The sequence below is a fragment of the Ranitomeya variabilis genome, unplaced genomic scaffold (assembly GCF_051348905.1).
Source record: "Ranitomeya variabilis isolate aRanVar5 unplaced genomic scaffold, aRanVar5.hap1 Scaffold_500, whole genome shotgun sequence".
Classification (NCBI taxonomy): domain Eukaryota; kingdom Metazoa; phylum Chordata; class Amphibia; order Anura; family Dendrobatidae; genus Ranitomeya; species Ranitomeya variabilis.
The window spans coordinates 10,727-82,550 of NW_027508156.1; the positions used below are offsets into that span (position 1 = coordinate 10,727).

Sequence of the window (71,824 nt, forward strand, 5' to 3'; positions counted from 1 at the left end):
TAAAAACAAGTGCAATAGTCTTGAACAATACAAGTCACAACTGGTACAGGAGGAGAGAGGACCCTGCCCGCGAGGGCTCACAATCTACAAGGGATGGGTGAGGATACAGTAGGTGAGGATAGAGCTGGTCATGCAGCGGTTTGGTCGATCGGTGGTTACTGCAGGTTGTAGGCTTGTCGGAAGAGGTGGGTCTTCAGGTTCTAACTAGAAGCTTTCTTATTATTATTTTTTCATGTATTCTTGAATTTTGTATGAAAACACTTTTTGCGTTTGTTGCCATTTTCTGGCACCCGTAGCGGTTTCTTTTTTCGTGATTTGGGGTTGGGTGAAGGATTATTTTTTGCACCCTGAGCTGTCGTTTTTACTGATACCATGATGGGGAACATGCGATGTTTTGATGAGTAACTCGTCCGGCACAAATCACGGCACAATACAACAGAAAAAACATTTTCGTGAATATTTTTATTTACAATTCATGAAACAAATCCAGTCCTCAGTGGCCGGATATAAGAGTAGGAATCGCCGCGAGAAAACCAGGGAGCAAATATCAGTGTCCAGCAATTTACAGGGGGACGAGGGGAGATTTCCTTTATTAATAAATAGTAGTAATAATAATGGCAGCCAGCGCTCTACCTGTATGGGGCAGGGGGGCTGCACCAGGGATTATAGCACTGTGTAATATGGCTCCAATGTTTTCTCCTCCCTTTCAGATCTCCCTCCTGACTCTGTCTGGTCCAGGACCACAGAGGGGACGTCAGCTCCTGGCTGTCTGGTCCAGGACCACAGAGGGGACGTCAGCTCCTGGCTGTCTGGTCCAGGACCACAGAGGGGACGTCAGCTCCTGGCTGTCTGGTCCAGGACCACAGAGGGGACGTCAGCTCCTGGCTGTCTGGTCCAGGACCACAGAGGGGACGTCAGTCACCACCTACATAAGCTGAGAAGAGAACATCAGCGTGCACAGGACCCCGCAGAGCCGGACATCTGTAGAGTGAGTATAATGGCAGAGGAGCTGCCACCTCCAGGGTCCATCTTCTTACACTAATTAGATAAGTGGAGGAGGCCGGACCACGGCTGTCGGCACTGACCACTGAGTTAGGCCAGAATTGCACCTGACAACCTCCCGAATTTAACCACTATCATTCGGCTACTTGTTGGCTGATTGTCGGGTGTCTGATGGCCATTAAAGCATTTCTTACTGCTGGAAAATACTGACCAAATACTGAGCATGTGAACGTGGCCTAAAGCTGAAAATTATTTGGTTTAGATCTGAAATAAAACTTGTGTGAATTAATAGGTTTGTGGTGACCGAATGGACGATCGCTGCACACAGCGTCGGACTGGAGCACATTGAGCCCAGAACAGAAAATCATTCTTGGGGCCCACTATGTCACTACATAGAAATAAATACAAGAACACACTTGTATCAGGGTATAATATAAGGTAGATGTGTTAATGATATAGCAGGGGTTGGGGTAGCCCTCTCATAGAATATAATGCAGCCCCCTCATAGAATATAATGCAGCCCCCTCATAGAGTATAATACATCCCTCTCATAGAGTATAATGTAGCCCCCTCATATAATATAATGTAGCCCCCTCATAGAATATAATTCAGCCCTCATATAGTATAATGCAGCCCCTCATAGAGTATAATGCAGCCCCTTCATAGGGGATAATGCAGTCCCCTCATAGAATATAATGTAGCCCCCTCAAATACTATAATGCAGCCCCCCATAGAATATACTGCAGCCCCCTCACAGTGTATAATGCAAACTCCCATAGAATATAATGTAGCCCCCTCATATAATATAATGCAGCCCCTGCATAGAATATAATGTAGCCTCCGCGTAAAGTATAATGTAGCCCCCTCAGAGTATAATGCAGTCCCCTTAGAATGTAATGTAGCCCCCTTTGTAGGGTTTAATGCAGTCCCCTCATAGGGTATAATGAAGCCCCCCTATCAACGTAGATGTCATAATGGTTGCCATGGCGACGATTATGTCATAAAGGTTGCCTCGACCAATCAGCGACGGGCACAGTCTGCCGCGAATTCTGGAATCATCATTGTCCATATACTACGGGGACATGCATATTCTAGAATACCCGATGCATTAGAATTGGGCCACAGTCTAGTATATATATATATAATCTTCACCTCTCCTCCTCATTCCCCCGCAGTTCCAGACTCTGCTCCAGTCTCAGCAGCTGCACTGCCATCTGCCCGGCACACAGTACGAAGTGATGTCATCGCGCTCCGGCTGTGTCAGAGGCAGAGGGGAATGATGAGGCAGGGAGCGTCAACTGACGCCCTCTCCTCTATTATTGCACCTATGATGCCGATACAGTTGAAAGCGGTGCACGCTGGGTGGCAGCAGAGGTGGAGCAGCAGGTGACAGGAGGACGGAGCCGACTGCTGCGGCTAAAGAGAAATGAATATTCACTGCTCCCCACGCCCATGGCCAGTCCGACCCGGGCTCTACAAACAGAACTGAGAAATAAAATGGTAAAACTCATCTGTTCCTTATATTACAGGTGGAATAATTCTCTGCTGCTGGAAGGTTCTCAAAGTTTTACTTGTGGAGCGTTGAAAACTTCAAGTATAAAGTTTGTTTGGATTAGAAATCTCATTTCCATCGGGAATTCACCAGATATTACTGTAAGTATTCTGAGGTTATAACAAACATTTCCTGCCTAAAAATAAAAGAATAAAATCTGACCGATCTATTGCTCATTTTAGGGTTGATAAACGACTACAGAGCTGAAGTCTTGACAAGAAGATCCCTGTCGATTACTAAGATCCCAGCTGAATTCTGTAGCACTACTAGTGACATCACATTTCTTGGATTTATTGATTAACTTAGAGAAGTAACCCCGGAGATGAACAACCTGTCTCCACAGCTCTTAACCATCCTGCAGAGCAAAGGGAAGAAAGGCAACCTGAGTGACGATATCATCATCATGGCCCAGGACCTGCTGCAGAGTCAGTTTGTGGGTTTTGATGGCCTGCAGCCCCCCTGCGCTCTTATGGTACCAGGGTACGGCATACTGCAGAATGCTGTACAAATCCACTATGATCAGGAGAGGGAGCACTGGCTGACAACCTGCTATAAAAATGGCCAAATCTTTGTGGCCGACAGCTCGAAGTCCAGGAATCTGTCTCCATCCATCAGTCAGCAGATTATCAACATGTACAGTGCAGTGGTCAACAATCCCCTTGAAAATCTGAGGTTTATCAATGTGGCTCAGCAGAAGAACAGCTACGACTGTGGCTTATATGCTATAGCATTTGCCTACGAACTTATGGCAGATGGTGGTGAACCCACAGCTGAGTTCCAGCATCAGAAGATGAGGACTCATCTAATATCCTGCCTGCAGAACGGCAGGATCAGCGGATTTCCCAAAAAGGCCCAGAAGTGACTCCATGTCTATAAACGGCATGTAGAGTCTATGATCCAGCACCGCCCTAGGGAAGGGCACGTCATGCATGGTTCCCTAGAGGTTTCCTCCACTGGGGGTTTTTCCTCTCCTGAGCATTGACGGACGACTCTCTGTGAGTCCAGGACCCATCATCATCATCATCATCATGGTGGGAATGTCTACATGTGATATCTTGTATGAAGCCAATAAAGAATTCAATTAATATCTAGCAGCTATGTATTTGTGTCGTATGTCTGACCCGTGTATCACAGCCATGTATCTGAGCCGTGGGTCTCAGCGGCGTATCTGAGTCTATTATGTATAATCACAGAATATTTAGTATAGGAGGTGAGGAACACCGGGGGGTATATACAGGGGTGCAGTATTATAGTGTTATATTACTTTCATGTATTTGACCTAAGCTTGTGCCCAGCTGTAATTCGCAGGTTTCTTGCTCTCTATATGCAGTATACGCCTTATAAATTAATGTATATACTGATCTGTATGAATATTACACAGCTATGATTTTCTTCCAACTATAGACATTGATGGCAGATCCATGACATTTGTCATTATCCCCTTACCGACATCGGACGTAATAGTACGTCCACGTCAGAATCCCTCCTGTTGATGTGGGCTCCGGAGCAGGGCCCACATCTTTTCTGGCACATGTCAGCTGTTTTGAACAGCTGACATATGCCTCTAACAGCCGTGAGTAGAATCGCAATCCACCCACAGCTGTTAACTAGTTAAATGCTGCAGTCAAGCTCTGACAAAAGTATTTAACATGGGTTTTCTGGCAAGTGCACCGGAAATCCCTTCCATCGGTGCCCGTGTCATATGACTGTGGGTTGTTGATGGATTGGCATGACAAGCAGAGGTCTCCAGTAGACCTCCATGGTTGTCACTACCGGATTGTTATGAGTGCCGCCCGGTGGTCGGCGCTCATACCAAGTGGGAACTCTGCTACATACAGGCGATCTGATCACAATATCACGAAAAATGGAGACGCTACAGGTATCAAAAATAGCGCAATTTTTATTTTTTTTAACAAACTTTGAAATTGTTTTCACCATTTAGGCTACTTTCACACTTGTGTCGGTACGGGTCTGTCGCTATGCGTTGGGCCGACGTACTGATGCACGTTGTGAAATTTGTGCACGACGTGGGCAGCGGATGCAGTTTTTCAACGCATCCGCTGCCCATTCTGAAGTCCGGGGAGGAGGGGGCGGAGTTTCGGCCGCACAAGAGCGGTAGATAATGGCAGACGCGACGGACAAAAAAACATTCACTTGAACTTTTTTTTGTGCCGACGGTCCGCCAAAACACGACAGATCCGTTGCACGACGGACGCGACGTGTGGCCGTCCATCCGTCGCTAATACAAGTCTATGGGAAAAAAACGCATCCTGTGAGCACATTTGCAGGATCGTTTTTTTTCCCAAAACGATGGATTGCTACGGATGCCAAATGACGCAAGTGTGAAAGAGGCCTTAGATAAAAAAGAACCTAGACATGTTTGGTGTCTATGAACTAGTAATAACCTGGAGAATCATAACAGCGGGTCACTCTTTAGCATTTAGTGAACATGGTAAAAAAATAACAACTGTGGAATTGCACTTTTTTTGCAATTTCACCACACTTTGATTTTTTCCCCGTTTTCCAATACATGATATGTTAAAGCCAATGGTGTTGTTCAAACTTATAACTTGTCCTGCAAGAAACAAGCCCTCACATGACCATATTGACCGAAAAATCAAAAAGTTATGGGTCTGGCAAGAAGGGGAGCAATATACGAAAACGGAAAAACTGAAATACCCCTGGTCGTTACAGGGCTAAGCCACCGGCCAGGTTAAACACACGGAACAAGGGCAACAGCACATCAATGACGACCAGGACAACGGGTCATGCAGGATGTCAATAAACCATGCAGAGTAGAACACACCGGAAGCCACAGAACCAAGGCTGTAGCATACACTGGAGAGCAGGCGATGAGTTAAACGGTAGAACCAGAATGTAGATTTTAGAACAGTTTCTAGATAGCAGTTTGTAGTGCTTACAGCAGATGATGGATTATTATTATTTATTACTAGCTGAAGAGCCCGGAGTTGCCCGGGCATAGTAAATTAACTGTGGTTAGATAAAACAAATTATAAAGATTATATATACAGTATATATATATATATATATATATATATATATATATAAAGCTGAGTGTATAGCCCCACCCATGCCACATAGCCACACTCACTCTAATATCCCACATCATCCCGTCAACCAGAGCCACCGGACTACTACCCCTAATATCCCACATCATTCCATCAGCCAAAGCCACCGGACTACTACCCAGAATATCCCACATCATCCCTTCAGCCAGAGCTACCGGACTACTACCCCTAATATCCCTCATCATCCCTTCAGAGTCACCGGACTACTACCCCTAATATCCCTCATCATCCCTTCAGAGTCACCGGACTACTACCCCTAATATTCCACATCATCCCGTCAGAGTCAACATTGTCAGGTTGGCGCTGTTAAAATGATACCTGGGTTGGAGAAAGCCGCCTTGAAGTTATGAGTTAATGAGATGCTTCATGCCAGAAAAAGAAGTTCCTGATTTTTTTTTTTAATTTTTGTAACATTTCTGATATTTTTTATAAATAAACGCAGAAAATATTAACATCAATTTACCATTATTATAAAGTACAATAAGTCATGAAAAAACAGTCTCAAAATCAATGAGATATGTTGAAGCGTTCCAGAGTCATTACCACATACGGTGACACTGGTCAGATTTAAAAAACTTTTGCTCGGTCACTTAGGGGTTAAATCTTCCACTGGTTTAATAAAGGTACTACATAAACCAGTGCTGCGTTAGCAAAACAAACACGGCCTTCCTGGGCTAACAGGAAAACAAAAACATAATGCATGGCACAGTCCGTGTTGCTGCGGGGAATCACCCACTCAGGAACAAACAACAAAAAGTTCAGCTTTCCTTATCATGAAAACCCAGCTCTGGAGCTTGCACCTCCAGGCACATCTAATACTGAACGAGCCAGAAGTCTGAGTATTTATCCTCTTTACTCTACAGCTGTTCATTCAACCTAGCCCTAAACATGGTGGATTAACCCCTCTCAGTACTTAGTATGCTGGAGCGTTTTCCTAGGCTCGTATCACTGAAGTCAACAACCGCAGTGACACATACTGTATCTCTCCTCGCGCACTTTGCCAGTGACTTTGTCACAGTTCCCAGTGGATGGTGCAGAGTGAAAATTGTAAATATCTCAGCCTAGTGGCCATTTTGTACTTCTAGAGACTCACACCCCATCAGTTAGGCCAGGTTCACATTACGTTTTTGACATCTGTTAGACGGACGTTACATTGCAGCATAACGCGGTGTAACGTAGTCCGTTAACGCCGCCATTTAGTCCAATGTCGGACGCACAATGGGCGTGCGCTAGCGGCGTGCGGTCATTGAGTGACGGACCCTAGGACGCGGGCTGCAGCATTTTCGGGTCCGTCACTGCTAGCGCGACAACATATCGGCACTTGCGTTAACAGCAGACAGTTAACACATGTGTTGAACGGGCAGCTGTTAACGCAATGTGAACCTAGCCTTAGTAAAGTGCTTCCTGCTACAGTAATACAAACATGGAAGGTAGCTGTGGTTTTGGCACACTGGGTTACAGAAGGATGGGGGCATTTGGATTCACTAGCGCATTTTTTTTGGGGGGGGAGCCATGCCACATTTCCAGAGTCTTATGATACAATCCGCTCTTTACTTTTGAAAGATGAAGCACCTGAGTGAGGGATTGTTTTTTTGTGGAATGAGCTGATACTATTTTGGGGTGTAAAACATGTTTTGATCTCTTTAGAATCACATTTATCCTGTGCTCTATGCTGAGCCCTTATGTCGGGGTTTTCATTCCAAGTCCCCAAAAAACGTGATCTAAACTAAACTCCCGATGCAACCATTCACTATAATGAGGGAAGAGTGAATCACTTGGACTCCCGTTTGTCTTCTGTTCCAGTGATTTCCCTTCCTCTTAGTCATGTACACTATGGTTGCTCACACTTTTGTCCGTCGTGTTGATGAACGCCAATTAAACAGAGAGTAGACAAAGTCACTCCACTGTTGCCTCGTTATAATGAATCTGAGTTGCATTTTGGGGGGCTTTAGGCAGAAACTTTAAGGTAAGTGCTCAGAATGTGAACCGAGCCTTATTCTGATATTTGGGAAAAAACTATTTACCTCCATTCACCGTGTGGTATAAGTGACTGATGACGGGCTTCACTCTTCAGGTCAGCGCCATTACAGCGATGACAGATTTCTGTAAGGTTTTATTTTATGTATTGCTACTTTTGCATACTAAACCAAATTTTAGTTAAAAAAAATATTTTTTTTGTTGCCCTATTCTAAGAGCTGTAACTTTTTTTTTGCCTGACATAATTGAATAAGGGCTTAGTTTTTGTTTTTGCAGGACAAGATGAAGTTTTTATTAGTGATGATCGAATATACTCGGTACTCGAGATTTCCCGAGCACACTCGGGTGTCCTCCGAGTATTTGTAAGTACTCGGAGAATTAGTTTTTAGTGCCACAGCTGAATGATTTACATGTGTTAGCCAGCATAAATCTCGTGTACCGAGTATATTCGCTCATCGCTAGTTTTTATCCATAAAATTTTGGGGGACGTAATATTATATTTACATTTTTAATTTTTTGGAATCAAAACAAAGTCCAGATCTTTTTTATGGCGGTCATTGTGCACTAACTGTGGTAAGACAGCTTTATTATTCAGGTCTGTACGATTACACCGATATCACACATATAGGTTTTTTTCTCCTTTGTTACTTTTGCACGCGAAAAACAATATTTTACAAACTATAATCTCCATATTCTGAGAACTGTAACTTTTTATTTTATTGCTTAAAGAGCCACAGGAAGCCTGCGTTTTACAGATGTTCTTTTAACATACAAAAGCTTCTTATTTCTTTTTTCTTGTGTCGGTGTGAAGGAGAAAATGGCTAATGAAATCAATTATTAAACCTTATATAAGTCAGTTCAGATATGGTGTAGCAAGATGGAGTCTATTTCCTGATCAGCAGCACACTGGAAGGAATTTTTGGAATGTGAAGAAGTCACTGGACATTGGACACTGGACTGAATACCATATATGGAAGTGAAGTTGGAAATGAAGTTGGAATGAACCAATCAGAGTGACACTAACTATTCAGAAGTTGTGCAACCCCCCATTTCATGTTTCTAGTATCTTCCTTTGTGTCTCTCTACATCGGTATAGTAAAAAAGTTACATTTTTGGAGAGTTTTTATTTTTTTTATGACGTTTGTTAGATAATCTAACAGTGTAAGAATTTTTCTAATTTTGATAATTAGGTGTAGTGATACCAATTGTTTTTATGTCTTTCTGTTTATGTTTTTACATAACAGTGGTGTTATTTGAGGTGAAAGTGTTTAATATTTTCTTTTACTTTCTTGCATTTTTTTAAAAATGTTATTAAAACTTGTTTTTACATTACTAAATAGCACCACTTCACGACTTGAATATTTTTCAAATTAAATGTCTAATACTTTGCAGTACTTCTGAATTGCAGTGCTTGAGACCTGTCCGTTTTACAATGACACAGCCTGTTTCACACTGCCACCTTACCCAGAGGCCATTACTCCACCTTGGGTTGCCATTACAACCACTGGGATCCACAATCGTGGGAACCTGATAGGGTTAAAAAGAAAAGGCCTCTTTCTTTGTTAACCATCTAGATATCACGGTGGTGATTGCAACAGAATCTGGTGAACTAAACGGACACGATTGGTGCTAAAACCGATGGTGACTGGTGCAGCAGGGGGTCAACGATAATATACAGCTCATGCCCGCTGCATTTTCGGCCCTTTCGGGACACTAGTTTCTAGCATAAAAATCAGCGCTGAGGATTAAGGCCCCTTAATGATGGCCACGGAGAGGTTACGATGGTTTCTCTAATTTGTGAGTTCCCTTATGTCTATCAAGATTAAACTTTTTGGCGAAACATTTCCCAGATTCTGAGCACAAAAATGGCTTCTCCCCTGTGTGACTTCTTAGATGTCCCAAAATGTGTGATCTATTACTAATGCATGTAGAAAAGCCGCGGAGACACCATCACGTGTTTCTCAACGCAAGCAATGAATAGCCAGGTCTTTCACTGGGAAGGAACAACCACGGGAAGGGCAGCATCCAATAAAGGAAAACCACCTAGGCACTGCTCCTAATAGCCAGTTTCCTACTCCACACTGATGAGGGGCAAATACCCCGAAACAGCTGTCTGTGGATGGATACCATGTTTTGGCATAGGTGGTTTTCCTTTATTGGATGCTGCCCTTCCCGTGGTTGTTCCTTCCTGGTGAAAGACCTGGCTATTCATTGCTTGCGTTGAGAAACACGTGATGGTGTCTCCACGGCTTTTCTACATGCATTTGCATATTTCCCTTTAGGGATGGGGGCAGTGTTCTGGATCACTGCGTTGAGAAACACGTGATGGTGTCTCCGCGGTGTTGGATGTTTTGATCTCCCCGAGGTCATTCATCCTTATGTTTATATGATCTATTACTAAAACATTTCCCACATTCAGGACATGAAAACGGTTTCTCCCCCGAGTGACTTCTGAGATGGACTAAAATATGTGACTTGTGAATAAAACGTTTCCCACACTCTGTACATAAAAACGGCTTCTCTCCGATGTGGATTTTTAGATGAGTCACAAGATAAGATTTCCGGCTAAAACATTTCCCACATTCCGAGCATGAAAATGGCTTCTCCCCTGTGTGTACTCTTAGATGGTCTATGGCGCGGGATTTCTCACTAAAACACCTCCCACATTCAGGACATGAATACGGCATCTCTCCCCTGTGTGAGTTTTTTTATGTTTCTTAAGTTGAAATTCCTTGGCGAAACATTTCCCACATTCTGAACAGGGGAATGGCCGCACATCTGTCATTATTCGTAAGATTAGATTTATTTCTAAAATGTTTCCATCTCTCTCCAGTTCTTTGTTTGCCCATCAGCGATTGATCAGTTGAAGGCATCCAGTGATCAGTGATGTCAGAGAACATACCTTTGCAATGAAGATCTGCCGGTGCATCAGTCGTTATTGATGGGACTTGTATGATATTGCCATCTTCTACTTCATAACCTGAGGATAGGTGGGGATATCCCTGGAAGCCTCTTATCCCGTCTTCAACTGGAAAAAGAAACAAAACCTTGTAAATTTTACTAAATAAAACAATAAAGTTACGGCAATAGCTACAAGCGACTTCGGCTTCAACACTTGACTTGTAGCCAAAGATAGTTATGCATCACGGCACAATACAAACAAAATGGGGTTGAACTGTGCCCCGTAGGGTACCGCGAGCGCCATAAGCAAATTATGAAAAATCAGACCCAGGTGGATTTTTTACTGACTTGCTTATCGTGGTCATTGTACCCAGAGGTCCAACGGGACCCTGATTATTGTAGCATATACACATCACAATCTTTGGTTGCGTAACTTATGTCACAGCCAAGGCCGCTGTGTAGCCCTAGCTTTACTGAGATGATAAAGTAAAATGGACGTGGAAGAAAATAACACACGGAAAGGTCCCATGATATAAACCCTTTTTCATGCCACACCCGGTTTTACAGATCACACCCCTCTACAAGGCCCTTCACCTAAATATTCTTGGAAAAGAGAAGGAACGTTAATAAAAATGGTTGCAAAGAAGTCATTTTTGTGACCCTCCAATGAGTGAAATAAGATTTATACGCCGATCTTACCGGTCACTGACACTGACGTGGGTTTTACAAATCCCTTTGTCGTTTCACCAGAACTTTCCTGCAAGAATCCCACATTAAAGACATAAGAAAAATAAAACAGAACCTGACATTTTAAGATCTATCATGACTGTGATACAACTGGCCCCCGGGTAATTGGTATTGATAGAATTATTACAGATCTACATGGTGGCAATATTAGCTGCAGACTCGCTCAAAAGAAACTAGGTGGATTTGGACTCTCCATACACTGCAACCTCTGGGTCTCAATGAGACTTTAAGTTATTCACCATTTCTCTGATCATCAAATGTAAAAAAATAGTTTTTTATTGTTATGATGTATGCATATTTTAGATTTTATAATATATCACATATTGATTTATTTTATTTATTTTTTAGCATATTGGGCTGTTGTATTCTTCACTCTGGGACCAACTTCAGTTGAAAGAATAATAAGAAGATTCTGAATATCAATGGATGGATCTGTTGAATGGATTTCAATGAAATAAGAAAACAGAGCACTCACCATCCTAAAAATCAGGTAGGACCTGTGGAAGCGCAGTAGCGCGAAACGGCCGTCGTCTGTCACTATTCACATTCTCCCCTGCTGAAGAGTCTTCCGTTTCAATAAAGGACTGATTTTTAGGACGGTGAGTGCTCTCAGTTTTCTTATTTCATTGGAATTTTTTTGCACACTTTTTTCAGATTGAGCACCCGATCCTCTTGGGGCGTTTACGGCACGTGGCTGGTTTGAGTGTGAGGTGCAGTGAACCTTTGCTGCAGTGGTGCGGATTCTTTGCTCTTTTTTATTGTGTTGAATGGATTTATTTTGATGGATTTTACTTTGATGGACACTTTTTGATATACTTTGACACATATGAAATAAGAAGTATTTGTATAATTCCTGGATGTAATTGTGATTACTGGTAATTTATAATAATTTATTATTATTTATTTTTTCATTTATTTATTATTTTTATATATATATTTTTTTTTATTTATTTATTTACTTTTCTTCATTTCAGTATTATTTTTTGTATTATCTATTATTTATTTACTATTTATTATTTAATATATCTATTCATATATTATTAATTACCATAATTCATAATTATCATTACTATTTTTCATTCATTATTTATATATTTTTATTTTTCGTAATTTTTTATTTTCCATTTTTACATATTTGTTTATTATTTATTTATTATTATTTATCTTATTTTTGTCCAATTGTTTATTTATTCTTATAACAGATTCATATAAATTGCTCTATTCATTGATCTGGCGCCATCTGAGTTATATTCCAATTCTATGCAGGTGGCGGCGCATTGATTCTCAGTTTATTCTATGCGTCTTTTATGTGTGTTATACCTAAGTTTCATGCAGGTGGTGGTGCGCTTGCGCGGCTTTCCCTGTCGCTGTTTGCATTCACTCTGGCGTCTATCTCCTTGGCGACGCACTCTCGGCCGTTCACATGATTCATGTGGGCGGGGTTACGGGCCTTGTTGTGTGTTGTCAGGGTGACGCCGGGTGCATGTGATTGGTGGTTCTCTTACATCGCTCTGCGTGCATTACTTAGTTCTGATTGGCCCACTGCTGTATAAATCTGCATGCCTCCCTGTTACTTTGTATAAGCCCCGGAAGAAGGCAAGTGCTGAAACACGCGCAGGGACCAGGAGCACGATCGGTATGAGGAGCCCTTCATTTATTTGCACATTCACCTGCTATCGAAATGTGTATTTATTCTCTTGGCACTGCAGCACTTTACATTACTTCTTGCATGGTAGTGTTCTAGATTACTGCCTTTGTAAAGCGATTCTTATCTGGGATATACTCAGTATAATCTTTAGTATTAGCACCAGTGCACTTTTATATTGGGACACACCCATTACGACCTTTAGTATTAGCACCATTGCACTTTTTTATTGGGACACACCCATTACGACCTTTAGTATTAGCACTGTTGCACTTTTTTATTAGGACACACCCATTACGACCTTTAGTATTAGCACTGTTGCACTTTTTTATTAGGACACACCCATTACGACCTTTAGTATTAGCACCATTGCACTTTTTTATTGGGACACACCCATTACAACCTTTAGTATCAGCACCATTGCACTTTTTTATTGGGACACACCCATTACGACCTTTAGTATTAGCACCATTGCACTTTTATATTGGGACACATCCATTACGACCTTTAGTATTAGCACCATTGCACTTTTTTATTGGGACACACCCATTACGACCTTTAGTATCAGCACCATTGCACTTTTTTATTGGGACACACCCATTACGACCTTTAGTATTAGCACCATTGCACTTTTATATTGGGACACATCCATTACGACCTTTAGTATTAGCATTGTTGCACTTTTTTATTGGGACACACCCATTGCGACCTTTAGTATTAGCACCATTGCACTTTTTTATTGGGACACACCCATTACGACCTTTAGTATTAGCACCATTGCACTTTTTTATTTGGGACACACCCATTACGACCTTTAGTATTAGCACCATTGCACTTTTTTATTTGGGACACACCCATTACGACCTTTAGTATTAGCACTGTTGCACTTTTTTATTAGGACACACCCATTACCTTTAGTATCAGCACCATTGCACTTTTATATTGGGACACATCCATTACGACCTTTAGTATTAGCATTGTTGCACTTTTTTATTGGGACACACCCATTACGACCTTTAGTATTAGCACTGTTGCACTTTTTATTGGGACACACCCATTACAACCTTTAGTATTAGCATTGTTGCACTTTTTTATTAGGACACACCCATTACGACCTTTAGTATTAGCACTGTTGCACTTTTTTTAGGACACACCCATTACGACCTTTAGTATTAGCACTGTTGCACTTTTTTATTGGGACACACCCATTACAACCTTTAGTATTAGCAGTGTTGCACTTTTTTGACAACATTCATCAATTATTATTATTTACGTAGTGTGGTTTGGTTTGTCACTTATTCAGGTTTATACACTAGACATTAAAATATAAATATAATTTATAGTGTATGATATTTTGTTTTTTTTCACATTGTTTTCTGAGTATTATCCACATTCTTTATGCACATCTTTTCGTATGGTGTATTGGTATATGTATTATTAATTGTTGTGCTTGCTTTGCAATATTATTCTATGTGCTCCTATGATCAGCTGTATAATAATATTAATAATTTTTTAATATTTGGTATTATTTTCAATGAAGTAAAAAAAATTTTTAAATATTGTCTTTTATTGCAGTCTTTCTTTTGGGGGATTATATTGGTCACTACATCGGCAGTTTGCAATTTTCACTCAGCAACATCCACTGCTGCTTCTTTCTGGAAAACACCCATGAAATGAAAATCATCACTATATCTGTAGATAAATTCCCAATGGGTTATAATTTTCAAAATGGGGTCACTTGAGGAGGGATTCTGCTTTTCTATCACTAAGGGGCTCTGTATATGGAATCCGCAAACTATTGTAGGAGTTCCAGGAGGCAAATAGCGCTCTGTCCCTCCCGAGTCTCTCCGTATGGCTAAGTAGTATTGTGCAGCCACATATGGGGTATTACCATGTTCAGTAGAAATTGTGGGACAAATTTTGGGGCCATTTTTACCCATTTCCCAGGATGAAAATGTAAAACTTGGGGCAAACACACAATCTTGGTAAAGATGTAAATGATTTTTTCTTCACTAAACAATGGTATAAAAGTCTGTGACACACCTGTGGTGTCAATGTGATCACTGCGCCCCTAGATGAATTCATTGAGAGGTCTGCCGTGTTGGCACCACAGGGGCTCTGCCAATGTAACATGTCACCCTCAAACAAGTGCAGCAAAATCTGCACTATAATATAGCGTTTCTTTCCTTCTGAGCTGTGAACTGTGGCTCAAAAGTAGTTTTTGAGGACATATGGGATATCGGTAAACTCAGGAGAAGTTGCACAACAAATTTTGTGGTCCATTTTCTCCTGTTACCCTTGAGAAAATTCAAAATTTGGAGGTCAAAAAGATTTTTGTGGGAAAAATTTGATTTTTTTTCATTTTCTCGGCTTAACATTATAAACTTCTGTGAAGCACCTGGGGGTTCAAGGTGTTCAATATACATCTACATCAGTTCCCAAAGGGGTCTAGTTTCCAAAATGAAGTCACTTCTGGGAGGTTTCCACTGTTTACGCACATCAGGTGCTCTCCAAACGCGACATGGTGTCTAATTATTCCAGACAATTTTACACTCAAAAAGTCACATGGCTCCTTCCCTTCCAAGCCCTGCCGTGCACCAAAACAGTTGGGTAAAAAAGATTTATCTGGGAAAAATGTGATTTTTTTTATTTTCACGGCTCTACGTTACAAACTTCTGTGAAGCACCTGTGGGTTCAAGGTTCTCAATACACGTCTAGATAAGTTCCCTAAGGGGTCTAGTTTCCAAAATAGTGTCACTTGTTGGTGATTTCCACTGTTTAACCCCTTTCTGCCAGCTGACGGAATAGTACGTCAGCTGGCAGAACCCCCGCTTTGAGGTGGGCTCCGGTGGGGAGCCCACCTCAAAGCCGCGACATGTCAGCTGTTTTGTACAGCTGACATGTGCGCGCAATGAGCGCGAGCGGAATCGCGATCCGCCCGCGCTCATTAACTAGTTAAATGCCGCCGTCAAATGCTGACAGCGGCATTTCACTAGCGCTCCCGGCCGCGCGGCTGGAAATAGTCGCAGCGCTGACCCCCGTCACATAATCGGAGGTCATCGCTGCATTGCTATAACAACGAGAAGTCTCCTTGAGACCTCTATGGTTGTTGAAGGCAGATTGCTTTGAGTGCCACCCTGTGGTCGGCGTTCAAAGCAACCCTGCATTTCTGCTACATAGAGGTGATCTGTGCTTCACCTCTATGTAGCAGAGGCGATCGTGTAGTGCATGCTTCTAGGCTCCTATGGAGGCTATTGAAGCATGCCAAAATTTTAAAAAAAAGTGTTTAAAAATATTAAAAAAATAAAAAATATATAAAAGTTCAAATCACCCCCATTTCGCCTCAATCAAAATAAAATAAATAAAAAAAATCAAACATACACATATCTGGTATTGCCACGTTTAAAATCGCCCGATCTATCAATAAAAACATAGGATTAACCTGATCGCTAAATGGCGTAGCGAGTAAAAAAATCAAAACGCCAAAATTAAATTATTTTGGTTGTTGCAACATTGAATTAAAATGCAATAACGGGCGATCAAAAGAACGCATCTGCACCAAAATGGTATTACTAAAAACGCCAGTTCGGCACGCAAAAAATAAGCCCTCACCCGACCCCAGGTCACAAAAATTGGAAACGCTACGAGTATCGGAAAATGGCGCAAATTTTTTTAACCACTTAGATAAAAGAGAACCTAGACATGTTTGGTGTCTATGAACTCGTAATGACCTGGAGAATCATAATGGCACATTAGTTTTAGCATTTGGTGAACCTAGCAAAAAAGCCAAACAAAATACAAGTGTGAGATTGCACTTTTTTTGCAATTTCATCGCACTTGGAATTTTTTTCCAGTTTTCTATTACACGGCATGGTAAAACCAATGGTATCGTTCAAAAGATAAAAATAAGCCCTCACATGGCCATATTGACAGAAAAATAAAAAAGTTATGGCTCTGGGAAGGAGGGGAGCGAAAAACGAAAATGAAAAAAGCTCCAGGGGTGAAGGGGTTAAGCATATTAGTGGCTCTCCAAACGTGACATGGTGTCTGCAAATTATGCCAGCAAATTTTACATTCAAAAAGTGAAACGGCGCTCCTTCCCTTCCAAGCTCTGCCGTGCGCCCAAACAGTAGATTTCCCCCACATATGGGTATCGGCATGCTCAGGACAAATTGCACAACAAATTATATGGTCCATTTTCTCTTGTTTAACTTGCGAAAGTAAAAAAATTAGGTAGATTTTTGTGAAATAAAATTAAATGTTTATATTTTCCTTCCACAATCCAAAAATTCCTGTGAAGCACCTGAAGGGTTAATAAACTTCTTGAATGTGGTTTTGACTGCCGTGATGGGTGTAGTGGTTAGAATGGTGTCACTTTTTGGTATTTTCTGTCACATAGGCCCCTCAAAGTCACTTCAAATGTGAGGTGGTCCCTAAAAATAATGGATTTGCAAATATTGTTGTAAAAATGAAAAATCGCTGGTCAACTGTTAACCCTTTTAACTTCCTAACAAAACAATGTTTCAAAAATTGTGCTGATGTAAAGTAGGCATGTGGAAAATGTTATTTATTAACTATTTTGTGCATTATGACTCTGATTTAGGCTGGGATCACACATACGCGAGCTAAGTCTGAGTCTCGCAGTTGAAAATCCAGCTCTGGCGCTGGCACTCCGGAGCGGAGCATGCAGCCGCACAGCAAAACATGGAGCTGCATGCTCCGCTGCGGAGTGCCTGCGCCAGAGCTGGGTTTTCACCTGCGAGAGTCGGACATATCTCGCGTATGTGTAATCCCGGCCTTAACCCCTTTCTACCATTGGACGTACTATTCCGCCCATGTGGGGTGGACCCTACTTCCCAAGGACGGAATAGTACGTCCAGAGCGATCGGCCGCGTTCCCGGGGGGAGCACGGCCGAGTGTCAGCTGACTATAGCAGCTGACATCCGGCACTATGTGCCAGGAGCGGTCACGGACTGCCCCCGGCACATTAACCCCCGGCACACTGCGATCAAACATGATCGCAGTGTTCCGGCGGTATAGGGAAGCATCGCGCAGGGAGGGGGCTCCCTACGTGCTTCCCTGAGACCCTCGGAGCAACGCGATGTGATCACGTTGCTGCAAGGGTCTCTTACCTCCTCCTCCCTGCAGGCCCGGATCCAAAATGGCCGCGGGGCTGCATCCGGGTCCTGAAGGGAGGTGGCTTCACAGCGCCTCCTCAGAGCAGGCGCCGGGAAGCCTCCCTGCTGTGCATGTCAGATCGCTGATCTGACACAGTGCACAGCAAAGTGTCAGATCAGCGATCTGACACTTTACAGTGATGTCCCCCCCCTGGGGCAAAGTAAAAAAAATAAAAAATTACACGTGAAAAAAAAAATAATTCCTAAATAAATAATAAAAAAAATATTGTTCCAATAAATACATTCCTTTATCTAAATAAAAAAAACAAACAATAAAAGTACACATATTTCGTATCGCCCATAACGACCCCACCTATAAAACTGTCCCACTAGTTAACCCGCTTTATTATCATACCGCCGAACAAGTGGAATAGCACGCGATCAAAAAGACGGATATAAATAACCATGGTACCGCTGAAAACGTCATCTTGTCCTGCAAAAAATGAGCCGCCATACAGCATCATCAGTGAAAAAGTAAAAAAGTTATAGTCCAAAGAATGAAGCGATGCAAAAATAATTATTTTTTCTATAAAATAGTTTTCATCGTAAAAAAACGCCAAAACATAAAAAAATGATATAAATGAGATATCGCTGTAATCGTACTGACCTGAAGAATAAAACTGCTTTATCAATTTTACCAAACGCGGAACGGTATAAACGCCCCCCCCCCAAAAGAAAAAAAAATAAATAAATTCATGAATAGCCGTTTTTTGGTAAATCTGCCTCACAAAAATTGGAATAAAAAGCGATCAAAAAATGTCACATGCCCAAAAATGTTACCAATAAAAACATCAACTCGTCCCACAAAAAACAAGACCTCACATGACTCTGTGGACCAAAATATGGAAAAATTATAGCTCTCAAAATGTGGTAACGCAAAAAATATTTTTTTCAATAAAATGCGTCTTTTAGTGTGCGACGGCTGTCAATCATAAAAATCTGCTAAAAAAAAACCGCTATAAAAGTAAATCAAACCCCCCTTCATCACCCCCTTAGTTAGGGAAAAATGAAAAAAATGTATTTATTTTCCCATTAGGGTTAGGGCTAGAGTTAGGGTTGGGGCTACAGTTAGGGTTGGGGCTAAAGTTAGGGTTAGGGTTGGGGCTAAAGTTAGGGTTAGGATTACGTTTACGGTTGGGATTAGAGTTAGGGGTGTGTCAGGGTTAGGGGTGTGGTTAGGGTTACCGTTGGGATTAGGGTTAGGGGTGTGTTTGGATTAGGGTTTCAGGTAGAATTGGGGAGTTTCCACTGTTCAGGCACATCAGGGGCTCTCCAAATGCGACATGGCGTCCGATCTCAATTCCAGCCAATTCTGCGTTGAAAAAGTATAACAGTGCTCCTTCCCTTCCGAGCTCTCTCGTGTGCCCAAACAGGGGTTTACCCCAACATATGGGGTATCAGTGTACTCAGGACACATTGGACAACTTTTGGGGTCCAATTTCTCCTGTTACCCTTGGGAAACTACAAAACTGGGGGCCAAAAAATAATTTGAGGAAAAAAAAAATATTTTTTATTTTCACGGCTCTGCGTTATAAACTGTAGTGAAACACTTGGGGGTTCAAAGTTCTCACAACACATCTAGATAAGTTCCTTGGGGGTCTAGTTTCCAATATGGGGTCACTTGTGGGGGGTTTCTACTGTTAAGTTATATCAGGGGCTCTGCAAATGCAACGTGACGCCTGCAGACCAATCCATCTAAGTCTGCATTCCAAATGGCGCTCCTTCCCTTTCGAGCTCTGCCATGCGCCCAAACGGTGGTCCCCCCCTCACATATTGGGTATATCAGCATACTCAGAACAAATTGGACAACAAATTTTGGGGTCCAATTTCAACTGTTACCCTTGGGAACATACAAAACTGGGGGCTAAAAAATAATTTTTGTGGGAAAACTTATTTTAATTTTTACAGCTCTACATTATAAACTTCTGTGAAGCACATGGTGGGTCAAAGTGCTCACCACACATCCAGATAAGTTCCTTAGGGGGTCTACTTTCCAAAATGGTGTCACTTGTGGGAGGTTTCAATGTTTAGGCACATCAGTGGCTCTCCAAACGCAACATGGCGTCCCATCTCAATTCCAGTCAATTTTGCACTGAAAAGTCAAATGGCGCTCCTTCCCTTCCGAGCTCTCCCTTGCACCCGAACAGTGGTTTACCCCCACATATGGGGTATCAGCGTGCTCAGGACAAATTGTACAACTTTTGAGGTCCAATTTCTTCTCTTACCCCTGGGTAAGTAAAAAATTGGGGGCGAAAAGATCATTTTTGTGAAAAAACATGATTTTTTTATTTTTACGGCTCTGCATTGTAAACTTCTGTGAATCACTTAATGGGTCAAAGTGCTCACCACACATCTAGATAAGTTCCTTAGGGGGTCTACTTTCCAAAATGGTGTCACTTGTGGGGGGTGTCAATGTTTAGGCACATCAGGGGCTCTCCAAACGCAACATGGCGTCCCATCTCAATTCCAGTCAATTTTGCATTAAAAAGTCAAATGGTGCCCCTTCGCTTCCGAGCTCTGCCATGCTCCCAAACAGTGGTTTACCCCTACATATGGGTTATCGGCGTACTCAGGACAAATTGTACAACAACTTTTGGGGTCCATTTTCTCCTGTTACCCTTGGTAAAATAAAACAAATTGGAGCTGAAATTAATTTTTTGTGAAAAAAAGTTCAATGTTCATTTTTATTTAAACATTCCATAAATTCCTGTGAAACACCTGAAGGGTTAATAATCTTCTTGAATGTAGTTTTGAGCACCTTGAGGGGTGCAGATTTTAGAATGGTGTCACACTTGGTTATTTTCTATCACATAGACCCCTAAAAATGACTTCAAATGAAACGTGGTCCGTAAAAAAAAATGGTGTTGTAAAAATGAGAAATTGCTGGTCAACTTTTAACCCTTATAACTCCCTAACAAAAAAAAAAATTTTGGTTCCAAAATTGTGCTGATGTAGAAATGTGGGAAATGTTACTTAAGTATTTTGTGTGACATCTCTGTAATTTAATTGCATAAAAATTAAAAGTTGGAAAATTGCGAAATATTCGCCAAATTTCCATTTTTTTCACAAATAAACGCAGGTAATATCAAAGAAATGTTACCACTATCATGAAGTACAATATGTCACGAGAAAACAATGGCAGAATCACTGGGATCCGTTGAAGCGTTCCAGGGTTATAACCTCATAAAGGGACAGTGGTCAGAATTGTAAAAATTGGCCCGGTCATTAACGTGCAAACCACCCTTGGGGGTAAAGGGTTTAAGGACATAAAACTTAAAAATTTGAAAACTGCTAAATTTTCTCAAATAAAGGCAAGTCATATCAGAGAAATGTTACCACTATCATGAAGTACAATATGTCACGAGAAAAGAATCTCAGAATCAGTGGGATCCATTTAAACGTTCCAGCGTCATGACCTAAAGTGACAGTGGTCAGAATTGTAAAAATTAGCCTGGTCAGGGAGGTAAAAGCAGGCTTTGGGGCGAAATAGTTAAAATTGGGTCCCTTTTGTTTGTTTCTGCTGTTGGCACCTTAGGGGCTTGCAAATGTCACCCGCAAATGCCACTTGCAAAGTAGTCCTGCAAAATCTATAGCCTAGAATTTCTGGAGCAAGCTTGGTCGCTGAGAAATGGTGCAGCCCGTGGGCCGCAATTTTCTCAGTCCACGTGCCAGACAGGAACAGCCAGAGGGCCGGAGCTCCAGAGTGCTGCACTATGCCCAGGTCTGATGTGTACTATGTGTTAGGGTGGGCGGAACACACTAAATAAATTATAATAATAAAGTGCGTTCGCCACCCGCGGTCCACCGTGCAGATGGAGCTCAGAGGACAATGGCGGGACTAGCAGCGAGCGTAACAGACTCGCACTGAGTTAATGTCACTCAGTAGAGTAGCATGTGGCTGTGCCAATCGCACACAGCAATGGAAAGATGCTCTGCAGCAGAGCTGTGATTAGACGCTAAACGTGAACCCCATTGACTTCACAGGAGCTTCCTATCTCACTGAGGCAAGGGAACTGGTAGTGGACTCAGACACAGCACGTGCACACATGGAACTCCTCTCCAGAGAAGCTGGACTTCTAAAGGCTAAACGCCAGCACTGAACTCACACAAAAAAATCTCCTCTCCGGAGGTGCCGGAATTCTAAAGGCTCTAGGCCTGCCCTGTGCACATGCAAACAAGTCACACTACCGTTAGGTTCCACACTCTCACAGAACATAAATGATCTTAGCGCAGCGAGAGGCGCGCCAAATATTTTTTTATAGATTTAATCAGAGAGGACCTTGCTCACAGGACAATCCAGAGCTAGACCAGGACCTGAGCATGTGACAGCCGACCACCAATGAGGAGTCGCCTCACGGGCATGCCCAGAAGAGCGAATCTTGGACTTAGTCCCAGGAGTGATTTCTCGCTGCAGTCTATTATTGGTTACCATAGCTGACCCTAGAGAGTCAGCAGTAACCATGCTCACAGACTGAGTCTGAGCAAGACCGACGTCTTTGCTGAGCAGCATCCACTGCAGTTGGAACTGAATGGGAGACCACAGAGGAAGACAAGGCCTGGGATCTATCCTGTGCAGAGGAAGAATCCCAGCACCTAACACTATGTACATAGATTTGTGTTACTGCAAATTATGTCCTTCTTGGCTAAAAATACTCTTCAAAATTATTAAGGGGAGTATTTTTACCCCTCTGTAACATATGTAATGTGACCTCTGCCAGAGTCTGTGCTATGGAGCAGTGGGGGCACCCGCAGTCAGACCCTCAGAGACTGATGGCCCTTTTATAAACATCCATTATATAGTGTTGTCCTATAGGACCTAAAACGGACCAGGCTGTATGGGTGACAGAGAATGGTAAGTGGCCACAGGAGGCCGACGTACACCGAGAAACATCGCTAGGAACTAAGAAATTGGATACATAAGCGATCTTCATGGGTTTTTTTTACTGTATTTTTGAACTGTAAGAAGCACCCCAAATTTTGGTGAGGAAAAAAAAAATTGATAACATTTGGATATTACAGTCCGTATTGACAATAGCCAACATAGGGAGCAGTGGATTGGGGTGACAGGAGGCAGGGTCCGTGCTGCATAAAACCGGCGGCGGTGGTGCAGGCCCTGGGTGGGAGGAGAGGGCGTCCCAGCGCTGCAAGTCCTGGGCTGGAAGAAATGGTCGGGCTTCAGGAAAACGGCTGCGTGCACAGATTGGGATCTTGGCTGAGGTCTTTCAGCCTCACTCCACTTCTGCTACTGGTTTCCTGCAGCGGTGACCCTGCCCCTGTGACCCTGCTCCACAACTGTGCCCCCCCCACAAGCTATATTCAGACTATAAAACACACCCCAATTTTCCTCCCAAATGTGGGGGTAAAAATTGCCTCTTCTAGTCAGAATATGCTAAATGCTGCTGAGGACCGGAAATAAATTGTCAGTGAGATCTGAATTATTTAGTGCAGGTCTACTGGTGAGGACTTTGCTGCAGATTGTTTCCCCAACAAATTGCAATGTGTGAACAGACCCCGAGCTTTAGAAATAAAAATTCAACCCATAGTTCTCAAACAGTTTTATTAAAAACAAATAAATAAGTCTTAACAAAAGGAGAAAAATATACATATATTTATACATACAAGTCTAACAATAAACTTTACAAACCAATATGTACAACTAAGGCTACTTTCACACTTCCGTCGGTACGGGGCCGTCGCAAACTGTCGGACGTTGTGCTAAATTTAGCACAACGTGGGCATTCGCTGCCCATTGTGATGAGCGGGGAGGAGGGGGCAGAGTTCCAGCCACGCTTGCGCGGTCAGAAATGGCAGACAAATCGCACAAAAAAATGTTACACTGAACTTTTTTTGTGCATCGCGTCCGCCAAAACACGACGGATCTGTCGCATGACTGATGCGACGTGTGCCCATCCGTTGCTAATACAAGTCTATGGGCACAAAAACGCATCCTGCAAGCACATTTGCAGGATCCGTTTTTTGCCCATAACGACGGATTGCGACGGAGCCCAGAAGACGGAAATGTGAAAGTAGCCTAAGCCACGTTAGCGATATGTAACAAAAAGCACAGGAGTGACGGCTTCCCCAACACAGCCCCCAACATGCAGCCTCACGAGAGCGACATCCCCACCTCCCAACACAGGAGAATTACAAATGTAAAGAAAATCCAGCTTCTTGGAAATTGCTACATTTATTGGAATAGAGATAAAAAATGAAAACGTGCTAAATTGCAGAGACAGCATAGAAACGCGCATTTCAGACACACATGGCCTCGTGTTGCTATGCTCTCTGCAAATTAACACATTTTCATTTTTCATCTCTTTTCCACTAAATTGTTTCATTTCCTATCAGCTGGACTTTCTTCAGATTTTATTTACATTTGGTCCCAGGGACTCTGCTTCTGAGCTCCGGTAAGCTGTTTTTTTTCTATTCTGTGTACACGGGAGTTACATCACCCCATTCACTTTACAGCAAACCAGTATGTATGATCCCCCCCACAACCCCTCATCATCCTCCCATCCCCAACACAGCCCCTCATCATCCCCCACACACGGCCCCTCATCATCCTTCCATTCCCCACAGCCCCTCATCATCCCCCCACACACGGCCCCTCATCATCCTTCCATTCCCCACAGCCCCTCATCATCTTCCTTTTGCTCAATTGACACCAACCCCTTTCCACATTACATCCTCAGCGCATCACACCGAGTCCTGATCCCAATTCCCTTGTACAAGGGTCCACGGTGCAGCCCTTCGGTCTTCTCCTCACTCGGCTCCATGCTGCAGCCCCTCGGTCCTCTCCTCACACGGCTCCATGCTGCAGCCCCTCGGTCCTCTCCTCACACGGCTCCATGCTGCAGCCCCTCGGTCCTCTCCTCACACGGCTCCATGCTGCAGCCCCTCGGTCCTCTCCTCACACGGCTCCGTGCTGCAGCCCCTCGGTCCTCTCCTCACACGGCTCCGTGCTGCGGCTCCTCGGTCCTCTCCTCACACGGCTCCATGCTGCGGCCCCTCGGTCCTCTCCTCACACGGCTCCATGCTGCGGCCCCTCGGTCCTCTCCTCACACGGCTCCATGCTGCGGCCCCTCGGTCCTCTCCTCACACGGCTCCGTGTTGTGGCTCCTCGGTCCTCTCCTCACACGGCTCCATGCTGCAGCTCCTCGATCCTCTCCTCACACGGCTCCGTGCTGCGGCCCCTCGGTCCTCTCCTCACACGGCTCCGTGCTGCGGCCCCTCGGTCCTCTCCTCACACGGCTCCATGCTGCGGCCCCTCGGTCCTCTCCTCACACGGCTCCATGCTGCGGCCCCTCGGTCCTCTCCTCACACGGCTCCGTGCTGTGGCTCCTCGGTCCTCTCCTCACACGGCTCCATGCTGCAGCTCCTCGATCCTCTCCTCACACGGCTCCGTGCTGCGGCCCCTCGGTCCTCTCCTCACACGGCTCCGTGCTGCGGCCCCTCGGTCCTCTCCTCACACGACTCCATGCTGCAGCTCCTCGGTCCTCTCCTCACACGACTCCATGCTGCAGCCCCTCGGTCCTCTCCTCACAGGGCTCCATGCTGCAGCCCCTCGGTCCTCTCCTCACACGGCTCCATGCTGCAGCCCCTCGGTCCTCTCCTCACACGGCTCCATGCTGCAGCTCCTCGGTCCTCTCTTCACACGACTCCATGCTGCAGCCCCTCGGTCCTCTCCTCACAGGGCTCCATGCTGCAGCTCCTCGGTCCTCTCCTCACACGGCTCCATGCTGCAGCCCCTCGGTCCTCTCCTCACACGACTCCATGCTGCAGCCCCTCGGTCCTCTCCTCACACTGGCTCCGTGCTGCGGCCCCTCGGTCCTCTCCTCACACGGCTCCATGCCGCAGCCCCTCGGTCCTCTCCTCACACGGCTCCATGCTGCAGCCCCTCGGTCCTCTCCTCACACGGCTCCATGCTGCAGGTCCTCTCCTCACACGGCTCCATGCTGCAGCTCCTCGGTCCTCTCTTTACACGACTCCATGCTGCAGCCCCTCGGTCCTCTCCTCACAGGGCTCCATGCTGCAGCTCCTCGGTCCTCTCCTCACACGGCTCCATGCTGCAGCCCCTCGGTCCTCTCCTCACACGACTCCATGCTGCAGCCCCTCGGTCCTCTCCTCACACTGGCTCCGTGCTGCGGCCCCTCGGTCCTCTCCTCACACGGCTCCATGCCGCAGCCCCTCGGTCCTCTCCTCACACGGCTCCATGCTGCAGCCCCTCGGTCCTCTCCTCACACGACTCCATGCTGCAGCCCCTCGGTCCTCTCCTCACACTGGCTCCGTGCTGCGGCCCCTCGGTCCTCTCCTCACACGGCTCCATGCCGCAGCCCCTCGGTCCTCTCCTCACACTGGCTCCGTGCTGCAGCCCCTCGGTCCTCTCCTCACACGGCTCCATGCTGCAGCCCCTCGGTCCTCTCCTCACACGGCTCCATGCTGCGGCCCCTCGGTCCTCTCCTCACACGGCTCCATGCTGCAGCTCCTCGGTCCTCTCCTCACACGGCTCCATGCTGCAGCCCCTCGGTCCTCTCCTCACACGGCTCCGTGCTGCAGCCCCTCGGTCCTCTCCTCACACGGCTCCATGCTGCAGCTCCTCGGTCCTCTCCTCACATGGCTCCATGCTGCAGCTCCTCGGTCCTCTCCTCACACGGCTCCATGCTGCGGCCCCTCGGTCCTCTGCTCACACGGCTCCATGCTGCGGCCCCTTGGTCCTCTCCTCACACGGCTCCGTGCTGCAGCCCCTCGGTCCTCTCCTCACTTCTCTTCTTCTCCACCAGCAGCTTCCTGTTATCGGATCTTCATTGGACTGAAGGAGGCTCCGCCCTTTCCGGTGATGTCATGATCCAAGGAATCACTCCTCCCCCTCAAGAAATCAACTCCAGTGTAGACGCTGCCATGTTGGTACACCCAGGCCGGTTCACCTTGTTACCGAATACCGAGGTGTGAATGGCGTTTTCTGTGCGTTACTTTGCTGGAGACCAATTCATTGTACAATCAGCCGGACCGTGTTCTGCATCATGGCGCCGAGTGCGCGGTCCCTGCCCCCCCCCCCCCAGAGTGCGGTCCCTGCCCCCCCCCCCCAGAGTGCGGTCCCTGCCCCCCCCCCCCAGAGTGCGGTCCCTGCCCCCCCCCAGAGTGCGCGGTCCCTGCCCCCCCCCCAGAGTGTGGTCCCTGCCCCCCCCCCAGAGTGCACGGTCGCTGCCCCCCCCCCCCAGAGTGCGGTCCCTGCCCCCCCCCCCAGAGTGCGGTCCCTGCCCCCCCCCCCAGAGTGCGGTCCCTGCCCCCCCCCCAGAGTGCGGTCCCTGCCCCCCCCCCCCCAGAGTGCGGTCCCTGCCCTCCCCCCCCAGAGTGCGCGGTCGCCGCCCTCCCCCCCCCCCCAGTGTACGGCTGCCCGTAGTGACTGTGAGCACAACATGGCGCGCTGTCTCCCCCGCCGGGATTGTGGTCGCCCTAATGTCAGTGGGCCGGGAGCTGCTCCTGGTACAGGCGGATGCCGGCAGTGTAGCACAGCTGACCTCTGCAGCTCCTGAGGCCGCGCCCGACGTGTCCATGATTTGTTTATTCTACAATTCTTATTTTTAGGGCTAAACCTCGGTCTCTCGGGCTCACACAACTCACTTGTTGCTTCATTTATTTTTTGTTTTTTAATTGAGCAAAACCCCCCTAATATTTCCATCTTCTTGTGTGTGTTACCTTTGGCCACTAGATGGCGGCACATACACTGCAGGCGGATTACCCGCTCGCTTTACTGCCTGCTGTGACAGCATTTCTTTTGTGTTTATGATCCCAGTTTCGGTCTTCACGTGGCCCCGACGTTCTGCTCTCCTATTTGTATTGCAGGAGCCTCGACGTGCAGGTTACACACTTCTCTTTCCACCTGTTGCAAGGCCCAAAACATCCGGTGGAGAATCTCCTGATAGACAACCTCACTCAGCGTGGCTCAGCTGTCCCCGGGACCGCAGCCGGCAGCTCCGGGTGGAGTTACAGTTGGATCGAGCCTGTCACATCGGCTACATTGATATAGGTGCCGCAGTTGGAGCAGATCTTGGTGTTCCAGCTTGTGTGTGACTGGGTGTCTCTGCTCTCATGTGTTGTGTCCGCCCCCGTGAACAGGAAACAGTGGTTCGGCCTTCCTACAGATCGACGTGGGACGTTCCATCTGGACTCTGGATAAGGGGTTCACCACTCTCCTCCCCACGACCACGCTGATGCCACCGGCAGACGCCAGACTGATGAAGAACCACAGAGGGGTCCGGATGTTCAAAGAGGGTAAAGGAAAATGGTGACAACAGCTCTAGATGTGGCTGGTGCAGAAAATGTAATTTTTTATTTATTGCAGCTTTAGGTGTGACTGTAGTACAGCAACATGTAAAAGTTTGTGCACCCCTGGTCAAAATTACTGTTATTGTGAACAGTGCTGGCCAAAAGACACGAGAGCTCCTCACAATGCATGGAGGTCTCCACCCTAAGTCTAACACCCAAAGATTGTACGCCAGCAGAAAGGAGGGTGGTCGAGGCCTGATAAGCATCCAAGCCACCATCACGGATGAAACCAGGAGTATCCAGGAATACAGCAGGAGAATGGCTCCAAACGATGAGATGCTGAGAGAGCCTAAGGCAGCAACAGATCTGGAAGGAGCAGGACCATGAAGCACCATGGCAAGACAAGCCGCTGCATGGGACGTACCATCGACAGATAATGGAGGCGGCTGACATGGAGAAATCCTACCAATGGCTGGAGAAAGCTGGACTCCGAGACAGAGGCACTGATCATAGCGGCAAAAGAGCGAGCACCAAGGACCAGATCCATAGAAGCCGGAATCTACAAGACAAGACCCAAGGTGCAGACTATGCAAAGAAACCTCAGAAATCGTCCAACACACAATGGCAGGATGCGAAATGCAGGAACAGCGTCTACCGAACGCCACAACCAAGGAGCGGGAACTGTATACAGGAACATCTGCACAGCGTATGGGCTAAGTCCAGGTGGGAGACCCCAGAGAAATGGTGGAGAATGAAGGGGCTAAAATCCTGTGGGATCTAAAGATCCAGATGGATAAGCAGGTGTTGGCTAACCAACCAGACGTGATAGTAGACAAGGAGCAGAGGACAGCAATGATAATAGATGAGGCAGCAACATCAGAAAGAAGGAATATGAGAAGCTGGAGAAACACCAGGGCCTCAGAGGAGAACTGGAGAAGGTGTGGAGGCAACAGTGATTCCAGTGGTGATCGTAGCACGTGGAGCAGTGACCCCTAAGAGGAAGGATGGCTGCAACAGATCCCAGGAGCAACATCTGAGCTCTGTCCAGAAAAGCGCAATGCTGGGAACAGCTAAGATCCTGCGCAGAACCCTCAAACTCCCAGGAGGACTCGAGAATGAGGAAGGACAACAAAGACCACCCCCATTTGGGGTGAGAAGGAAAATTCTATCTATCTATCTATATCTCGTATGTACTTGAGTATAAGCCAACACTGGGAAAACTTATTGACTCGAGTATAAGCCTGGGATGTGAAATGCAGCAGCTACTGGTAAATGTCAAAAATAAAAATAGATACCAATAAAAGTAAAATTAATTGAGACATCAGTAGGTTAAGTGTTTTTGAATGTCCATATTAAATCAGGAGCCCCATATAATGCTCCATACAGTTCATGATGGCCCCATAAGATGCTCCATATTAAAATATGCCCCATACAATGCTGCACAAATGTGGATTATGGCCCCATAAGATGCTCCATACAGACATTTGCCCCATATGCTGTTGCTGCGATTAAAAGAATAAAAAAATCGCATACTCACCTCTCAGGCCCTCGGCACTTGCTATATTCACCTGCTCCCCATTCCACCGCCGACCGCCGCTGTGTCTTCCCCATCCTGTGCACTGATGTTCAGGCAGAGGGCGGCGCGCACTAATTGCGTCACCGCACCCTCTGACCTGAGTGTCAGTGTAGAGGAGGCAGCGGCGCCGACGGTGGAACGGGGAGCAGGTGAATATAGCGCACTGCGTTATATCACCTGCTCCTGGCGCGGTCCCTGCACGTCTGTACCCCGGCAGCTTCTTCCTGTAGTGAGCTTTCACATGGTACCCCTCATTACAGTAATGAATATGCGGCTCCACCCCTATGGGAGTGGAGTCGGGTCCATATTCATTACTGTAGTGAGCGGTACCATGTGACCGCTCACTACAGAAACAAGCTGTCGGGGGGGAAAAAAACGTGCAGGGACCGTGCCAGGAGCAGTATTATTACAAAGCTCCGCTCCCCCTCCCCTGCCGACCCTTGGGTATGACTCGAGTATAAGCCGAGAGGGTTACTTTCAGCCAAAAAAAGTGGGCTGAAAATCTCGGCTTATACTCGAGTATATACAGTAATTTCATCTTTTAGATTTTCAAAATTACTTAAAGGACAACTGGCTGATGCCAAGGTTTGTGCACCCTTGGATATATGTGTGCTCAGATAACTTTGACCCAGGTTTCAGACCTTAATTAGCCTGTTAAGGTTATGGCTTCTTCACTATAATTGTTAGGAAAGGCCGATGATGGAAATTTCCCAGCTTTATAAAAACCCAGCCTCCTCTAACCAAAAAACAGCAGCTTTGAATTCTTCTAAGCGGCTGCCTAGCATTCTGAAAAGGAAAATGGTGGAGCCCACAAAGCAGGAGAAGGCTATAAGAAGATAGAAAAGCGTTTCCATGTTGCCTTTTCCTCATTTAGTAATGTAGTTAAAAAATGGCAGTTACCAGAAACAGTGGAGGTCAAGATAAGGTCTGGAAGACCAAGGAAAATTTCATCAAGAGCTGCTCATAGGATTGGTAGAGAAGCAAATCAGAACTCCCACTTGGCTGCAAAAGACCTTCAGAAAGATTGAGCAGACTCTGGAGTTGTGGTACATTGTTCTACTGTTCAGAGACACCTGCACAAATATGACCTTCATGGAAGAGTCATCAGGGGAAAACCTCTCCTGCATCCAATCAATGGAATTCAGCTTTAGAAGTCTGCAAAGAACATCTAAACAAGCCTGATGCATTTTGGAAACAAGTCCTGTGGACCGATGAGGATAAAATAGAACTCTGTGGCCACAATGATAAAAGGTGGAGAAAAAAGGGCACAGAATGTCAGGAAAATAACATCTCGCCAACCATTAAGCATGGGGGAGGATCATTCTTTGCACTGTGTTGCAGCCAATAGCTTGGGGAAAATTTCAAGGGTAGAGTGAAGAATGGATTCAATGAAATTTCAACAAATTCTTGAAAAAAACATCTGTAAAAAAGCTGAAGGTGAAAAGAGGAAGAGGATGGCTGCTACATATGGAGAATGGTCCTAAACACACGTCACAATCCACAATAGACCTGAAAAGGGGCAAACTGAAGGTTTTACAATGGCCCTCACAGTCCCCTGATCTCAGCATCATTGAAAATCTGTGGCGAAACCTCAAAATAGCAGAGGAAGCAAAACGCCCCAGGAATCTCACAGAACTGGAGGAATTCTACAAGGAAGAACGGAGGAAAATCCCTCACACAAGAACTGAAAGACTCGTGTCTGGATACAGAAAGCGTTTACAGGCTGATACTTGTACTAACCATGCAGGGTGCACAAACTTTTTCATCTGCTCATTTTCCTTTTTGTAATTTTTAAAATGTAAACGATGAAAAAAATATATATTTTTATTGCCTAAAACACCAAGGAGAGGCGACATCTGTAACTTTAGGCCTTTTACAGATCATTTCATCTTCAGCTCTCTTCACTGTTCACAATAACAGTGATTCTGACCAGCAGGGGATAAACGGTTACATGCCACTGTAGATGTGAGTGGAGCATAATGTGTGAATTTACAGACTGCAGCTCTGGAGGTGGCTGGAGTATATGCATATTTTCAGTGGATGCAGCTCTGGAGGTGGCTGGAGTATATGAATATTATCTGTGGATGCAGCCCTGGAGGTGGCTGGAGGGCAGGTGCCCACAATCAGTCACACCCTGCTAGAAGCAGCACCTGTCTTGTGAGCTCCAGCACTTCCAGCAGGAGGCCCAGAGTCTGCCTCTCTTCTCCCCAGGGAGAGGCAGGCTTCCTGGGAGGCCGGCATGGCTTCCCAGGCTTCTGTTCCCCGGTCTGTGCCGGCGGGGGACAGAGAGCAGCAGCAGCAGCAACCGGCCCAAGAGGGACTGAGGAGGTCAGGACGGGTGAAGAAAACCTTACCCACCTACTCCAACCCTGAGACGGCTCATCGTCCGCCCAGAGAGGGAGACAGGGGCACCCCAGGCCCCAGGAAGGAGAGCCCAGGAACATCCTGGGGGGAGAGGAGCTCCGGCGAGTCCACGAGTACCTTCTCCTCCCGAGTGGTCGCCATGCTACGTGAGTATGAGGACGCCGGCAAAGCACTGACCGGGCTGAAGGAGAAGCTGCAGGAGGCACGGATCCTGAACACCCGAGCCTCTAGCAAGGAGAAACCCGTGACCTCCCAGAGGTTGAGAGCCCTCAGAGATGAGGTGGCCCGGTTAGTGCTCCTCCGGGAGGGGATTGAGAAAAGCGCAGGTCCCTTCCTGGAGAGGTTTAAGAACCAGCGGCGGTTCTCAGAAATGAAGGGGTTAAATACCTCAGGAGAGCCGCCAGCCGGCGTCCTAAGCGACGAGGAGGAGGAGGACGACGAGGTGGCTGTGACTGGAGTCCTACAAGCTGGAACCAGCCGGGAGAGTGAGTCGCAGAGCCGACAACAGGGAAGCGGCCTCCGGGCACGGCAGAGGACTCCGACAGCACAGGCTGGAGCGTCAGCGGAGGAAGAGGAGGGCGGTCTGCTACAGGAGATCCGACAGCTGGAGTCTCCAGTGAACCTGGACCGCTTCTCCTTTGGTGAGGACGAGCCAGCAGAGGAAACAAAGAAGAGGAAGAAGAAAACGAAGGAGACCGCACGGGAGGTGGTGAGTTACAGATATGTACTGATGGATGATGTTACACCTACCACCTCCTGTGTAAACCCCACCAAACCTAAAGGCACGGGCTCTGCAGTGGGTCCGGGGCATAGGCAAGGTGGGGAGAGGAGGAGGACGTCCGGCGGTGCTGCCGTCTGTGCGGGGAACAGTGCAGGGGGCGAGGCTGTGGAGGTACTCACGGCGCCGGACATAGGGGACCCCGAGGAGTTTCCCTCCCTGCCCTCTGCGGCTAAGCCGGTTATCACCGGGGCTGAGGGGGGCGAGGGGGATGTCCACGCCGTTGCGAAAGGGGGACGGTGTGGGCAGACTCCATCCCTGCTCGCTACGGCTGAGCCGGCCGACGCCGGGGCTGTGGGGGGCAGGTCCGAGAAACTTGGTGCGGCGAAAGGGGGGCGCACTGTTGTGACAGGGGCGCAGTGCGCCTCAACAGAGAAGAGGCACGTGGCTGCAATAGGGGAGCAGCGAGTCCAAAAAGGAAAAAAAAAGCAGGAAACATCATCTGCAGGGAACACTGGGCGCCCTGCTGCGACGGGAGGACAGATTGCTCCAGCACCCAAATGTGACACCGGGACCCCGAAGGCTGTGGGTGCGGGGCAGGCGGCGCCCCCCAACAAGCAGCAGGCCCAGAATAATAAAATAGAAACTGCTGCAGTAGGGGGGCAAGGCGCTCCAGAGACACAACAGAGAGCCAGCACCAATCAAGGGAAAACAGGTGTGGTGCTGCACCCCTCCCCCGGTCCAGCAGGTGTGAGTGCAAAGAAGCCAGCAGACACAAGTGAGGAGAAAATGGATGTTACTGTGGAAGGTGCAGAGAACAGTTTTACAAATAGTGGTGTGAATACTGGAAAAAAAGTGACGGGAAGTGGTGGCAATGGTAAGAAGAATGAAAGCAGCTGTGCAGGAAATGATGGGAGTAGTAGTGGAGTGAATGATGGGAGTAGTGGTGGAGTGAATGGTGGGAATAGTGGTGGAATGAATGATGGGAGCAGTGGTGGAGTAAATGATGGGAGTAGTGATGTTGCAAATGATGGGAGTAGTAGTGGAGTGAATGATAGCAGTAGTGATGTTGCAAATGATGGGAATAGTGGTGGTGGTGGAGTGAATGAGGAGAACATTACTGGTGTTGGTGGAGGGGAAGCAGGTAGTGGTCCCGCTGCCTCCCCAGCGGTGGCGGGGTCTTCAGCCCCAAGCTATTCAGGAGCTGTCACTGCTGGGGGTAGTAGTGCGCCCTTGTCTGGTGACCCTGAGGATGGTGACTTGCAACAGCGCTTCCTGGACGCCCTGAGGAGAGGGGAGAGTTCCATCAATGTAGAGGGGAGGGAGGTTGATCTGTCTTTCTGGATAGAGAGACACGGTCTTTCCGCCTTCCGAGATAGAGGGGCAGAGACTGTCTGGTCTCTGCCGACACCGGGGCAGAGGAGTAACCGTAGGAACGTGGCCCGTCTCCAGTGGGTAAGCAAGGATGCCTGTCCTGATCGGTCAAAGGTTGCTGAGCTCCTGCTGGGGATGGGCTTCGTGGCATATGACATCTTTGCCTTGATCCATCCCTATGGGACCTCCTACTTCGATGTCAGCTTCGTGAGACCGGAGGGCCTTGAGCTTTTCTGGTCTCGCCATGAGCTGGCTCGGGGTCGCCCCGAATGGCAGGGTTTCCTCGCTGAAGCAATATCCCGCCAGAACTCGGTCAGGAAGGTGACCGTTTTGACCAGTAACGAGTCACTTTCCTGTGTCGACATCTCCACCTGGGTTGGACGATATGGCGACATCATCGGTATTCCCGAGAAGACCCTCGATGAGCATGGTATCTGGTCAGGAGCCTGGACCTTCATGGTGAAATTGAAGGTTTCAGGAAACACCGTTACCCATATCCCTTCCTCAACATTTTTGGGGAGGGACAGGATCTTGATTTTCTACCGGGGGCAGCCTAAGGTCTGTCACAGGTGCGGCAGCCCCACACACTTCAGTGCGCAGTGTACCACCCAGAAATGCGCACTGTGTGGGGACCTCGGCCATCTCGCTGCTACCTGTGGCAGGATTAGGTGTAACCTGTGTGGTGACCTCGGTCACCCGTTCAGTCGCTGTCCGCGTTCCTTTGCCAATGCGGTCCTGAAAGCGGCGAGTGCGGGACAGGCGAAAGCCGGGACTAATCTCGCCGGTGAAGGGACCAGCAGAGGCGGAGGAGGCAGGGAACCGGTGAGGAGCAGGCTGCCGCCATCCAATATCAGGCGGCAGCAGCAGCGCCGTGGGAACAGGGGGCAGGGAGTAATGACCCTAAACTCTGACCCGGGTGCTTCACTTGCAGCTGAGGATCCTAAAGACGGCGAATTGAGCGAGGAAGTCAAGAGACTTGAAAGGGAGGAGCAAAAGGACGCCATGTCTGCCCAGGAACCTTCATCCGGTGACAGTCTGGATGAGGGAGAGGGGGAGTGGTCACAGCAAAAGAAAAAGGGTAACAGGAAAACAACTAAGGATAAGAGGGGGTCCGGGCCTCGAGCCTCCTCCTTGGAGTGCGACCCCTCTGACTCCGTAGCCCTGATCCAGGTGCCATTGGAAGGTCCAGCCGCCCCCCCTCTGGTGGATCTCTCTAACCGGTTCCGGGCCCTCCAGGACTCCCCTCCAGAGGGGGGCGATGGGGACCCGGGGCCGGAGGTTGCGGACAACGTTGTTGGGGCTCAGGAGGTCGCTGGGTCTTCTTCTCAGGGGGCAAATACAAAGCCTTCTGGGAGGGGGACTACCTCAGGACCACCAGACAAGGGCCAGAGTGTATGTAAGGAGAGAATGGATGAGTCTGTTTGTCTTAAGCGAACTAAAAACTCATCATTGTCAGAGGAAGAGGGTGAAACTGTTGGAGGTGGGAAGAAAAAGGCTATCTAATTCAATCAATCATGATGGCGGCACCCACCCCGTTGACGCTGGCAACCATTAATGTTGCCAGCATAAAGTCAGATGTGGCAAGGTACACGGCCTTTCATTTTCTCGGCCAACTTGACGCCGACATTTTGTTTTTGCAGGAGACCAGGTTGACCGACCTATCAACCATGCATAAAGCAAGGCGGGAGTGGAGGCACGGGCCCTCCTACTGGTCTCTTGCGGCCGAGCCGTATAGCGGGGTGGCGGTCCTTTTTAAGACCGCAGCGGTTGAATGCAGACGATTGATCGAGTTAGAAATGGGGAGATGCTTGATCCTAGATGTCTCCATGGGGGGACAGGAGCTTCGGCTCATTAACATCTACGGTCCCCAGTCCAAGTGGGACCGCAAGTGTCTCTTCATGAAGATCAAACCTTTCTTATTTTCGAGTCGGCAGGTGGTCTTTGGAGGGGATTTCAACAACGTCACGAGACCCTGTGATAGAGGAGGTTCCGGAGACCGGCTGGCTTACGATTGCGTCGCGCTAAATAGGATAGTAAGTGAGGCACGCCTGGTGGATGTCCACATCCGGCACAACACAGGCCACGCGGGGTTCACCTTTTTTAGAGGTAGTCAGTGCAGGTCTAGGTTAGACAGGTTTTATTTGAAGGAGGATGCCGTCTCCTCGCCTTTGTCGGTTGTGGAGGTGGAATTTTCCGATCACTGTTTGATTATGTTTTCTCTGAGCGTTACAGAGACTCCTCGGATGGGAAGAGGTTATTGGAAGCTGAATTCGTCACTCCTTGAGGAAGAAGCTGTAAGACGGTCCTTTGAGGAATTTCTTCAGAGCCAGGTACCGCTGCTGGGCCTAAGTAACACTAAGTCTGAGTGGTGGGAGATGTTCAAACATCGGGTGGCGAGATTCTTCCGGCAACTCTCGAACCTCAGAAGCCTGAACAGGGATCGCCTGTATCAGAGCCTGAGGAGGAAACTCGAGCAACTGGTCTCGACTGGGGGTAGCCGCGAGGCGATCTCCAGTGTGAAATCCTTGCTAAAGAGGTGTCAGTACGATAGGCACGCATCTTTGGTTTTTGAGAGGGACTACGGGAAGTACTACTCGCCCGACCCTTACAGAAGCTGCAAGATGTCAGTGAATAGTAAGATAGTGACAGGGCTGATGGACAGTACGGGATCCCTGAGAAGGTCCAGATCAGGGATCTTGGAGGTCGTCAGTTCATACTACTCGCACCTCTTGGGAAGGAAGGAACTGGATCGTGACAGGATGTCGGCTTTCCTGGCTGAAGCTGTTCCTGAGCCAGGGGCTGACCTCTCGCTTGGCGGTTTGGCAGAAGCGATCAAAGAAGAGGAAGTGAGACTGGCGATCGATGGGCTCCGGCCCAAAAAATCGCCAGGTCCGGATGGCTTAACGTCCGAGTTCTTTAAGACCTTTAGGGACTCCTTGGTCCCCCTCTTGACTCAGGTGTTTAATGAGTGTCTCTCCTCGGGCACTCTGCCGAGATCATTAAGGAGGTTGGCTTTGATCATTTTGTCAAAGGGTAAGGATCCGTCACGCATTGAGAATTGGCGTCCCATATCACTTCTCAATGTGGACAGGAAGGTTTTGGCTAAGATACTCTTCAATAGGCTGGTGAAGTTTGCACCGCGGCTCCTTTCGGAGGCCCAGCACTGTTGCGTTCCTGGCCGTAGCACTTTCAGTGCTGTTCTGGGTGTCCGAGAGGCCGTGGAGCAAGGCAGGGCGGGCCTTTGGAAGGGGTTCTTGCTGACCCTGGATCAGGCAAAAGCCTTTGATCGGGTCAACCACGAGTACCTCTGGTCCACTCTTTTGAGGTATGGTCTGCCTGGAGGGTTTGTGGACTGGCTTAAGACCTTGTACGCAGGGGCTGAGACTTTCGCTCTGGTAAACGGGTGGATTGGACAACCTTTCGGGGTGGGATCTGGTGTCCGCCAGGGCTGCCCTCTTAGTCCTTTGCTTTACGCGTTTGCGATCGATCCCTTCCTCAGAAGGGTTGATTGTGGACCGTTGGCGGGGGTGAGGATGGGCGGGTTGGCGCCAGAGGCTATCCTGAGGGTAGTGGCCTACGCGGACGACGTTACTGTCTTTGTTTCTTCGCAAGAGGAGGCGATGGTGGTGATGTCAGAAGTGGAGAGCTACTCGGAGGCATCCGGGTCCAAGGTCAACCAGGACAAGTGTGAGAGTCTCTGGCTGGGAGGCGGGGATCCCACGTTTGATCTTACGGACACCCTCCCCGAACCCCAAGAACATGCCAAAGTCCTAGGCATCGAATTTGGCCAGGGTGATTACCCCACGAAAAACTGGGAAGGCAGAATCAAGGGTGTCGTCCAAAAAGTGGACCAATGGAAGGGTTGGTCTTTGACCCTGAGTGAAAGGGTTGACCTGTGCAAAGCTTTCCTGCTCCCCTTGTTAATCTACCTGGGCAGCGTCTGTGTCTTGCCGGAGCCTCTCTGGACACGGGTCTACAGTCTGTTCTTCCAGATGTTATGGGGGAATAGACTAAACCTAGTCAAACGGGAGGTCACTTATCGCACGAGGAGACTAGGGGGGTTGAATATGGTAAACCCCGTGGTGTTTCTAGTGAACACCTTTTTGAAAGTTAACGTGGCAAACCTCTGGAAAGAGAGGGCTCCTCCGTGGGTATTCTCCTGCAAAGGATGGTTTCAGCCTTTCTTCCAGGAATGGGAGACAGGGGGAAGATTGAAGGATCTTCGCACACCGCACGGGCATCTCCCGGCTTATGTTACCCCGGTTCTGAAAATGATGCGCCGGTGGGGTCTGGGAATGTGGGAAGTGAGGTCCCTCCCGAGGAAACTCCTCGACATGCGGGTCTTGCTTTCGCATTTTCAGAGACCATTGGTCCTCAGGGACTGCCCGAGTCGGGATCTAGAGGTTGGGTTAAGTTTGTTAAATTCTAGTAGGATCCCCAAGAAGTATTGGGACTTGACTTGGCGCTGCTTCCAAGGTAAGTTGTATGTGAGGGACAATTTGAAGCACAGGAGCTCCGTGGACAGGAATTGTCCCCGTGAGGATTGCGCTACCATGCTGGAAAGCATGGAGCACTTCCTGCTTCATTGTCCCTTTAATACAGAGGTGTACAACAGGGTGGGCGCTTCCATTGGTTGGCCGCGGCTGGCCACTCTGTCCTATGCCGAGTGGGCCTATGGAGCGTTCAGAGACCTCGGGAGAAGGGACCGAGCCACTTTATTCTTAGTCAGCGCAGTGGTCAGGTACTTCACGTGGAACGCACGAGTTTTAGTTACGACGCAGAGTAAAATCCTCCGTGTAGATGAAGTTGGTAGCAGCATCCTAGGTGCCCTGGTGAAGGTGCGTTCTCTGGAGTGCGAAAGACTGGGTGCCCGGAGGGCGGCCCATCTCTGGAGGGGTTTCTCCTTCGGGGTGCCTTAGTCCGTTAGCGCTCCTATATCCTGGTGGTGGGCTGATATCTTTACACCCTAGATTTTTGTTTTGTATCTCTGTTCCTTGAATAGAAGGTTTGCAGGCATCGAACTTGAGCCTTGGGTGGTGAGTATGTAGGTTGTGTTCTGTGATGTTGGTTTATGTATATATTGTATATAGTGTATTGTATATATTGTATATAGTGTGTATAATAGAGGGTCTTAGTTAGGTTGGGCGGGGGGATTGGGGGGTTCAACGGCGGTGATAAGAGACTGATCTGGCCTGGCCCAGGCCCCGCCTGGGGAAAAACTTTGGGGCCTGATCCTAGCTCGGATAATTCCTGAACTTTGTGGCCAGAGCTGGATCAGGGGTGGCGGGATAGTTAGAGTAGCTGTGTGTATATTAATATATTAAAAAAGGAAAAAAAAATAGTAAAAAGAGAAAAAAAAAAAATAAAAAAATGTGTTAATGTTAATCTTGTACACTGTATTGTATTTAGGTGGGGTGAATGTGGTGGTGTAAGGGGGGGGCTGTAAGGTAAGGCAGTGGGACCGGTAGGGTTTTGTTGTGTTTGCAGTGTTGTATAATGTTCGGTTTAGTATAATGTGTTTATAGTGTATATATGTATATAATATTGTATATAGGACGGTGTGAATGTAGTTGGGGTTGTATATAGTAGTATGAATGAAGCTGGGCCGGGGGTCTTATATGATTTTATACTATTTATTATGTAAAATTTTTACAGGGGTCATGAACTTTCTCCATTTTGGTTTCATTTCTGGTTTATTTCTTTGTGATTTTTGTCGTTTGTTGTCGTCTGATTGGAGCTTTGTTCTTATGTTTTGTTCTGTGGTGTTTTATTTGTACTGTATCTTGGTTATTGTCATGTAAAGTATTTTTATTTTATTTAATAAAAGACCTGGAGTATATGAATATTTTCTGTGGATGCAGCTCCGGAGGTGGCTGGAGTATATGAATATTATCTGTGGATGCAGCTCTGGTGACTGGAGTATATGAATATTTTCTGTGGATGCAGCTCTGGTGGTGGCTGGAGTATATGAATAATTTCTGTGGATGCAGCTCCGGAGGTGACTGGAGTGTGTGCTGCTCTGGGGGGACTGCAGGTTTTTCTGTAGAGCAGACTCCCCTCGGCAGGAGACTTCCTCGCAGGAGCCGCCCTGGAGAAGTGGGACCGTGTCACCTGCACGCAGCCCTTCAACAAGCAGGAGCAGTTCGGTCTGTCGTTCATCCGCGTCCTCTCCACCCCGGATGAAGAGGATGAGGAGCGGCTCGAAGGCTCTGGGGTACGTCGTGTGGTGTAGGAAGGACGACCCGGCTACTTCCCTCATTAATGACATCATGGAACTACATCTCCCAGCATGCCTTTTGTTTCCAGAGGGGCTGACACATCTGACCCCGGATGATGGATCTCCCTCCGTAGGAGGAGACTGAATCCACTGCAGGGGACTGTAGATCCTCCGTCCCCCTCCGTTGTGCTCTCAGCAGCGGCCCCCCTCCGTTGTGCTCTCGGCAGCGGCCCCCCTCCGTTGTGCTCTCGGCGGCGGCCCCCCTCCGCTGTGCTCTCGGCAGCGGCCCCCCTCCGTTGTGCTCTCGGCAGCGGCCCCCCTCCGTTGTGCTCTCGGCAGCGGCCACCCTCCGTTGTGCTCTCGGCAGCGGCCACCCTCCGTTGTGCTCTCGGCAGCGCTGCCGTTAGTCGAGCTCCAGGCCGTCTGTTACCCATCACTGCTCTTTTTCCCTTACAGGGCGGCCGCTCCTGTCCAGTCTCTCCCCTACACTCCGGAGAGCAGCCCACCCTGGACGCTCAGGACCCCGAGGCCCGGTACGTACCCGCTGGGCGCATTCTCACCCGCTCCTGGGATCTCGCGGTCTGTGGGTGCAGTCAGCAGCGTCCCTTCTGGTGCTCTGTCCCTCCACCATTCTTTACACTGCAGCTCTTCTACAGTGTTGTACAGCCGGACTCATTGATCTCAGGTTCGTTGCTTTGCTGGAGAGGGCGGTTACTGCACCTTTGGTCTGAGCTCTGATTAATCTCAGCCACCTGCGAGCTGTTATTTCTGGGGGTCCTGGGATTTAATCCTCTGCCCCCTCATGTCGTGTCTGTACCTGTAGGAGTCAGAAGCTGCGAGACAAGCTGCAGAGCGTGGCCTCCCCTCCCCCGGCCTCCATGAGCCGCTCCGCGCGCATGCTTCTGCTGTCTGCAGCCAAGTCCCGAAAACACCGCCCTCCAATTACTGCCGTTCCGAGCCCCTCCATCCCGCCATGTGGGGACCGTGGCAGCCAGCAGGGGGACAGCCCGGTGTCCTCCGGTAAGTATCCGCCTGTGGAGGACTGACATCTGGGGGATCAGTGGGACCCCCACAACACCTTTCTGGCACATTAGATCAGAAGGGAACGGCCCCTTTAAATTCAGACATTTTTGCAAACTTCTGTTTTCCCGCTGCAGTGACCCCATCACAGCTCCCACCTCCCGGCTTTTATACAGGGGTCTGCCCGATCATTTACGTTACCGTAACCCTCCATTTTCTGGCTGCTCCCGCAGGATCTTGTCCCGAGACCCCCATGACGAGACTCCACCCATCAAAGAAGGAACACGAGACCCCTAATTGCCGACTGAAAATGGAGGAGGCCCGAAGAAGGTAGGACGTCTCCAGAGACCCCTAGGGCTCTAACACCCCCAATGTGACAAGCTCCTAAAGGGGTCTCCATCCACAGCACGTCACCTCCCCGGCCCCCCGTACTGTCCGGGTGTTCACACATCAGTCATAGGACGTAATTCATGGCTTCCCCCATAGCTCTGTTCTGACGGAGAATCTCGGGATCTTTGGGGGTCCGGGCGATTAGGGGCTGATTACAATATAAGAAATAGGAAGGACTGGTGGCGCTGATGTGGCTAATAAGCCCAATGTTTAAGCACATAATTATTTTTGGATCTTTTATTGATAACAATTCTATAATATAATTCAGCTCCTAATATAATTCACCCCCATAGGCAGCTTCTATAGTATAATGCAACCTCATAGGCAGCCTCTATAGCATAATGCACCCGCCATAGGCAGACTCTAAAGTGTAATGCACCCCCCATAGTCAGACTCCATAGTATAATGCACCCCCCGTAGGCAGACTCTATAGTATAATGTACCTCCCATAAGGAGACTATAGTATAATGCAGCCCCTAATATAATGCACCCCCATAGGCACCCTCTATAGCATAATGCACCCGCCATAGGCAGCCTCTATAGGCAGACTCTATAGTATAATGCACCCCCATAGGCCGACTCAGTAGTATAATGCATCCCCCATAGGCAGACTCTATAGTATAATGCAGACTCTATAGTGTAAGGCAGCCCCTAATATAATGCCCCCCCCCCCATAGGCAGCCTCTATAGTATAATGTAGGCCCATAGGCAGCCTCTATAGTATAATGCACCCCCACAGGCAGCCTTTATAGTATAATGCAGCCCCAAACGCAGCCTTTATAGTATAATGCATCCCATAGGCAGCCTCTATAATATAATGCACCGCCACAGGCAGCCTCTATAGTATAATTCAGCCCCTAATATAATGCACCTCCAAAGGCAGCTTCTATAATATAATGCACCCCCTAGTATAATGTAATATAATGCTCCCCCATAGGCAGCCTCTATAGTATAACGCAGCCTCTATAGTATAATGCAGCCCCTAATATAATGCACCCCCATAGGCAGCCTCTATAGTGTAATGCAGCCCCTAATATAATGCACCCCCATAGGCAGCCTCTATAGTATAATGCAGCCCCTAATATAATGCACCCCCATAGGCAGCCTCTATAGTGTAATGCAGCCCCTAATATAATGCACCCCCATAGGCAGCCTCTATAGTGTAATGCAGCCCCATATATATGGACACTCACGTGCAGCATAGTAAATCAGATTAGAAGTAGTACAATAGATTTAGTGCTTGTTTTGTAATTGGAGCAAACTGTCCACAGATTTAATAGAGGTGTTGCCCCAGAAATTGCAGAACGGATAATGGCAAGTATGGGGACCACTAGAGCTAAATGGATTCTGTAATGCAGTGGCGGACATATCACTGATGTAGTTTAGAAAATTCCGGAAATGATGCATAAATAGGTAAAAAGTAGTTGCATCGTGTGACTGTTCCTCTATAAATGTATCAATATGGCCGTACACGAAGAAACTCCTGGTAACATAGAAAACTGAAAAAATGGAGTGCTGACTTCATAAGTATAAAAAACATATACATTTTATTTAGTAAAAATCATTAATAAAGGAAATAAATATATATTGGGGATGGATACACGAGCACATGTTGGGATTTATGCTCTTCTCTGTCTGTTCTGTTGGAAACAGTTTTGGCGGCAGTAAGGACAGTAGCGGTTTTGGCGGAGCCATGGTGTAATGCAGCTCTGATGAAAAAGATGTCGGCAGGGCAGCACAATAAGCTGCTCACCTACTTCATAATCACCTAGGCATATGGCACAAGAAGGAATCTCCTCCTGGCCTGTGGCGCTCCTGGTAGGAAGGCGTTCTATTTGCCGTATCCTTGTCATTCCTCTCCGCCGTCCTCTCCTCCGCAGGGGTGCAGCCTGCGGTGGGGTTGTATCCTCAACTGAATCTAATCCGGCCTGATTCTCAGCATCTGTGCCCACGGATGGTGGAATAAAATTTGGCTGAGGATCGGCCCCGGAGGTGGTTGCCGCTTCATTTCCACCACTCCTGTTATTGCTGCTGCTCGGTAGTGACGCATCAGCAGAACTGTGACGGTCAGGGAGCGTGGTCGGTGGTAAAGCCTCCGCAGGCCTGAGATTGTCAGGGAGCGTGGTCGGTGGTAAAGCTTCCGCAGGCCTGAGATTGTCAGGGAGCGTGGTCGGTGGTAAAGCCTCCGCAGGCCTGAGATTGTCAGGGCGCGTGGTCGGTGGTAAAGGCTCAGGAGAGATGGGACGGTCAGGTAGCGGCCTATGTGGCGAACGGCTCCTGTGTCTGGTCTCCTCTCGTACTGAGCGCCTGGATGGGTCTCTAACTCTTCTTCTCTCTGGAGAAGGTAAATAATCTCTGTCATCTTCAATCCTTCCTCCTCTTGTCTGAGACGACCTGAGTCTTCCGATCACAGGGCTCTGATCTGAAGGGAAAAACTCATGTATTATAATGACAGAAAATATCATAAATGACAGGTACAAATGTGTCTATCATCTATTATCTATCTATTATCTATCTATTATTTCTCTATAAATTTTTACTGGGCCGGGACACCGCTCTGCACACACCCAAGAATAATCTAAGCACGTTGACCCCTGTTGTGAGCGATGTGTGCTGGTCTGAGGGTCCGGACCCCACCGATCGTCACTACTACAATACCCAGAGTTATTAGTTTAGTTCCCCGTCTAACATTGTCCCCAGTATACAGGCAGAAATATTTCTAACTCCTCTTATGGAAAGAACTAGAGAGTGGAACCTGTTGTTACTGGGGTGACGACAAAAAGACCCCGGTATAATCCCCCCACACACACCCCTTACATTGTAAAGGTTCACTTACTTCGGTTTTCTGGCCGGTTCATCCATGCAATGTTGTCCATGATCAGCTGCCTCAATTCCCGAGAACTCATGGTTTCTCCTCAAAAGTGTTCAGTAACGTGCTCTTCCGGCGCACAATAGTCGCAGATCTCACAGCGCAGAGCAACACGCAGAAGTCACTCAGTGTGCGAGAAGTCCTGCAGAATAATCCACAAATGGAAAAAAGTTATAGGACAATAAACAGCAAAAGCCAAAAAGTAGTGACCATAAGTAGTATGGAAGGACGAGAAGATGAAGCCGCAAAACATCGAGAAAGTGTTTACATGGGAACTGCCCGGCAACAAATTGTATAAATCACTAGTATAAGTGATTATAAGAAACTTTGTAACATATGATATCAGAGAAATCGTCTTTAATCTATTCTTATGGGTCAATTCCTCCACTTTCCCGTCTCCTGAGCTCATTAACTCTGAATAACCTCCTGTAATCCGTCTTGCTCTGCACAGAGATTTCACAAGTTAGGAGGCAGAGGAGGAGCACTGCCAGGAGGAAGCACAGAATCATTGTCCTGCAGGATTCTAGCAGGTACATTAGCTTATACCAGAGCTGGATTCACAGCTACAATGCTCAGTACTGATATATAATTTCCTCCATGGCTCTGTGCTACCTAAGGTAAGAGGTAAAATACTTTTTTTGCGGGAGACACTGATTCAAAGACAAATGCAAATTAGAGATAGTGACTGTAGGGTGAAAATTGTAGAACAATACAAAATACCATACAAGCCATATAATGGCCGGAAATGGCGCTATTCCTCACATCATGTTCACACATTGCAACTTAGACTTCAATGTTACAGAAAAGTATCGTTACCTTCTAACTACTTTACTCTTCTTGTAAATCCAAGAAATGTGATGTCACTAGTAGTGCTACAGAATTCAGCTGGGATCTTAGTAATCGACAGGGATCTTCTTGTCAAGATTTCAGCTCTGTAGTCGTTTATCAACCCTAAAAGGAACAATAGATCGGTCAGATTTTATTCTTTTATTTTTAGGCAGGAAATGTTTGTTATGACCTCAGAATACTTACAGTAATATCTGGTGAATTCCCGATGGAAATAAGATTCCTAATCCAGAACAAAGTTTACACTTGGAGTTTTCAACGCTCAACAAGTAAAACTTTGAGAACCTTCCAGCAGTAGAGAATTATTCCACCTGTAGTATAAGGAACAGATGAGTTTTACCATTTTATTCCTCAGTTCTGTGTGTAGAGCCCAGGTCGGACTGGCCATGGGCGTGGGGAGCAGTGAATATTAATTTCTCTTTAGCAGCGGGCACAGGCTTTAGCCGCAGCAGTCGTCTCCTTCCTCCTGTCGCCTGCTGCTCCACCGCTGCTGCCCCCAGCATGTGCCGCATTCAACTGTATCGGCATCATAGGTGCAATAATAGAGGAGAGGGCATCAGATGATACTCCCTGCTCCATTATTGCCCTCTGCCTCTGCCACAGCCGGTGCGTGATGACGTCACCTCATACTGTGTGCCGGGCAGATGGCAGTGCAGCTGCTGAGACTGGAGCAGAGTCTGGAACCGCGGGGGAATGAGGAGGAGAGGTGAGGATTGTGGGATATATATATATATATATATATATATATATATATATATATATATATATCAGTTAGTACTGGTGGCCATAAGACTGTAGGACTGTGGGGCTGTATTATATTCTATGGAGAGGCTACATTATATTCTATGGAGGGGCTGCATTATATTATATGAGGGGGCTACATTATATTCTATGGGAGTTTGCATTATACCCTATGAAGGGGCAGCATTTTACTCTATGGGGGGCTGCAATATAGTATTTGAGGGGGCTACATTATATTCTTTAAGGGGACTGCATTATACCCTATGAAGGGGCTGCATTTTACTCTATGAGGGGGCTGCATTATTCTATTTGAGGGCTGCATTATATTCTACGAGGGGGCTACATTATTTTATTTAAGGGGGCTACATTATACTCTATGGGAGGGGATGCATTATACTCTATGAGGGGGCTGCATTATATTTTATGAGGGGAGCTACATATTTTATGAGGGGGGGGCTACATTATACTCTGACACAAGTTTTATTTCAGATCTAAACCAAATAATTTTCAGCTTTAGGCCATGTTCACATGCTCAGTATTTGGTCAGTATTTTCCAGCAGTAAGAACTGCCTTAATGGCACCAGACACCCGACAATCAGCCAACAAGTAGCCGAATGATAGTGGTTAAATGCGGGAGGTTGTCAGGTGCAATTCTGGCCTAACTCAGTGGTCGGTGCTGACAGCCGTGGTCCGGCCTCCTCCACTTATCTAATTAGTGTAAGAAGATGGACCCTGGCGGCAGCCATTATACTCACTCTACAGATGTCCGGCTCTGCGGGGTCCTGTGCACGCTGATGTTCTCTTCTCAGCTTATGTAGGTGGTGACTGATGTCCCCTCTGTGGTCCTGGACCAGACAGCCAGGAGCTGACGTCCCCTCTGTGGTCCTGGACCAGACAGAGTCAGGAGGGAGATCTGAAGGGGAGAAGATAACATTGGAGCCATATTACACAGTGCTATAATCCCTGGTGCAGCCCGCCCTGCCCCATACAGGTAGAGCGCTGGCTGCCATTATTATTACTACTATTTATTAATAAAGGAAATCTCCCCTCCTCCCCCTGTAAATTGCTGGACACTGATATTTGCTCCCTGGTTTTCTCGCGGCCATTCCTACTCTTATATCCGGCCACTGAGGACTGGATTTGTTTCATGAATTGTAAATAAAAATATTCATGAAAATGTTTTTTCTGTTGTATTGTGCCGTGATTTGTGCCGGACGAGTTACTCATCAAAACATCGCATGTTCCCCATCATGGTATCAGTAAAAACGACAGCTCAGGGTGCAAAAAATAATCCTTCACCCAACCCCAAATCACGAAAAAAGAAACCGCTACGGGTGTCAGAAAATGGCAACAAACGCAAAAAGTGTTTTCATACAAAATTCAAGAATACATGAAAAAATAATGAGAAGAAAGCTTCTAGTTAGAACCTGAAGACCCACCTCTTCCGACAAGCCTACAACCTGCAGTAACCACCGATCGACCAAACCGCTGCATGACCAGCTCTATCCTCGCCTACTGTATTCTCACCCATCCCTTGTAGATTGTGAGCCCTCGCGGGCAGGGTCCTCACTCCTCCTGTACCAGTTGTGACTTGTATTGTTCAAGACTATTGTACTTGTTTTTATTATGTATACCCCGCCTCACATGTAAAACGCCATGGAAAAAATGGCGCTATAACAATAAATAATAATAGTTTCATAAATAACAACACAAAACAGATTTACCTCCAGATGTAGAAGTCCTCAGTCAGTGATCTTCAGGAAAATCCAGAAGTATCCTCTAATACAGTTTCGCTATTCCACAAGTAAATCGCAAGTAAAGCGCTAATCTCACAAGGAGAAGATCTAGGTACAGTGTTGTCAGGAGACAGACATATACCAAGTCTGAGCCAGTGAGATGGAACCGAGGGTTTTTAAGGTTCCGCTCTATTGTGACATCATCACTCACCTGTGTGACATCACTGCCCGCTTCCATATAAGGTAAGAGATGATGTCACAATGCAGCGGAATAACCAATACTTTTTCTCTCACTATCGGCCTCTTATAAAGCAGCTGATAATGATGGAGGCAGAAATAGGGATGAATGAAATAACATCCTGGCAATTTCCAGGTGTTAGATTACAGCCGGTGGTTACAGAGGTTTGGCTGAGCTTTTCCCATTTCCAATTCTCATCATATGACATTATAACACATTTACTCTTTTCTGACAGTTTCTTTTATCTTCTCATTCTCTCTATAAAGATACATTGAACTATATAATCTGATGCTCAGGATAAAGTCTTCAAGCATTTGGTGTCATTATTGGATTTTCTCACATTTCCACTGATAGGGGGCAGTGTTCTGGGATTTGTGTGATCATGTGATTCCAGGCCGACCATCACCAGGACCTCATGTCCTCATACAGTCTATTGGATGGATGATAACGTTAGTCAAAGGGGCATTTCCATGATAGAAGTGATGACAGGACATGTGCTAATATGTTTGTAAAACGATCGACAAACACAAATTCGGCACAAATGTGGCACATTCGGATTCGTGATCGGTAATAATTGTGTTGCCACTAAAGTATTTTAAAGTAGATGATAAATAGATAGATAGATAAAAAGCCGGCAATTCATGTGCTGCATACAGTAAAATCATAGAGTGACAGGTTAGAATAGATATACAGTATACACATAGATATATAGATGTCAGTGACACACACAGATATATGTATAAATATTATATAGATAGAAGAAAAGCCGGTAATTCAGCAGCCACGTACTCTAAAATGACACTGGGACCCGACAGTCTAGAAGAGATGGATTACACACATAGATACAGATATATGGGTTATACACACAGCGCGGTGGCGCAGTGGATAGCACAGCAGCCTTGCAGCGCTGGAGTCCTGGGTTCAAGCCCCACTAAGGACAACATCTGCAAAGAGTTTGTATGTTCTCTCCGTGTTTGCATGGGTTTCCTCCGGGTACTCCAGTTTCCTCCCACATTCCAAAGACATACTGATAGGGAATTTAGATTGTAACAGACTGTAACAGGGACAGTGACGATAATGTGTGCAAACCTGTAAAGCGCTGCGGAATATGTGAGCGCTATATAAAAATAAAGATATAAAAATATATTTATAACACACATAGAATAGATAGATGTCAGTGACATATACAATTAGTACAGTGTGTGTGCAGCTTTCTGTACATGTTGTGAGGGGTTGACACGCTCAGCTGCTTTCCCAGGTAGACAGAGGAAACATTCTGGTAGACGATCACCTGCTGGTTTATTGTGGATAGCATAAACCTTGGTGGGTTCAGCAAAATAAACCGAGCCTTGCTGGCATAAAGGTAAAACAAAGAAAACACAGTCCATATGAGTCCTTTCCCTGCAGTTGACCCGCACAGTTGGAGTTCCTGCTTCTCCCAAGAGACACTGCCTGATTCTCGTTACCAGGTATATAACATCCCATTTGAGTTCGTCCATGCCGGACATTGGGTACGCGTCAACACTGGACACCTCATTGAGCCTGCAGTAGTCATTACAAAATCGCTACTCGCCATTGGGCTTCGATACGAGGACGAGGACTTGACCAGCCACTTCTTGATTCCTCTATCACCCCGGGGTCCAGCATTCTCTTCACCTCCTTGCAGATTATCTCCTGGTGTGGTTCGGGGATTCTGTAGGGTTTGAGGTTTACCCTTACATGTGGGTTTACCATTACATTACTGTAATAAATGTATATGTCACTGACATCTCCGGTACCGTTTTTTTCAGGTACCGGAAATATTAGGACTACTGATGAGCGAGCAGAAAATGCTCGGGTGCTTGTTGCTCGGGTCGAGCAGATTGGAATGCTTGGGTGCTCAACATGAGCAACGAGCCCAATATAAGCCTAGGAAACCTGAGGTTTTTTGCCGTGACACCCCCCCTCCCCCCGGAGGTTTTTTCCGGGAATCAGAAATCTATGGGAACAGTTCTCAAATTACACGGGAACATAATGGGGAAGACCCCTAGAAGCATTTCTGACTCCCAGGTCACTGTTCTGAACAATGTTGTCAGAGTATTACGCCACTTTTACAGGCGCACATTAAAACATACAAAAATGAAACCAAAATGGATTTTCCTGGGAAATATGTTGAGGTACATCCTTTCCAGGGTAACGACTTGTATATTAGGCAAAATAAATAACCCAAAACAAAAATGTTCCTCCACCACTTGAGCTATGTTCACACGCAGCGTTTTTGATGAATTTTTCATTTTTGCATTCACTGGGAAATGTTATTGTCTCCATAGACAATATGGATAAAAATTCCTAAGAATTTAGGACCTGAGAATGATGTCACGGCTTGTGATTGGTCGCCTGGTGGTCACATGAGCGGCACACGACCAACCAGAAGCCGTGACGTCATGGAAGGTGCTGAACGCGCTCATTTTAAGCAAAGAAGGCTGCCGGTTACCAGCGGTGATGTCCAGGGGCCTCCGGACAGGTGAGTATATCAATATTTTTTATTTTAATTGTTTATTTTACACAGTAATATGGATCCCAGGGCCTGAAGGAGAGTTTCCTCTCCTTCAGACCCTGGGAACCATCAGGATACTGTCCGATACTTGGTGTCCCATTGACTTGCATGGGTATCGGAATAGGTGAGATCCGATACTTTGCCGGTATCGGCCGATACTTTCCGATACCGATACTTTCAAGTATCGGACGGTATCGCTCAACACTAATCCTGAGACATAAAAATACACAAAGAAAATGGGAGACGTTTATTAGCATCCTGGATAGGACCTGTGCACAGTATATACCGTATGGGAATAAACATACTAGAAATAGGAGGAAACCAATATGGCTAAATAGAGCTGTAAGGGGCGCAATAAGGGACAAAAAGAAAGCATTTAGAGAATTAAAGGAAGTAGGTAGTGAGGAGGCATTAAATAAATACAGAAAATTAAATAAATTCTGTAAAAAGCAAATCAAGGCAGCAAAGATTGAGACAGAGAGACTCATTGCCAGAGAGAGTAAAAATAATCCCAAAATATTCTTTAACTACATAAATAGTAAGAAACTAAAAAATGAAAGTGTTGGCCCCCTTAAAAATAGTCTGGGGGAAATGGTGGATGAGGATGAGGAAAAAGCCAATATGCTAAATGACTTTTTTCATCAGTATTAACACAAAAAAATCCCATAGCGACAATATGATCAGTGATAACAAAAATTCCCCATTAAATGTCACCTGCTTAACCCAGCAGGAAGTACGGCGGCGTCTAAAAATCACTAAAATGGACAAATCTCCGGGCCCGGATGGGATCCACCCCTGAGTACTGCAGGAACTAAGTACAGTCATTGATAGACCATTATTTTTAATCTTTAAAGACTCCACAATAACAGGGTCTATACCACAGGACTGGCGTATAGCAAATGCGGTGCCAATATTCAAAAAGGGGACAAAAACTGAACTCGGAAATTATAGGCCAGTAAGCTTCACCTCTACTGTGGGTAAAATCCTGGAGCGCATTCTAAGGCTATGTGCACACTTTGCGGTGTGCTCTGCGGGTTCTCCCACAGCGGAATTGATAAATCTGCAGGGCAAACCCGCTGCGGTTATCCCTGCAGATTTATCGCGGTTTGTTCCGCGGTTTCCGCTGCGGGTTTCCGCCTATACTATTGATGCTGCATGTGCAGCAATATGCAGCATCAATAGTATAATGTTAAAATAAAAAAATTGGCTATACTCACCCTCTCTGACGTCCCGATCTCCTCGGCGCTGCACTCGGCGGTCCGCTTCCAAAGATGCTGTGCCGAGAAGGACCCTTCGTGACGTCACGGTCATGTGACCACGGCGTCATCATGGTCATGTGACCGCGACGTCACCGCAGGTCCTGTTCGCACATCAACCCAGACCGGACGCCGCGGGCAGCGCTGAGAGGTGAGTATAGCATTATTTTTTATTTTAATTCTTTTTTTTACACCCAAATATGGTTCCCAGGGCCTGGAGGAGAGTCTGCTCTCCTCCACCCTGGGTACCACCTGCACATTATCCGCTTACTTCCCGCAACGTGGGCACAGCCCCATGCGGGAAGTAAGCGGTTCAATCCTTTCCTATGGGTGCAGAATCGCAGCGATTCTGCACAAAGAAGTGACATGCTGCGGGTTGTAAACTGCTACGTTTCTGCGCGGTTTTTCCTGCAGCATGTGCACTGCGGTTTGCGGTTTCCATAGGGTTTGCATGTTAATGTAAACGCTATGGAAACTGCTGCGGAACCGCAGCATCAAAATCGCGGCGGTTCCGCGGTAAAAACCGCAAAGTGTGAACATGGCCTAAGGGATGCTATACTGGAGTATCTGAAGAGGAATAGCCTCATGACCCAGTATCAGCACGGGTTTACTAGGGACCGTTCCTGTCAGACTAATCTGATCAGCTTCTATGAAGAGGTAAGTTCCGGACTGGACCAAGGGAACCCAGTGGATGTAGTGTATATGGACTTTTCTAAAGCTTTTGATACGGTGCCACACAAAAGGTTGTTACATAAAATGAGAGTAATGGGGATAGGGGAAAATATGTGTAAGTGGGTTGAGAGCTGGCTCAGGGATAGGAAACAAAGGGTGGTTATTAATGGAGCACACTCGGACTGGGCCGCGGTTAGCAGTGGAGTACCACAGGGGTCAGTATTGGGCCCTCTTTTTAACATATTTATTAATGACCTTGTAGGGGGCATTCAGAGTAGAATTTCAATATTCGCAGATGACACTAAACTCTGCAGGGTAATCAATACAGGGGAGGACAATTTTATATTACAGGATGATTTATGTAAACTAGAAGCTTGGGATGATAAATGGCAAATGAGCTTTAATGGGGATAAATGTAAGGTCATGCACTTGGGTAGAAGTAATAAGATGTATAACTATGTGCTTAATTCTAAAACTCTGGGCAAAACAGTCAATGAAAAAGACCTGGGTATATGGGTGGATGACAAACTCATATTCAGTGGCCAGTGTCAGGCAGCTGCTACAAAGGCAAATAAAATAATGGGATGCATTAAAAGAGGCATAGATGCTCATGAGGAGAACATAATTTTACCTCTATACAAGTCACTAGTGCGACCACACTTAGAATACTGTGCACAGTTCTGGTCTCCGGTGTATAAGAAAGACATAGCTGAACTGGAGCGGGTGCAGAGAAGAGCGACCACGGTTATTAGAGGACTGGGGGGTCTGCAATACCAAGATAGGTTATTACACTTGGGGCTATTTAGTTTGGAAAAACGAAGACTAAGGGGTGATCTTATGTTAATGTATAAATATATGAGGGGACAGTACAAAGACCTTTCTGATGATCTTTTTAATCACAGACCTGAGACAGGGACAAGGGGGCATCCTCTACGTCTGGAGGAAAAAAGGTTTAAGCATAATAACAGACGCGGATTCTTCCTCTGGATCAACATGTTAGAGCATGTTAGGTTAGGCTATGGGTTGGACTAGATGGACTTAAAGTCTTCATTCAACCTTAATAACTATGTAACTATGTAACCTTAGCTGGCCATGTGGTGTTTGACACATCATCAGACACATCCCGTTTCAGTTATGAAGGTGAGACTGTTAAAGGAGGAGGGCCATTAGGCGGACTTTAATCTTCTTAAAGGGACAGCAGTGTGTCCTCCCTATTCTTAGAGAGCCATCAGCTGGCTGGGCTTTGTTGTTCCCATTATTAAACAGTGTGTATCCTGTACTATTATTGACTGCGCATTGAATGCAAGGCATGACTCAAATTTAGGCGCACCTCAATAACCCATTGAACAGACATCCTGGAAGGCCACATGAAACCAAAGTTCCCATTCTTATTTATTTGGTACTGCCATACTGTTTGCCCATGCATTGAATGCAAGGCCTGGTCTGCCCCAAAGTTTATCGCACCCCAAAAACAGTTTGAAGAGACATGGTGGATGGCCACATGAAACCAAAGTTCCCATTATTAGATTTTTTTACTTTCCTAGAGTTTGCCCATGAATTGAATGCAAGGCCTGCTCCAAATTGGGACGCACCCCAGTATCCCAAAAAACAGACGTCCTGGAAGGCCCCATGAAACCAACGTTCCCATTATTAGAAAGTTGGTACTCTCATGCTGTTTGCCTATGCAGTGAATTGCAGTGTTGAGCCTGAAGAACCTGCATTGGAGAATGTCAGTGTTGAGGCTGAAGAACTAGCAGTGGAGAATTGCATTGTTGAAGCTGACAACCAACAAAGTTCACATTATTAGGAAGTGGGTCTCCCATTCTGTTTGCCAATGCATTTAATCCAAGGTCTGGCCTGCACCAAAGTTACACGAACCACCAAAACAATTTGAAGAGACGTGGTGCATGGCCACATGAAACCAAAGTTCCCATTATTATGATTTCTCTAGTCCCGTACAATTTGCCCATGAAGTGAATGCAAAGCCTGCTCCAAATTTAGATGCACCCCAATAACCCAAAAAACTGACGTCCTGGAAGGCCACATGAAACCAAAGTTCCCATTTTTCTTAATTTGCTACTCCCATAATGTTCGCCTATGCATTGAATGCAAGGCCTGCCCTGCCCCAAAGTTACACCCCAATAACCCTTTGAACCGACGCAGTGGATGGCCACATGACACCAAAGTTCCCATTATTAGGAAGCTGGTACTCCCATACTGTTTGACTATGCAGTGAATTGCAGTGTTAAGCCTGAAGAACCTGCATTGGAGAATTGCAGAGTTGAGGATGAAGACCCAAAAGTGGAGAATTGCATTGTTGAAGCAGCGTAACAAACCCCTACAGTTCCCATTATTAGGAACTGGGTCTCTCATACTGTTTGGCTATGCAGTGAATGCCAGACCTGCTCCAAATTTGCATGCACCCCAATCCCCCTAGGATGAAACGTGGAGGAGGGCTTCATAAAAAAAAAATGTGCCCCTGGGGGGTACACATCAACATGCTGTGTAAATATATTTTTTACGGGCATCATAAACACCCTTTAACACAATGTCCAATGAGAAAAAGTATAGTGCCCACACTGCTGCCTTATGCGATCATCTTACGGTGGGCCTTGTAAAGCTGCTCCAGTATAACTACCCACTCATCCATGCAAGGGCACTCCGGGTGCACAGCCAAAAAAGTACATAACAATCCAATGAAAAAAGAAAAGAAAAACTGTAAACATTTTTTTTATGGGCATCAAAAACACCCTTTAACACAATAACGTGGCTGTTCCATCACAGACTACGATCACCATGGTGATATAGTGGTGGTGGGTAGGGTTGAGCGAAACGGGTCAGCCATTTTCCGAAGTCGCCGACTTTTGGCAAAGTCGGGTTTCATGAAACCCGACCCGACCCCTGTGTGGGGTCGGCCATGAGGTCGGCGATCTTCTGAATCTGGTATCGGAACTCCGATACCGAGTTCCGATATGTTTGCGATATCGGAAATCGGTATCGGAATCCACATTTAAGTGTAAAATAAAGAATTAAAATAAAAAATATTGATATACTCACCTCTCCGACGCAGCCTGGACCTTACAGCTGGTAACCAGCAGACTTCTTTGCTTAAAATGAGCGCGTTCAGGGCCTTAGATGACGTCACGGCTTGTGATTGGTCGCGGCCGCCCATGTGACCGCCACGCGACCAATCACAAGCCGTGACATAATTTTCAGGTCCTAAATTCCTAATTCTAGGAATTTAGGACCTGAGAATTACGTCACGGCTTGTGATTGGTCGCTTGGCGTTTACATGGGCGGCCGCGACCAATCACAAGCCGTGACGTCATCTAAGGCCCTGAACGCGCTCATTTTAAACAAAGAAGGCTGCCGGTTACCAGTGGTAAGGTCCAGGCTGCGTCGGAGAGGTGAGTATATCAATATTTTTTATTTTAATTCTTTATTTTACACATTAATATGGATCCCAGGGCCTGAAGGAGAGTTTCCTCTCCTTCAGACTCTGGGAACCATAGTATCCCATTGCACTGCATTGGGTTTCGTGTTTCGGCTGACCCCGACATTTTTATAGGATCGGCCGATTTCACTCGACCCGACTTTTGAGAAAGTCGGGTTTTGTGAAACCCGACCCGATCCTATAAAAATAAAAGTCGCTCAACCCTAGTGGTGGGTGATGAGGATGAAGAGAAGGAGAATGACAACAGAAAAAAAGTTGAAATCACGAAGTGTACTGTATACCCATGTTTGGGTGTAAAGAGGTGCATGGTAATAGCGTTAACAAAAAAAGACACTGTATTGGAGGTTATGTTTGGCTGATATCGCTCAGTGGTGTACAGAAGTCTGGCACAATCCATCCCTTGTTCATTTTTATAAGAGTCAGCCTGTCAGCATTTTCAGTTGGCAGGTGGACGCGCTTATCAGTTATAATTCCCCCAGCGGCACTTAATACCCACTCTGACAAAATGCTAGCGGCAGGGCAGGCCAGGACCTCCAAGGCATTCATAGCCAGTTCATGCCACGTGTCCAGCCTGGATACCCAATAATTATAAGGCATGGAGGTATCACGGAGGACTTTGGTTTGGTCAGCAAGGTACTCCCTCAGCATCTTCCAAAACTTTGCACTTCTTGTGAGAGTACCCCGTGCCTCAGGGCCTATACGATGTGGGGTCTGAGAAAACTCCCAGAACTTGAGCTGGATCAGAGTTGTGTCTCTTTCGCCTGTCGTCCTTGGTTGTGCAACGAACTGTGATGTCTGCTGCCAGCGTTTTCAGATGGGAATTTTTTAAATAATTCCGCAACAAGAGCCCTCTGGTCCTGCACCATTTTAGTACACCTGTCTGACTCTGGAATATGAGATAGAAAGTTTTCTTTGTAGTGTGGGTCTACAAGTGTCACCAACCAGTAATGACTGCTACCCAAACTTTTGAGAAAGCAAGGGTCACGTGAATGGCAACGTAACATAAACTCAGCCATGTGTGCCAGACTGCTAACAGGCAAGACTTCCGTGTCCTCACCAAGAGGATGACTGAAAATTCTGTCCTCCTCCTTCCTGTCCTCAGGCCATCCATGCTGAACAGACGGTATGACAGCTGTGCTAGTAGTACTATCTATTGCATGAAAGTAGCTCCTGTTCTTCCTCCGCCTCCTCCTCTTCCTCATTGTCACCCTATCCACGTTGAGATGAGATGTGGGTGGGCTGTGTGTATTCACCATGTATGGTTCCTTGCTCCATCTCATCAATCTCCGACTGCAACGCATCTTCTTTGATAGTGAGCAGAGAGCATTTCAGAACAGAGAGAAGTGGGATGGTGATGCTAATTATTGTATCATCGCCGCTCACCATCTTGGTTGAGTCCTCAAAGTTTTGGAGGATGGTACATATGTCTGACATCCATGTCCACTCCTGAGGTCTTATGTGTGGAGTCAAACAAACTGTCAGGTTCATTTCTTACTATTAGCCCGTATAAAAATTTAAAACTTGGGGCTGAAACAACATTTTAGTGGTAAAAATGTAATTAGTCTTTCTTCACTGCCCAAAGTTATTTTAATTCTGTGAGGCACATGTGGTGTCAATATGATCACTGCGCCCCTAGATGCATTCATCAAGTGTGTAGTTTGGAAACTTAAATGACTTCATTGGGGTTTCTGCTGTTCTAGCACCTCAGGGGCTCTGCCAATGTGACATGGCACCTGCAAACCATTCTAGTAAGATCTAATTCTAATATGGCGCCTCTTCCCCTTGAACTTTGCATTGTGCCGGAAAAGTAGTTTTTGACCACATATGGGGTATCGGCGTACTCAGGACGAGTAACACAACAAATTCCACCATTCATTTTCTCCTATTATTCCTTTTGAAAATTAAAAACTTGTACCAAAAGAAAATTTTAGTGGAAAAAATGTTAACTTTCCATTTACTCAGCCTAATGTTATTCAATTCTGTGAATCAGCTGAAGAATAAAAATGCTCACTACACCCCTAGATGAATTCCTCAAGAGTGTTCGTTTCCAAAATGGAATCACTTGTGGGGTTTCTGCTGTTTTAACCTGTCAGGGGCTCGTCAAATGTGACATGGCATCCGCAATCTATTCCAGCCTAAATTGAGCTCCAGAATTCAGTTGATGCTCCTTCCTTCCAAGACCTGGCGTGCACCCAAACAGTAGTTTTCTAACACATACTGGGTATCAGTGTGCTCAGAATAAACTGCACCACAAATTGTATGGTCCATCTTATCCTGTTACTTTTGTGAAAATGAACAATTTGGGGCAAAACCAACACTTTTATGGCATAAGTTAATTTTTTTTCAATTTCGAGCCTCAACATTAGAAAATTATATGAAGCCCCTCTGGGGTCAAGGTGCTCACACCTCTAAATATGTTCCTTGAGGGGTATAGTTTACAAAATAAGCTGACTTATCGGGAGTTTCCACAGTTTATGCACATAAGGGGCTCTGAAAACACTCTTGATTCCAGCCAATTTTCTGTTCAAAAAGTTAAACGGTGCTCCTTCCGTTCCAAGCTTTGCCGTGCACCCAAACAGCAGTTTTCCACTACATATGGGGTATTGGCAAATTCTGGGGTCCATTTTCTCCTTTTGCCCTTGTATAAATAAGTAATTTGGGTCAAAACCAACAATTTTATAAAGAAGAATAAAATGTTAATTTTTTTCCTTCTACATTGCTTTAATTCCTGTAAAGCACCTACAGGGTTAATAAACTTCTTGAACATGATTTTGAGCACTTTGAGTGGTGCAGTTATTAGAACGGTGTCACTTTTGGGCATTTTCTGTCACATAGGCCCCTCAAATTCAATTAAAAATGTGAGGTGGTCCAAGAAAAAGGGCTTTTGTACATTTTGATGGAAAAATGAGAAATCGCTGATCAACGCCTTCTAACTTCCCAGCAAAAAAATATGTTTCATAAATGATGCAGATGTAAAATAGACATGTGGGAAATGTTAGTTATTAACTATTTTGTGTGACATATCTCTATGGCTTAAGGGAATAAGATTGTAAAACATGAAAATTGCGAAAAGCTTAGAAACAAATAAAACCTTATACTTTCGCAAAAAAATGTTTGCTAAACCTAAACAAAATATAGGCAACGGCCATGGCAGGGAGATAGAAAAAATAACAATATCAAGGACAGCAGATGTTCTCACACCACTGGCAGTGCTGTTAGAAACCTTCAGTATTACCAAACACTAGTCACATTTGGCCTCTTTTACAAATTCTGCCAGTCAGGTTAGCGAGGAGAACGTGAATGATGTGATGGTGTATGTGTGCTATTGCTCACCTTAAGCACAGCAGGATAATGTAGCCTCTGACAGCGACATCATCAGCTGGAGTCAGCGTTTCTGCTGAGTTTACCTCCTCAGCCATCACATCGTTTAATGTTGTGCAGAGCAAAATGTCCAATCTGTTAATGACACCTGTTTCTATTCTGCCCCAAAGTCCAAACGCCAACAGCTCCCTGGAGGTTAAGGAACATAATACACCAAAAAAATGTTCTTCTAGTTGAGATTTTGGAAGACATGATCAGTCAGCCTTTATTAGCAAATAGATCAATGGCTGCACTCAACTGTACTTAAGCAAGGAAATGTGCGATACATGAAATGTGAATAGCTTAATGGCTTGTGAAATCTATGAAAAAACACATGAGATGCTTAGCACAAGATTTGGCCAAAAAATGTGAGCCCATCCACCAAACATCAAGGTAATCTCAGATCGGATGGGTACCTGACCTGACTGCCTAGTGTGAACACTTACCTATGGCTAATTACATGGTAAAGCCTGCATTTATAGGAAGGTCAGAACCAACTGTGTTTGGATGTAGTTAAAATCACAGCATGGTGAATGCCCCGCCATAGGTAAGTGTTCACACTAGGCAGTCAAGTCAGGTACCCATCCGATCTGAGATTACCTTGATGTTTGGTGGATGGGCTCACATTTTTTGGCCAAATCTTGTGCTAAGCATCTCATGTGTTTTTTCATAGATTTCACAAGCCATTAAGCTATTCACATTTCATGTATTGGACATTTCCTTGCTTAAGTACAGTTGAGTGCAGCCATTGATCTATTTGCTATGCAAGACTTTTTTGGTTATGCACCAGTTCAGACTAGATTGCTGTTCAGTCAGTCAGCCTTTATTGTCAGAAAATGATATGGAGGAGATGGGCATGACAATTTTAATGCCAATCTGTGTTGAAGTGGTAGGGACACTGTCAGTGGTAGTCACACATGGACCCAGGGAGCACCTCCTAGTAGGAAAGAGGTGGGAGTGGGGGCGCTGGCCATTTCACACACACATATTCTTCCTCTCCTCTTGATCATCTTCCTCGTAACCAGTCTGCTCCACGCACTCCTTCCTCTATCACCAGTGCATTGTCAGTTCTTATTTTATGTGTCCAAGAAACATGCGCTCAATCGTTCAGTTACATGGAAATGGTACTCCCATATGTCCAAGTTCACTACAGTTGGTGCCAGGCCTCCTCTTGAGAAAGAATTGTGTGAACTCAGGCTCTATGGAAGATACATAGCCGCCATTATTTATTGTACCAAAAAGCCTTCCCCACCAGGTTTGAGCACAAACAATTTTTTAGCCCAAATTTATTGTATTTTGTGGAGATAATGTTTTGATACAGCAAACTCATATTTAAAAAAAACATTGGGGTGAAATTAAATGTTATGGTGACTGCGTCTGAGTTGAATTTTCATGCCACTTGGTGTGACCTCACACTGTTGGACTTGGAGTTCTCCTCTAATCTCTTTCAAAGTTCTGGGTTTTGTGGTTCCCCTTTGTATTATCCATCTCTTCAATTTGTGACCTTATTCCTCGTGTGGCTGCCTCCAGGGAAGACGGCTACAGCCCCATAGACCTTACACTTCTGGATATGTGCAGCTGTAGTAACAGGAACATCCAGCTGTAGGAGACATCATATAGCCTTCACCTGAGACTTGTTTGTCTATAATGTTCTCCTAATCTCCTGAGACCACTCTCTTCTTAGCTTTCTTTGCCCCATGTTCTGTGTGGTAAACGCCATGACAACAAACAGCACAGTGACTACTTTTTACCCTGTAAATAGGCGACTGACTGATTACAAGTCTGCAGACACTTGTGATAACTACAGGACACTCTGTAGTTTCACTTCTCCACATGGTAAAATTAATTTCAATCTTTTCTAGAGGAACCATAATTTTATTCCAGGGCATTTTTAATAGTTTTGTTTTCTTGAAAAGAGGCCTTTCATCAGTTTTTTATGTTGAATTGGACAAGCCATGTAATATGCGGAGCATATTTCTTTATAATTTTTATTTAGTCTCTCTGTTGTGAAGATACCAGCTATGAAATATTTGGCACCTAATGAGTTAACTTTAGCCAAATCCAAGTGAGTGTTATCAGACAGTTTTCACTAGGGGCAGTTACTTCTCCCTGTGTGACTCTGACCAATCATATGCAGGTAGTAACATAGAACCGCAGGACGCGTGATGATGCCTGCATACGATTGATCAATGTCATACTGGGAAAAGAAGTAAACGCCCCACTGAAAACTATCTGAAAAAAAAATTTGGTTTAACTAAAGTTAACTCATTAGTTGCCAAATATTTGATTGCTAATATCTTTACAACAGAGGCAAAAAAAAATGTTTTTTTCCACTCCAGCCACTATTATATAGAGACCCCAGTTCAACATGAAAAATGTTGTCAACAGCCCAATTTTCCTGTAGGACCAGAATTCTGCTACAAAGTCTGATTTATAATTATTATTATTTACTAAAATTCAATAGAAAATTACTGTTGTCAGTTTCAAATGATTTCAGTGACCATTGGGAGTTTTTCTTACTTTAAAAAAAGGTGCCAACCATTTTGTCCTGGTCTATTTGCGGCATTGTTTAATTTTTTTGGAACTTATAATATTTTTATTACACACATATTTGGGTACATTATTTTTTTGGGAAGGGGTTGAGGGAGATATTAACATGAGGGGAAAAAAAACAGGATTAACTACAAAAGGTGGGTTTTTCAGTTGTTTACTGTGTGATTTAAATAACCTGTGCAGTGATACTATAATTTTTTTTAGTCTTAAAATATAAAACTACCTATGATAAATATATATTTTATTTTATTTACAGTGAACTACTTTTTAATTCTTTAACTCTTTATTTCCCTTTTGATCACTTCTAAAATGCCTTGATATACTTGTCTGACAAAGTATTATTGTCAGTCACTACTAAACTGACAGGCAACATTTTGGTTCAGTTTCACACATGTGTGAAACATTCGATCCAAAAGATTTGACCCAAAGCTGGGTCTCCTGACCTGAGCTAATTGCTTCATAGATCTATATAAAACAGGTCACTCAGATTGAGGGGTGAGACGAGGTCTTCAGAAGCAAGAACAGTTCATGTTTCATGGATGCGTGAAAACGGCCTTACTCTTTGCCTTTCTTAGACCATCAGCCAGCCATGGCAAGACTTAACTATCTCCCACATCAAGCCACTAAGACGTGGTGGTAGCTAGCGATCACAGTACTTAAGGTATTAATCCAACAGTTCGGCTGTGTCTTCCTTGGCTTTAGTACAGTAGTGTACACAGGGCTCAACAATTACGTAAATAATTCAGGAAAACTAAAACACAAAAGCCATAAGTGAGATCATCACAAAAATCTCTTGATGTTAACCCATTATCTACCAATGTCCTTTTTTGGGGATGCCTAATCTTTAGCTTCTAGCAACTAAGATTTTATAATTTTAATAATTAGGTCCAATTTTTTGTGTTGTGTTTGTAAAATGAATGGTTTCAAAATAGGAAATCATGTCATTGTCATTTTTAAATAAATATTGGGACGCCCTTTTCTGAAAAATCCGTTCTTGTAAAAATTTGAATTTGGCAAGTAATGGGGTGATGGTTTTCTATATTTTAGCGAAGCATTTGTCCATGTCTAACAAACATTAAAGGTGTTTCTCTTCCATGTGTCTTCTCTGATGTCTAATGAGATTGCATTTGTAGGTAAAACGTTTTCCACATTCTGAGCAAGAAAATGGCTTCACCCCTGTGTGAGTTCTCTGATGTAAGACCAAACCTTTTCTATAAGCAAAAGATTTCTTACATTGTAGACATGAAAATGGCTTCTCCCCTGTGTGAGTTCTGAGATGCTTTACAAGACTTGATTTGTGCCTAAAACTGTTATCACATTCTGTGCATGTATATGGTTTCTCCCCTGTGTGAATTTTTACATGTTCCAAAAGACTTGATTTCTGAATAAAATTTTTCTCACATTCTGAGCACGGAAATGGTCTCTCCGGTGTTTCATTTATCAGATGTTCCACTAAACCTGGGTTATGTTTAAAATCTTTACCGCATTCAGAACATAAATATGGCTTCTCCCCAGTGTGAAGTCTTTGATGTAGAGTAAGAGATGTTTTCTGGCTAAAACATTTTCCACATACTGAACATGAAAATGGCTTCTCCCCTGTGTGAGTTCTTACATGATCATCCAAATATGATTTCCGGGTGAAACTTTTTTCACATTCTGAGCATGAAAATGGCTTCTCCCCTGTGTGCGTTCTTAAATGATCAACTAATTTTGATTTACAAGTAAACAGTTTTCCATACCGTGAGCAAGAAAACTGCTTCACCCCTGCATGAGTTCTCTGATGCATACTAAGACCTGCCTTCTGAAAATGGCTTCTCTCCTGTGTGAACCCTCTTGTGTATAGCAAGAAGTGATTAATAGGCAAAACATTTCCCACATTCTGAACATGAGAATGTCTTTATATCTTTGTAAATGCACTTGTGCTTGGAAGGATGAGACTTCTTTTAAAATATTGTCCACATTCAGAAGATGCAAAAGATCTATCCAGTCCATGTTCAGTTCCTTTTTTGTCAATCGGTGATTCCTTATCTTCCACTTCATCACGGAGAGGTAAAAGGACATTTGTTTTTGAATCTTTCCTACTTTCTTCAACTGAAAATAGAAAACAGTTCCATAAATTATTTCACACTTTGCTAATTTCTATATGAAACATCCAGAACGGGAACAAAGCATGTATCAGTGATCAACAAATCAAGATGGCTTTTCTTTTTCCCAGTAACACAAAAAAGTATCAAATAAAACAGTAGTCAATAAAATCTAATCAAATTTGTATCTATACATACCTAAACAAATGTACTCAAATCAATTTTACTTACCTCTAAGAAGTTGTCCACTACTTGGACAACTTCTTCTCATACCCCAAGCTTTGCCCTCCTAAAATAATAACACTTATACTCACCTCCTGTGCTGGCGCCATTCCCATGTTCAAATTTGTCTGAAGTCGGGTCCAGTAATGCCAGCGCTGATTGGGTGCCAGCGTCACGTGAGCTCCAGGGACAGCGAGTGACGACACCTCCAGTGCAGTAGGTGAGTACAGGCGTTATTATTTATGGTGGTCTAGTTGTGGACAACCCCCTTATTTACTAACAAAAAAATCCAAGTTAACCTCCCAAAGAGCATATGGAGCCGGAGCAAAAGTCTATGATGTAATTTCCCTTAAGAGCCGCATGGATTTAGGCCATTTTCATGAGAAAATGAACGGCATGCTCATTTTATGTGCCACAGTATCCAACGCCCATAATAAATCCAGTTAAACAACATTGACAGCTTTACCCCAGGCTAATCTGGGACATACCTCATCACTGAAAAGAAATCTGAAACTTTTGACACGTTAGCTATTGTAAAACGATGACTCCCTGCATTCCCTGGCTGTCATGCAGCTGTCCAGGTAAGTTGGGAGTTGTAGTTCGACAGCAGCTGTAGTGCAGGAAGTTGCTGACCTTCATAATAGAAGCTAACCAGATTAGTTTCAATCACTGTTGAGTCCAAGCGGATGCTGGGTGAGAAGGTTATCATCAGAGACTATGGAGGACAACTTCCTTCACACCATACATTTCCCCAATGATGTATGGAAAGTTGCAGGGCCTGTAGTTTTCGGTCTCACTTTTTGTCTCCATGTTTATTATGGGTCAATCTTGTTGAACAGATAATATAATGCTTAAATATTACGGGATCTGTTATTCTAATTAAAGGCTCTATTCATCTCCTAAACTACTATTTATTGCTAGAATACATCTATACGGAATTAATAAAGCAATTTTGCAAACAGGCTTCATTAAAAAAAAATTATATTTTATATCTACTACTTCCATGGTCTATCTTTTTACTTTAGTTGCATTAGTGAAAAATGTAGCTGTAAAGATTTATTATGCATGCATTCATTCTTGAAAAAGTCATCGATGATAGACTAGTGGGGTCAGTAGCTGAAAACCTGTCGACCTTGTGTGGTTTCCTCCTGCAATGGTGTTAAACATATACAGTCAAATTTTAGTCAAGACTAGTGTTGAGCCACTCCCCTAGTGTTCGAGTTCGGTTCGGTTCGTCGAATTGGGGCATCTTCGATGAATGTTCATCAAGCGTTCGACGAACACCGTCGAACCCCATTGAAACCAATGGCAGGCAAACACAAACACATACAAACTCATTGAAAACATATAGAAAACACCTTAAAAGATGTCCAAAAGCTGACAACCTGCTCAGAAGACACAACCAACACATGGAAATGTCACAAGTACATATAGTCATGTGAAAATATAAGAGGTGGGGGCGTAAAAGGAGGAGGAGACACAGATATAGGCATGTCATGCCCTTCTAAAATCAAGAAAGGCTGGAGTAAAAATCTAAAATCAGCCTACCAACACCCAGACATCGTGACAAAAATTTTTTAAAAAGAAATATCTTTAGGTAGAATGGCGGCAGGTCCATTCAGAACACTTTCCTCAGAAGACATAGTGGTATCCATGTTGGGAGTCGTGCCAAAAAATGAACCCAATACATTCAGACTAACCCACCATTTGTCATATCCAAGGGGCAGGTCAGTAAATGACAACATCAACGTGGAACCAAGTACAGTACTATGTACTGTACCTCTTTTGACAAGGCAATCAGGCGGGTCAAGAAGTTGGGAAGGGGCACCCTAATGGCCAAAACAGACATTGAGGGGGCATTCCGGTTACTACCAGTGCCTCCGAATAGTGTCCTCCCATTGGGCTGCTTCTGTGAAGGAGCATACTACATAGATCGCTGTTTGCCCATGGGGTGCTCCATATCCTGCTCACTATTTGAGGCGTTTAGTTGCTTCCTCGAATGTGTCATCATGGATGTTTGTAAGGCGGCACATATTATCCATTACCTCGACGACTTTTTATGCCTGGGCCCAAAAGATTCACCACAGTGTGAATACACGCGGTAGTCCACCTGTGAGAAGGAGAGAGCTGGAAGGAGAGTGGACACCCCAGAGCCGAGAGGTTAGATTGAGAAAGGAAGAAGGCGGTGTAGCTTGCTTCATGGGTAGGGTGCTCTGCTGAGTAGCAGAAACTGCTACTAGGCCCAAAGTATTGCCTGGGCTAGATGCAGTTAAAAATTAGTACTTAGATAAACAGGCGGTGTAGCTTGCTTCATGGGTGGGGTGCTCTGCTGAGTAGCACAAAATGCAACTAGGCCCAAAAGGATTTCCTGGGCTAGATGCAGTTAAAACTTAGTAATTAGATACACAGTTGGTGTAGCTTGCTTCATGGGTGGGCTACTCTGCTGACATGCAGACACTGCTCCTAGGCCCAAAACGATTTACTGGGTTAGATGCAGTAAAAATTGAGATACACAGGTGGTGTAGCTAGCTTCACAGGCGGGCTACTCAGATGACTATCAGACAATGCTACTAGCCCAAAAGGATTGGCTGAGCTAGATTACACCAAATGCTGTGACTAACACTTGCACAACACTGGCACAGACCTGCCTGGCAAAAAGTGCTATGAACTGCAGTAACCTACCCTGAAAAGGGCTGATATTACAACTAGTCCTGACTCCCGACTCCCTAAACCTATCTTTCAGAAAATTCGTTCCCAAAAATGACTCTTTGACTGAATAGCGCCCACAGCAGCACCGGAGCCGTCTAACACTAAGCTGCAGCAGTGAGGAAATGGTGGCGACGGGAAAAATGGCTGGTTCTTATAGGGCAAGGAAATGTGACATACACAGCCAATGACACATGCCCTTGCTTGTGTGCATCACATACACATTGCTGTGTGTGTGCGCACTGCTGATAGGCTGAGAGACTGCACCGCCCCTCTGTAAATGCGGGAAAGAAAAAAAAAAGGAGATCAGCATTATTTCAGCCCAGATCTATCCCCCGCCCACTATACACTGAAACAGTCTATTAACATTGATAAACAGTTTTAATGTGAAAATCAAGTTAGGCTTTTGGTGAACAAACAGTTATCGAACAGAAACTCGAACAGCCGAATTTTAAGCAAATTGTTCGAGTTCGACGAACGACTCGAACACCGCCCAAAACAGCTCAAATTTGAAATTGGAAAACAGTTCGACTCGAACACCGCTCATCTCTAAAAAAGGACTTCAAATACTGTGTTACCGAGCAGTGGAAAAACATCACCTGGTCAGATTGAGTTCTGATGCACTCTACTGATGGGAAAGCATCAGTAGCAAGCAGCGTAAAGCTATGAACCTTTGTTCAGGCGTCAACAGTGCAAGCTGGTAAAGTTTGAGCTTGAGTGTAAGGAATGTCTTCTTGGCACACCCTAGCTCCTCTGATACCTGTGGATAAGCCCTTCCTGCCAGCCTGATGGTGTCGGGAATGTTTTCTTGGCACACCCTGGCTCCTCTGATGCCTGTGGATGGATTAGCCCTTCCTGCCAGCATGATGGTGTAGGGAATGTTTTCTTTGCACACCCTGGCTCCTCTGATGCCTGTAGATGGATAAGCCCTTCCTGCCAGCCTGATGAAGGTGCAGTAATGACGTCGGGAATGTTTTCTTCAAAGATGTAGGAAGGATATGGATGGGAACCCCACCACAAGGAATACCCTCACAACTATAATCGGAATAGTTGACAATATAATAATGCAAAAAGTTGGGAAAGATTTCCTTATTGACAGTAATAAAAAAGAAGGTGGCTTGTAGCACTCAAATATTGGACAATTACAAAGGACACATAGGCACAGAAAGGACGCACCATCAAAAAAATTCCAAGGCGTCCACTAGGAAAAAATTCAATAGAAGAACGAGACAGTATCCAATTCAGGTGAAAAAAAACTTCAAGGTTACATTTATTCTGCCATAGATGCAACATTTTGACCAGCCTTATGTCTGTTTCATGCTTCATTGTTGCTGGTCGAAACATCACATCTACGGCAGAGTAAATAAAACCTTGCAGTTTTTTCCACCGGAATTGGACATTGTCTCTTTTTACTTTACTGACAAGGTATCAATGGATGCAATGCATTAAATGCTTTATATACTTACAAAAAGAGCACCAGTATCAACCAAAATATCCCATTAACATTTATACTAAAATATACAATAAAACTATACAATTGTAGATCGAAAAAACATATTGCAAAGTGCTTAAATGTGTGAAACGTGTCACCATGGAGGTGGAACACTAACCAGGATGATTCAATGACCCAGCTTAGGAAACATGAGGTTTCCTATAAAGAGGCAGTCTTGTGCATTAACTGATTTTAAGGGCGAGTCGCCAACCCACCTCCCGTCTGCCCAGAACTTAGCTTAAGACCAGTGGTGAAGGGAACGATAGGACGAGACATGAGAGGCTCGTTATCCTAGGCGACCTGATGCCAAAGCATGTGTAATAGAGTTTAGACAATGAGAGGCTACTCCGTGCTGCCATGTGACGGGAACGATATGAGTAGGAATGAATGACTTAATGTGCTGCTGTAACAAATAAGAGAAAAACCAAAGTGTGAATAATATGGAGGACCAGCTCCTTGATCAAGCTGTATATGACTGTGGATCGTAGAGGAGTGCTTGAGATGGAGAGGATACCCTTAATCAAGTCCTATCAGTTTAGTTAAACACAGCTGGTCTCTAATGAAGGAGTGGGTCCATCTCAAGGACGATCACAAGGAAATGGACAGCATGGGACTTAAATATGAGTGTCTGAGCAAACCGTCTGAATACTTATGACCATGGGATATTTCAGTTTTTCTTTTGTTGAAGATTAATGGTGAACATGTGGCTGTGTTTTATTGGCGTGATAGTAAACACAGAGAAGTTGCTTTTTTGTGTCTGTAGAGTATGCCTAGAGACGATATGCTTTGTGTAATTGTATTTTAGTTCATAGTTGCTGAATGGAGCAACCCACATGTGCACTCTATAAGGTATATAACATAAGCAGTAGAGCGGTGGAGGAAAGTTTTGACTTGGAGGAGAGTCCTGCAGAGAGCGAGTGCTAACACCATGGGAATGGAGCCGGCATTGGTGGGGAGTATAAGCGTTGTTTTATGGGGGCCAAACATTTTTTTTTAACAATAAATTTTTATTGAAGTTTGCGAAAAAAAGGTGGTACAGGAAAGGAAGGTACTTTAACGTTATCCAATAGTACATTGCATCATAGACAGTATGACAGTCTTTCATTTATGTTCCAGTTACCAGCAATAAACTTAACACAAGTCATAATGAAGGACGAGTGTAACAGCAAAAACAAAGACAAACATAGAAAGTGGGACAAGGGTTTGGGGGGGGGGGGGGAAGGGAGAGGGGAACCCGAGAAGGGATTATAGTAAGTCTGTATCCGTTTGGGTAGTTTAGTCAGGCGCCTGAGGATTAAGGTTAGACAATCGGGATACCGGATCCGCAAAAGGGGTGTGGCTTGCGTATTCTGCCCAGGGGAGCCAAATAAGTTCAAATCTGTCGACTCTGTCAGTTAGTATAGCAGTTAATTTTTCATTAACCATATACCAGGATAGGCGAGATTTAACTCCCGATAAATCCAAGCCTGTTTTTTTCCATGCCGAGGATATAGTTTGTTTAGCTGCTAAAAATATAAATGTGATAAGGGCCCGGGAATATCTAGGAATATTAGAAATACGCTTATTTAATAGAGCTTCCCAGGGGTTTTTCTTAAGGTTAATATTCGTAACTGAGAGAATCAAGAAATAAACTCTGGTCCAGAACCTTCGAACTATTGGGCAAACTCAAAGACAGGGGACATTCCCCTGCTTGAATTGTCTTCAGTGTAGCAACATACAGAGGGGCTCCTCTGTTTTTCACCCACAAACGGGCAAGGCAATTCCCATAAAAGGATTTTATACCTGCGAATCCACGTTTGTGGTATATCTTATAAAGTGCCCGTGTGGTTTAGCCTATGTGGGGGAGACTACTCAAATGGTGAGGGATAGAGTGGCCCAACATAAGTCCACGATCCGATGTAAAAAGACACACCTCCCCCTCCCACATCACTTTTCTGAACAAAATCACAGTATCGCCCAGCTCCGGTTCCAGGTTCTGGAGCAAGTTGATACCCCTAGGAGAGGTCAGAACCGTACCAAAATGCTCCAGAGAAGGGAAGCTTTTTGGATTTACACGTTACAGACTTTAGAACCAAAGGGATTGAATAGGGACTACGACGTCTCAGCTTTTTTGTAAAATGACTGTGAATATTGCATTATGATTCCTGTTATGCTTTGTAAGTTATATTAACTTCTTCTTCTCCTTTTATATCCTCACAGAATCGCTAGCTGCACTACTATGCACTGAGCACCGACTATCCTTCACATGGTATAGTATTTCCACACCATGCCATTCTAATATAGAGTATTAGCTTTGTCTCTATATTACAGTTGTGTGACCACCATTGGGAATCCCCCGGGGTTTTACTCATTTACCCCTTATGTGTACATGTAACTCCCACATATAGCCACCCTGCGGTTTTTATTCCTCATTTTTATTCCTCATTTTTCATTCATATGCTGCAGTGCCCACTAAATCTCCCCGATTGTGGCTTTGACATTCTAGCTGTGCGGTGCATTAGTACACTTTATATGTCATATACAGGCGCCAGTTGGCCTGTAAATCTGCCCAGCGCTCCCCCCGATCCTGCGCATGCGCGGCCGGCACCGTCATGTGACGCCGATGACGCAGCGGGTCAGCTGACCCCCTGACGGCGCACACATAAACCCGGAAGTAACGCTGGAGTGCCAGCATCTCCGGGAGGACTCTCTGCACGGCGCCTTTCTCCTCTGCAGCACCAGGTACAGCGGCGCTCTGTCACACTCCTGTCCTTATTCCCCATGCCCGGATTTTACATCTTATTGGCACCTCCTTTATTCCCTACAGCGCTTTCCTCAACAGCGAGTACCTCGCCTATCTGCAGCGCAGCTCCGTTTATTACACCAGGTATTGTGTCCCTCTGCCCAGGATGTACCATGGTTCCTCTATAGTGCCTATTGGCAATTTTTCTGCCTTTACCTCTCGTGCCCAAACTATTTATTTATTTATTTGGCACTACCTTCATTTCTTGCAGCGCTCCCTGCACCAGCGAGCATCTCGCCCTTTGGCAGCGCATTCGCACATA

General features: G+C 45.6%; 2 protein-coding genes, 1 long non-coding RNA gene and 1 pseudogene across 5 annotated transcripts in view; 2 read left to right on the forward strand and 2 right to left on the reverse strand.

The window, feature by feature from the left end:
* Positions 1 to 3,467, forward strand: part of LOC143790647 (uncharacterized) — a 3,711-nt gene extending 244 nt beyond the window's left edge. The window contains exons 2-4 of the long non-coding RNA XR_013219761.1: positions 711 to 988; positions 2,532 to 2,655; positions 2,737 to 3,467. This is a non-coding gene — a long non-coding RNA (uncharacterized LOC143790647). The remainder of the gene's footprint in view (positions 1 to 710; positions 989 to 2,531; positions 2,656 to 2,736) is intronic.
* A 20,721-nt stretch (positions 3,468 to 24,188) lies between these two features.
* On the forward strand, positions 24,189 to 41,959 carry LOC143790644 (uncharacterized). The gene is made up of 9 exons (XM_077279155.1): positions 24,189 to 24,242; positions 24,439 to 24,497; positions 26,871 to 27,033; positions 27,934 to 28,117; positions 28,207 to 28,362; positions 40,454 to 40,602; positions 41,062 to 41,138; positions 41,429 to 41,625; positions 41,859 to 41,959. Exons 1-9 carry the CDS (start codon positions 24,189 to 24,191, stop codon positions 41,957 to 41,959), a joined length of 1,140 nt encoding a protein of 379 aa, XP_077135270.1.
* Positions 41,960 to 43,543: 1,584 nt separating this feature from the next.
* LOC143790642 (uncharacterized) lies at positions 43,544 to 48,343 on the reverse strand. Of its 3 annotated transcripts, none has more exons than XR_013219759.1 (6): positions 48,196 to 48,343; positions 47,227 to 47,384; positions 45,917 to 46,041; positions 45,701 to 45,835; positions 44,852 to 45,026; positions 43,544 to 44,450 (listed from the first exon to the last, which is right to left on the reverse strand). XR_013219759.1 is itself a non-coding variant. In XM_077279150.1 (6 exons), exons 5-6 carry the CDS (start codon positions 44,919 to 44,921, stop codon positions 43,635 to 43,637), a joined length of 873 nt encoding a protein of 290 aa, XP_077135265.1. In that variant the 5' UTR covers positions 44,922 to 45,026; positions 45,701 to 45,835; positions 45,917 to 46,041; positions 47,227 to 47,384; positions 48,196 to 48,343; the 3' UTR covers positions 43,544 to 43,634. The 3 variants fall into 3 exon arrangements, 2 of the variants coding, with proteins under 2 accessions (XP_077135265.1, XP_077135267.1); XM_077279150.1 differs by having other exon boundaries at positions 43,544 to 44,437; XM_077279152.1 differs by lacking the exon at positions 48,196 to 48,343 and adding an exon at positions 47,911 to 48,168 and having other exon boundaries at positions 43,544 to 44,437.
* Positions 48,344 to 63,348: 15,005 nt separating this feature from the next.
* On the reverse strand, positions 63,349 to 64,698 carry LOC143790645 (uncharacterized; annotated as a pseudogene).
* Between the last annotated feature and the right edge of the window lie 7,126 nt (positions 64,699 to 71,824).

What these genes read in the sequence shown, in the direction of transcription:
- LOC143790644 (XM_077279155.1), top strand. Translation starts at nt 24,189, where the DNA reads ATGCAGCCTCACGAGAGCGACATCCCCACCTCCCAACACAGGAGAATT. An exon ending in GACTCTGCTTCTGAGCTCCG is followed by an intron (nt 24,498 to 26,870) that starts GTAAGCTGTTTT and finishes CTTCTCCACCAG; the next exon opens with CAGCTTCCTGTTATCGGATC. An exon ending in AGCGGCTCGAAGGCTCTGGG is followed by an intron (nt 40,603 to 41,061) that starts GTACGTCGTGTG and finishes TTTCCCTTACAG; the next exon opens with GGCGGCCGCTCCTGTCCAGT.
- LOC143790642 (XM_077279150.1), bottom strand. Translation starts at nt 44,921, where the DNA reads ATGAGTTCTCGGGAATTGAGGCAGCTGATCATGGACAACATTGCATGG. An exon ending in GAACCGGCCAGAAAACCGAA is followed by an intron (nt 44,438 to 44,851) that starts GTAAGTGAACCT and finishes TTTTCCCTTCAG; the next exon opens with ATCAGAGCCCTGTGATCGGA.